The sequence below is a fragment of the Palaemon carinicauda genome, unplaced genomic scaffold, assembly GCF_036898095.1.
Source record: "Palaemon carinicauda isolate YSFRI2023 unplaced genomic scaffold, ASM3689809v2 scaffold343, whole genome shotgun sequence".
Taxonomy (NCBI): Eukaryota; Metazoa; Arthropoda; class Malacostraca; order Decapoda; family Palaemonidae; genus Palaemon; species Palaemon carinicauda.
Genome location: NW_027171114.1, coordinates 37100 through 109188, shown reverse-complemented (window position 1 = coordinate 109188; position 72089 = coordinate 37100). Strand labels below are relative to the sequence as shown.

Below are 72089 nucleotides of genomic sequence, written 5' to 3'. Positions count from 1 at the left end.
GTCCATGGGGGTAAAGGGATGTGTTTTGTGAAACGTACCAGTACGTCCTTTGGGGGTAAAATGGTTAAGTACACTAAAAACTACGTACAAAGTAGGAATGCTGCGAACAAAGGAATGACGCCATTAGGTTCGTATGGAGGAAGAGGATATGTAACAGCTCCTTACTTATCCTTCCCCCTAGTTTCCTAGACTGGGTTAAGTCTATTAGGGGGTGCAGATATCTATGGTTATCTACGGATACGTCCCTGATTATACAGTGAACCCTCGTTTATCGCGGTAGATAGGTTCCAGTCGCGGCCGCGATAGGTGAAAATCCGCGAAGTAGTGACACCATATTTACCTGTTTATTCAACATGTATATTCAGACTTTTAAAACCTTCCCTTGTACGTAGTACTGTTAACAAACCACCCTTTAATGTACAGAACACTTAATGCATGTACTACAGTACCCTAAACTAAAACAGGCACAAATATTAAAGGTGATTTTATATCATGCATTTCCTAAACATGCTAAAAAGCACGATAAAAAATGGCAACCAATGTTTTGTTTACATTTATCTCTGATCATAATGTAGAAACAAACTGGAGGTAGAGCTTTGCTTATTACCCAGACATATTTCCCATACTTTTCCCTTAGAACTAAATCACATATTCCTACTTTAGATATATATATCTATATATATATATATATATATATATATATATATATATATATATATATATATATATATATATATATATATATATATATATATATATATATATATATACAGTATATATATATGTGTGTGTGTGTGTATATATATATATATATATTTATATGTATACACATATACATACAGTACCTACATATATACATAAATACATGCATACATATATATATATATTACTGTATACATATGGGTTATGGAAAAAATCCGCGATGGTCGAACCGCGAAGTAGCGAGGGTTCACTGTACACGGTATCTTAGGATAGTCGTTCCGGGGGTTAGAACCCCGTGATACATGAATGTAATATCACTCGCAGAAATACAGTAGGAAGCTACTGAAGGGATCTTCCATCAGGTCGACATGGCTTGAGCCCAAAAATTGTTTTAGTATACTAACAGATTTAAACTGCAGTTTCAAATGTTAATTAACTGTACATAAATAGATTCTTTAAATGTTCCTATTGTGATCTAGCTGATATTTGATTTATTCTAAATTTAATATTTGATAAGACAATGTACAGTATTCATACAGACGAATAATAAATTAACTGATCTCTAGATTACTGTGACCACGTCCAATGCCACCACTATGGGGCTGATGGCCCGGTGGTCTTCATAAGCAAACTACAGTATGCTTCTTTAAGATGATGATGGCAAAAAAACAGGCTTAGGATGCTATAGCGCTGCTACCAATGCTTTCCAAAGAAAGATTTCTACAAAAGTTAAGAGTAGCGGCACTCCTAATATCGTGTACCTTCACTTTCATGACTGAGATTTGGATCACATTTTTCCTGAGCTGCTTTGACCAAATTTTAGCCAAAAAGGACAAGAACTTCCGGTGGTGACAGGCAATTAAGGACCCTCAGCCCCCGGAACAAACTATGGCCTGTATTTTTTTTTTAACCCAGATACAAGTGAACAGTTCTTTTTCTGGACAAAGTAAACTTTCATACTGAACTGTCTCCATCCAGTTTTAGTGGAAGAATTTAAATTAATTTTGGCCTCTGACAGAAGACAAGGCTGTCATTTTGTTCCCTGAAGCATACTTTGACAGACAACGCTTGTAATACACTTTTGGATCTAGCAGGAGCTAAATCCAACGGTGGGTTTTGGTCCCGATATTCTTAGGAGATAGATTTTCCAACAGTTTAAATCTCGTACCTTCTAAGTATGCCGTCTCCAAGTTCCAGAGACTTGGCCTTACCACAGTACTAAAAGTCTTTCAATAGTACTAAACTATGTGAACACCTCCAGTATAATTCTCTGAAACAAATTGTTATAAGGTTGTATTTCTAGAAACAGACTTCAGGACATCAGTTTGAATTCTGCTCTCTACTTGGGCAACTACTCTGACGTTGGGTCGAGTTCTGCTCTCTACTTGGGCAACTACTCAGACAGTGAGTGAGTTCTTCTCTCTACTTGAGCAACTTCATGGATATCGGGTTGAGTTCTGCTCTCTACTTGAGCAACTTCATGTATATCGGGTTGAGTTCTGCTCTCTACTTGAGCAACTTCATGTATATCGGGTTGAGTTCTGCTCTCTACTTGAGCAACTTCACGTATATCGGGTTGAGTTCTGCTCTCTACTTGAGCAACTTCATGTATATCGGGTTGAGTTCTGCTCTCTACTTGAGCAACTTCACGTATATCGGGTTGAGTTCTGCTCTCTACTTGAGCAACTTCATAAATATCAGGTTGAGTTCTGCTCTACTTGAGCAACTTCTTGTATATCGGGTTGAGTTCTGCTCTCTACTTGAGCAACTTCTCGTATATCGGGTCGAGTTCTGCTCTCTACTTGAGCAACTTATGTATATCGGGTTAAGTTCTGCTCTCTACTTGAGCAACTTCACTTATATCAGGTTGAGTTCTGCTCTCTACTTGAGCAACTTCACAGAAATCGAGTAGAGTTCTGCTCTCAATGCTAATTCCATCTAACACATGTCCCAAAATATGAGTACTGTAGAAATTGATGTCTATTTTTGTGCCTTTTGATACTGAACCCACAGACATTTTATTTAAGCAGGTCTGATAATCCAACACAAGGTTAGGTAATCAATCAGTCTTATATAAATTAGCACAATCCTTGAATTGCCACTTTTTTCTGAATTTGAGACTATTTTTTTTTAATTATGCAAAACAAAGTTGGAGAGGTGAGGTGTGCAAACTGTCTGGGAAGTAGCCTGTTTTTTCTTATTTGGTAGGATAAGAGACTTCGAACTTGCCTTAATCAAATTATTAGGGTAGATCTTGGCAATAAGTTTATGCAAAGTTCTAAAAGCGATACTTCCTCACTTTCATACTGTCTCTGAATTAATTTTTCATTTTCCTGTACTGCAAGAGAGGTTTGATAAAAATCAGATTTCTTGAGTTGTTTGCCACTTGTAAAGGGATAACTGGGATTCTATAAAGGACTCCTTTTGGTCTTGGATGTACTAGCACCTACATTAACACCGGAAATGTTATTGTGAGACGAGCTAGTGCCTGAGTTTGAAAACGAAGAGCGTACACTTCTATGAAACATGGTAAAAACGATATTCTATTTGGAACCTTTTTCACCCCCCACAGTTTAAAGGAGTCACACGATATGCTACACCATCTATATGAGTAATATCAGACAGATTAAAAGCACATAATTTAGCGAATGGAGGAATAGTAGAATGAAGACGACCCACTCGATCTTCTGTCTCGCAATCTATTCGTCATAGACAGTGACTAGGATTGCGATTTTGCATTGATTTGCAACAGGATCCAAAGTACGTTAAGATTTTAAGGCTGTTGAGTCTGCAATGTGCAGCATACTTTCAGAACTCAGAACTCTAGGTTGGTAGCGTCGCGGGCTTCTGTTTGAGAGGTCCCGAGTTCGTGTCCCCGCCAGGACGTGGATACTGTGAGACCTTCTACCGGGGGGTACTCCCCAGGGTGGCACCTGGGGTGGAGGTTAGAGGGGGCTAGTGATAATCCCTGCTGGCTTATGGTCGCCCGAGCAGAATGATGTAGATCGTCTGAGTGGAGACCTAAAACCCGCAACTTTAACTTTTAATTTTAAAACTCAGGATCTTAATATTTGATTGGCCTTAGGGGATTGGGTTAGCCTTGCCAATGGATTGGGAAGAACCAGAATTGTTACAGGGAGGATCCACTGGATTTTCTAATTTTAACAAAGGAAGCAAATGTTGTTGAGAGCATGCTAAGCTCACCACTATCTAAAGATGGTTCGGCTTGTGTATTGTCCTAAGGTGGAGGCATGTCATTATCGTCGTCATACCCACTATAATCGACTAGTCTAGTATTCCCCAGCTTCTCCTCTGAACTAATAGCAAGTTTCCTTCGGCAACCACTGAAACGTAATTTTCCACGTGTTGTACTGAGAGGGAAATGCACTCTACACAACAATTGTTTAAATCACAGTATTGCCCCTTGATACAATACAAAGGTTAAAATTATTGCTGTTTAAACCAAACTTTTGGGGAAGAAGCGATATGAATATTAGGTTAGATTTATAGAAATAATTATTCCCCACTCTTAGACTGAAGGAATGATCAAGAGCCTCTGCAAGTTGTAGAATATTAAAAGATTTTAAAAAGATCTATCATCCACAAAAATAAGTATAGATTTCTGTAATGTTGAAAGAATTGCAGCAAACCAGGGTCCTTGGAGAATTTTTAAGAGAATTTCAACTAGCCTGAAAGAGTTCGCCTAATGATTTTTTATCTTTTCTTAATTCTTATACTTTTAAAATTTTAAAGGTAAATGTTGATTTAAAGAGTTTCTAAATTAGTGTACAGTGTGGTGGTCATCAACTTCTTACCTGATCAATGACCAGCTTCCATGCACTGGTCATTTTACACTATAGTTTTGTGGGGTGGCAGTTTAGGACTGGTTTGGTGGTCTGAAAAAACTATCTACCATTGTGGCTTTGTGTGTGTGTGTGTGATGAGATTGTGTTATCATAAGATTTTGGGGATTTTATACATTGGTAGATAGAAATATTTATGCATACACTTTAAGGTCGCTCATGAATGGCAGAGGCTTAGTGACATTGCTCAAGCAAGCAGGACAATGCCCTAGAGACTGAAGAGGTAAGTTAAAGAATGATCATGAAGGGCACTTCTGACTTGACACCCATAGAAGTGAGGTATTGCTAGGTTGGAATAACATAAATATATATTGTACTTCAGTTTTCTAAAAGTACCCTGTTGAATGTAGTAGAAAAATCCTTAAAAAAAAATAATCTATCATTACAATATGATTTTAAAAATATCCAAGGATAGATTCCTAGAATAAGTTGACATCTTTCTCTGGAAAGTAAGAAACTGAGACATCACATATGTGTAGTAAGAATAGTGTAATGATGTTCTGTTTTCTTCATGATGAAGAACAATTGATTGTGCTACCTATCAAAAGGAGCATTCATTAGTGTTTGTATTTTGCTGTTAGACTAATGTTAATTACTAGTGCTTGCATGAGTAGCAGAGTAAAGTGACGTGTGGATGTGAACAGGAATAGTGGATGATAACCTTTTGATAAAGAACTCAACGTGGACTTGAGGACACTTTAGTTTTGGAAAGTACATTGATGATAACTAATCAGACACTAGGCTGCTGGAATGTACTGTAAGTGTCCTTGCAATTTTCCAGATTTATGTTACTTGATAAAGTTAGAAATGAGCAAATAGAGTACTGTTATGTGTGGAGATCCCATTGCTACAACTTCAATCTGGGTATGTATCTGACCATTGTGATGAAGGGATCAATCTTGGTACAAATTTCAATAAGGATCTAAAGGTAGGCTCGGGTGCTTACAATTTGAAAGTAGCTGATTTAAGTATGGTAATATTATCCAGAATGAGGTTGACAGATTTTACCAGCACATTGATGAGAAGAGACTTTATATTCAGCATCTTTATGTATCATAACTTTGGTCAATGAATCCTTTGTGATCTAATAATGCAGATAAATTCTGTACTTTTGCGGACATACGATCCAAGTGCTGTACTTAACAAGGCTAAAGGATACGCTTTAGCTATGGTAAGCAGCTCATCTTGGAGATGGACACTCGAAAAACAAACCATTGTTCTTTAGCCTCTGTACCATGGCCTTCAACTGTCTTGGGTTAGAGTTCTCTTGCCTGAGGGTACACTGGCACTCTATTCTTTCTGATTCCTTATTTCCTTTCTGCTCTTTTCCCTGTTGGAGCCCTTAGGCTTATAAGTATCTTGCTTTTCCAACTAGGGTTATAGCTTAGCCAGTAATGATGAGACCAACTTAATTTAGCAACCAGACATGGTGTCTTGTTTCTTGTAGTGTCTACAACCTCACCATCTTTGTGAGCGAAGGATTTGGAGCGGTTGGCCTATAGGTCTACTAGCTGAAGCATCAGCAGCCATTGCCTGGCCCTCCCTGGTCCTAGCCTGGGTGGAGAGGGTCCTTATGTGCTGATCATACATAGGATCAGTCTCTAGGACATTGCCCTGTCCCTTGCCTCTGTCATTCATGAATTGTTTATAAATAGTATCATGTAGGACTACTGCTCTTTAATCAGAATTCTTTATTTCTTTCCAGGGTAGTAAAGGTATTGTATTTGAAAGACTTATTTTATCTGTAATAAGCAACTTGGTACAGGAAATACAAATGCAAATTCAATCTATATCAAAAGTTCCAGAACCTAGTCTATTATTATTATTATTATTATTATTATTATTATTTTTATTATTATTATTAATAATAATTATTATTATTATCATTATTTTTGTTATTATGACTACTACTACTTGCTAAGCTACGACCCTAGTTGGAAAAGCAGGATGCTATAAGCCCAGGGGGCCCAACAGGGAAAATAGCCCATTGAGGAAAGGAAACAATGAAAAATAAAACAATTTAAGAGTAATAACATTAAAATATTTCTCATATAAACTATAAAAACTTTAACAAAACATGAGGAAGAGAAATTAGATAGAATAGTGTGCCCGAGTGTACCCTCAAGCAAGAGAAATCTAATCCAAGACAGTGGAAGACCATGGTACAGAGGCTATGACACTACCCAAGACTAGAGAACAATGGTTTGATTTTGGAGTGTCTTTCTCCTAGAAGAGCTCCTTACCATGGCTAAAGAGTCTCTTCTACCCTTACCAAGAGGAAAATAGCTACAGATCAATTACAGATGCTATTATTTAACGATATCAAAATAAGTCTTCTTCGCGAGTTCGTTATTGAATGACAATACCTGCCATAGTTATTGCCAAGTATCGAAAAATTGTATTCAATTAATATATTTAATTGTAATATCCTTATTTTTAAGTGGTTTGCTCCTCGTACAATTTCGCATCCTTATTACTAGACTTCGATAATGTGGGTTTGAGAATTAACGCAGAATGCACGATCCTCTAAATAATTACATATATGTACAGGACAGATAAATCTTATAGATCCTGCAGGACATGCGAAAGGATCCCCCAAATTCAGTCTCCCTATTGATTTACTCTCCATCAGTACAGGCCAGTCACAAGAGATATTTAATTACTACTAATAATAATAATAATAATAATGTTTATTGGACAAAAAATATTTACATAGAGATTTACAAAAAGAAAAAAAAGACTCAGTCCAAGCCCATGTGGAGCAGAGCTCTTCGGGCAATAATACAACTAAAATAATATCATCAATTAAGTGAAAATAGAAAATAAATTAAATATGGATATAGATATACAAAATGTACGCATACATATACATAATCATATGTATACAAATAGATACATATAAATGAGATTCTTAGCCTAAAAACAAATGGAAATGCATATTTATATGATAAAGAAGGATGGTATATGAAAGCTAATGGTATATACATTGAAATAACCTCTCAAGAAAGGGATGAGCAAATTGCTAACATCAATCGAACTGGGTAGTGGCCTTCCAAAATGCAAGAACATTACTTAAAGCTTAAATTATGTATATACAGGCAAATTATGGGTTATTTGAGAACAGCAAAGGAGAAACAGATTTATTCTCCGTTTTATTTCCTTATTTTCCTTTCCTCGTCGGGCTATTTTCACTATTGGAGCCTTTAGACTTCTAGCATCCAAGCAAAGCTGGTAAGTGCAATGTGTTAAGTCTGGTCTGCGTTGTTTGTTTGTTTGTTGCCGGGTGCAGCCACCTCCACACCTGCAAAGCATTAACATACACATGCTCCATCCATCGCCCAAGGGTTTGTATGAGGCTAGGGCATACAGTTGTAAAGAATAGCATCTATATTCTAGAGCACCTGTGAATACAGCTGGAATACATTTCCTTGATTCCTATGGAAAGTTTTTTTTTCTTTCTTTTTTATACAGTCGAGCGCAAGAAAAGTATGTTTTCTCTCTTGTTTAGGCAGATACCTGATGAAATTTGCCTTTTAAAATATTGACGATGTAAGAAAAGCAACAATGATAAAGGCAGCTTTCATGATTCAACAATTGAATTAAGTCTTTCAGTTGTAAAGAATAGCATCTATACTCTACAGCACCTGTGAATACAGCTGGAATACATTTCCTTGATTGCTATGGATAGTTTTTTTTTATCCAGTCAAGCGCAAGAAAAGTATGTTTTCTTTCTTATTTATGCGAATACCTGATGTAATTTGCTTTTAAAATATTGAAGATGTAAGAAAAGAAACAATGATGAAGACAGCTTTCCTGATTCAACAATTGAAAGAGAAATGTTGAAGGTATCCAGCGTAATATCGACCTTGAGTATAGCACTAAACAGGAAGCTATCTCATACATTAATAAAAAAAAAACTAAAGAAGAAATGCAAGAAAATTGTTAATCTTACATAAGAAAAGTAATAAGCTTATATTAGAAAATCGATAATAATTAAGATAGCTTCCTGGTTTAACATTTCAAAGAAGATTTTTTAAAATATTCGATTGCATTCTATCGACCTTGAGTATAGCACTTTGCAACCATCTCACTCGTAAGAAAAGCAGTACGTAATCTTATATAAGAAAAACATTAATGCTATAGACAGCTTCCTTATTTAATATTTGAAATAGTAAGCGTTTAAGGTATTTAGCGGCATTCTAAAGACCTTGAGTATAGCACTTTACGGCAAGCGTACGATAACCTTTGCAATCATCTCACGCGTAAGAAAAGCAGTAATCTTATATAAGAAAAGCAATGATATAGACAGCTTCCTTATTTAACACTTGAAATAGTAAGCTTTTAAGGTATTCAGCGGTATTCTATCGACCTTGAGTATAGCACTTTACGGCAAGCGTACGATAACCTTTGCAACCATCTCTCACACGTAAGAAAAGCAGTAAACTTATATAAGAAAAGCATTAATGATATAGACAGCTTCCTTATTCAATATTTGTAATATAAGCTTTTAAGGTATTCAACGGTATTCTATCGACCTTGAGTATATCACTTTACTACAAGCGTACGATAACCATCTTATACTTCATCGAAAATTATAGAAGGAAAATCAAAATGACATTGAAATTGTCACCCAAACCATGAAGTTAATTCACCTCGTGTATTAATAATTCCATGAGTCATGGAAAGTGTACATAATTATAAAATATATCAATTTAGTTCTATGGCACACTTCATAATTGAATTGTACAATTATTATTACATCTTTGTCATGTAGAATTTTCACGTTCTAGACTGCAAGTTTGATAAGAATGAACAAATTCAGGACCATAAAAAAACAATCTAAAGGTCTGAACTACCAAAGTAGACTTTTAAAAAAAAAGTCTATCTTCGGATGTATAACAAAGAAATGCTAGACGATTTTTTTTTAGCAATTAGTCTAGCCCTGAGACAGAGAAGTTGCGAGTAGACCAACTGAAACTAAATTTCTTTATGACTTTATCGTTACCAGTGTCTGGCTTTTGGCCTGAAATCGTTTAATCCAATATAATAGAATTTATAAGGGAGCTGGTACTATTTTTTGTATTTCTTATAGATATCGTCATTAAAATTCTTTTTGTATAAGCAAGTTCCTAAATTTGTTCTCTCGCACTGACCTGCTATTGGGCCCGTCTCCAATTCAAGAGATTTCATTTTCTATACTGAAGTTTTCAGTGATATATTATTTCATATTTTTAATACCTTGCATATGCTTTACCTTCTACCAAATGTGAGACCTAATATTAGACGTAAATAGTTTGATAATTGCAATTGTCTATAACTAATTGAACACTGAAATGCTTTGCGTTCTTAAAAATCTTGCTTTTCGGCTCATTATGCAAGTTAGAATATCATCCTTTTTTCATTGATCGTATATTCGGCAGTTATAGTTAGTACAAAGACCTTTCCTTCATTTTCAGTTCATTGTTTTCTTTTTCTTAGTATGATCTACTTGATTTTATTACACAAACTTTCAACTGGGCTCCACAAGATACTAGAAGAGTTGAAAGACCCAGGCCTACATGGTTGAGGACTATGAAGCGTGAAGTAGGAGATGGTGAAATAATGAATGGAGAAGTATTGATTTAAAAGCTCAAGATAGAGACGACTGGCGAAATCTAACCGAGGCCCTTTGCGTCAATAAGCGTATGAGATGCTGGCTTCATAGTTTATATATGAAATATTTATTTTTTAAGTTTGTTACTGATCTTAAGACATTTCACATTCTTTATTCAACACTTGTCATATGTAGTTTTTCTTTATATATTTTCCTATCTAGGATATTTCCCTGTTGGAGCCCTTGAACTTATAGCATTCTGCTTTTCCAACTAGGGTTGTAGCTTAGCTAGTAATAGTTCGACCGTAAATGTGCTTATTTTGACAAGATTTATCTATAGTTTACATTTTCTCACCGTTTGTGTGTATAAATTTATTCCCATTACTTCAATTCTATTTCATGCTAGGAACTTAGCACGTGTTTCCCACACTAATCCACAAACTAGGTTCCTTGGTAAATTTGTAAGCTGTCTGAACATCTTAGATACTCTCACGATTGATGGTTGCATGTCATTTAACAGCTGAAGGCTGTTTTTACGTAATATTGTATTTTATCATTTTATAGCATAATATTGACATAGTTTAATAACACGGCAAATGAAAACATGTGTGGTTTAAGTCTGGCGGTATTAGCCAGAAGTGCATTCATGGCTTCATTATTAAGGCTCTGTTGCCACTCAGCTGATCATGAAAGCCCCGCCCACGGAAAAGCTTTACTTCTTTTAATTATTATATTTCCTTAAATAACGTCTGACGAACTGAGTTTTTTAACCAGAAATAGATTTATTTTAATTATTTTTATATTCTTTAACTGTGCAGTAGACATTTTAACGATTTCTTGCATTAATTCCCTCTTGCCAGCAGACACCGAAGGAAAATATTGCTTCTTTGTTTACATGTGTTCTTGACGTTTTCTATGGATTAAAATATGATCAATATACAGCCGTTCTCTGTACAGCGTTATGTGATATGCATTTCAAGAAATGTCTCTGCGTAGTCTGGTGTACGAGTTGAAGATGTATCTTCCCTGAATTTCATATCAAATTCAATAGTATAGATTGGAGAAATGCAAATAATCTGATATCTAAAATCAAGGTTATGTTCCAGTAATGCATTTTGATTCGTAAACATAATAATAAAATTGTACCATTTGACGGCCATATGCCTTTATTTACCAAATTAAATTATATGTTATAGATATAAATAGATTTTCTCACCGTAAAGTTAATGTTAGATGCCTAAAATCTGTATTTGAAATCATATGTTACGCGTTCGGGCTCGCCTAACATGGTCACGTGACCTAAAGGCGACACCTGATTGGTGAGTCGAGCTTCCGCCTCTAACAATAATCTTTGTATGCTCAGAGTGCTCGACTAAAGTGGCGTTCATTTTGAGAGGAAAATTTGTAAATAAACCATCTTCCCTTGAAATTGTTTATGAAATTGCATTCATTTAAGTATTAAATGCAAAATATATTTAATATTAATTAATATTTAATACCATTTAATTGTTTTTAAGCGTTAAGAGACTTTTAGAAAAAAGTTCTTAAACCTTTCGTGGATATTTCTATAGAATTTTAAATATCCATTTACTCACCTACTTTTATAAATAAAAATATAAAATTAATTTTATTTCTTAGTTTTATATATAAATTGAATATTTATATATAAAATCTAACCTTGGAACTTAATTTTAGTGTTCTTTGACTTTAAAAAACGCCTCTTTAACGACTGAAAAGTATCGCGACGCGCAGCCGATGGAACGCCAGCATAATATAGGCCCAACCAGGGTTGCCAGGTTTTCTAAATGAGAAAAGGTCAATTTCTAATCAACAGAGGCTTTAAAAGGTCAACCCATTAATAGAAAAAGGTCAAAACTATAGTATTTAAGGCTCGGCTTTTTTCATATTACTAAAGGCCAACCTATTTAAATACAAAAGGTCAAATTTGAGTTTTTTTTTGGGCCGGAAAAAAGGCCAAACTGGCAACCCTGGGCCGCCCAACAAAATGGCTGGTTCAGTGGCTCAGTGTGAGGAGTGAGGTGCCATGGTCTTTCTCTTTGTTCTTGCGAATCTGGACCCGATTTAGAGCTTAAAATGTCCAATCCCACATTTAGAACACGTATATCACAACTGAGAAAACGAAAACTAACCAAAAAGAAAATAGTAAGACGAGGGAATCCTTTAAATCGACGAAATAATGGTGAGCAGCGCCTCTTGTCATGGCCAATTGTTTTCATCGCTATCGAATTTGTGTGTTGAGCAATAGTTCGGATATTTCTCTTTAATTTACATCCACTTAGATCTACTGTAGTTGAGGCCGTGGTATCTTCTACGGAATACCCGATAAGGAGATCTTCGGCGAATATTACAGGTTAAGATAAATGTAAAAGTTTATAGAAATGTAAGTTTGTTTACATATAGTGACTGGGACGATGCATCAGAGGAAATTCTCCGAATTCATTCAATCATCCGACATTGTCACCTGTAATTTACGGCCTTTGCATTATTTGGATTATTTTTGTGGTTTGGTTAATTTAACATCACGTTATTAGTGACGGAAGCTGATGAAGTAATCTTTGCATAAATCCATACTTGCCTGGTGCTAAGCTTTTAAAGCTTGAGGCGGTATGCTGGTCTGGTATTGTGGTTTCACCCTAATCTAAAACAACGGGCATTTTTTTCGGCTGGCCTGTTTTTAGTGAAATTTATTAACCTAGCTTGATATATGATTAGCCCTAGGTTAAAGTGGTAAGTGTGGGTAAGCTCTGTTAGGCTTTGTTAACCATAGGTCATAGTCTTCCAACCATTGTTCAGCTTCGGTCAGACAATTGTTAGTATATTATCTTTCCCTTATTGGTAATTATTTAAACATGGGAAATTGTTGAATTTTGTTTTTTCAAATACCTTTGTACCTGTAATCATTGCCTATTGATAGTCGCATTTAGTCTTTATTCCCTTTCTGCATCCACTCTATTACCTTACCTTCTTTCCTATTTGCTTTCTTTTTTCTTTTTATTATCTATCCCTTTCATATTGCAACAGCTGGATTTTCTTCTAGGCTTATAGGGTGACTCATAACTCTTACCTCATTATTATAACCAATCTAATCAAGTCACTACTGCTGGTTAGGCATTGTTGATCATAGGTTACGGCTATCAAAGTCATCGCCTTGGTCACTTCAGTGTTAATAGATTATCCTCCCTTTGGTGTTAAATATAAAAAAAAAAAAAAAATATAGAAAATGTGGTTTTAGTTTTCCAATATTTGTTTAACAGCAAAATACTGTACCTCTTTAAATCAGTAAGCATTTCTTTAGGATAGTTCTAGCCTGTATTTATTCCCTTTATGCAGTCTGCACTCCGTCTTTTATCTAATATTGTACCCCTTTTCCTAGAGCGTTTGTATAACAGTGGACAGGAACGCATGCATAGAACACTACCTTACCTACAAGCTGGGTCCTTTCCTACTTACCTTACGGGTTACCCTCCTTAGACTATTATTATCTAAGCGATATGGTTGAAAATGAGGTGCATGGCCGTCATCATACATACACCCCATTTCCTGCTTGCTACTTTATTTTACATCCTCTTAGATTGTAACTGCGGGATTTTCCCCTTGGCTTACGGGATGACTCGCCACCCATACCGAGTCACATTTACTGGCGAGTTGAATGTAGTACCTTTTTAAACTAGTAATCATTGTTTTAAGATAGTTTTAGTATGTATTTACTCCCTTTCTGCAGTCTGCGCTCACACTTTTATCTTATATTGTATCAGTTTTCCTGGAGCTTTTGTATAACAATGGACAGGAACACCACCTAACTTACAAGCCATGTGCTTACCTAACATATTACAGTACTACTATTTGTGACGACGGTTAGGCTTTTGCGTTTTAAGAAATTGAATAATATTGTAATACTGTAATGAAATCTTGACTAGACATAGACTTCATGATAATTAATTATATATGAAAAAGCCCTACTTTCCCTAAAGATAATTGCAGTAATCGTACTACACTCATGTCGCGTTGGTGCCTGACGTCAGATACTAATAAATATGAATTTCTTATTGTTTTCTGTGGATACAATAACATTATCTGTGAATGATCTAATTTAATATTGTTACCTTTCATGAATTATTTTTGTTTTGATTGTTTATTCTTCTCTTGTAGTTTATTTATTTCCTTGTTTCCTTTCCACACTGGGCTGATTTTCTCTGTTGGAGCCCTTGGGCTTATAGCATCTTGCTTTTCTAACTAGGGTTATAGCCTAGCTTGTGATAATAATAATATTAAATTACTTTAGTTAGGATGGTAGCTAGTTTTGTTTCTGAAATTGGTATGCAATATCTAAATTTGAAGTGTAATTAACTTGTAGTTCAGATTGTGATATGCTGTTTTTAGAGTCTTTTGATGGTAAACAATAACAGGAAGTGTGATGACACGCAGTTCACAAGGGACCCCAAGTCATTTTATTTTAAAAAGAATGAGTACTGCCTACTGAAGTAATCAAATGATTTGTGGCTAATTTATCCCATAAGCAGTTATCGTGTAGTCTAACCAAATTTCATTTGTGTGGAGTACAGTCTTAACTTTCGAGACCTCAATATATTAACTTCATTATCATAGTAGAGTACTTGTCTCTAGGTAACCTTTTTAGACAAGGTGTAAACTGCTTGTTTCCTCATATAAGTTGTGGTTAATATGAACATGATGGGTTTGAAAAAATTTGATATTGATTTATATTGAAAATATAGTTTTTTTTTTTTCAATATTAAACTTACCCGATAATCATGTAGCTGTCAACTCCGTTGCCCGACAGAATTCTATGGAGGGATACGCCAGCTATCACAATACTAGAAGGGGGTGTATTTACCAGCGCCACCTGTGGCCAGGTACTCAAGTACTTCTTGTTGACACCTCCTCAATTATTCCTCTGTCGTGCTTCCGGCAAGACGTTCTGGGATACGCTTATGTTCTTGGAGTATTTTCACGACTTTGGTGAAGTATTTCTCTTTGATTTCGGCTGTCGCTTTACTGGAAAACTTCTATATTAGCTTAGTTAGCTTTTGGAATTAATTTGATTAATTTTGATTATTTTTGGTGACGAGAGAGTATGAACTCTCGTTCACTTTTCAATGGCCGACCCTTCCCTTAGACGGAAGTGTTGGTGTCTAAGAGAGTATAGACTCTCTTTCTTAATTTTGCTTAACAAAGTTATAGATTTATTTTATATCTCTCCGCCTCTTATAGGCCTCTTCGATTAACTTCCTTTTATTATAAACTCATTAAAATTAATTTTTATATTTGTTTATATTCGACCTTCCTAATAATAGGCGGTCTTTTACCGAAGTTAATAAACTTTGAGCCCGTCATTTCGGTTTTTCCTGTTAACATATTATGCTATTTCCGCCACAGAGTTTGAAAGATTTTCTTTGACAGTCTCGTACTGTTTTCAAAGCTGAACTAACGTTTTGTTTTGTTTCTGCAGTTGTTGACGTTCAGAACGTTCAACTTGCACTCTATCGTTACGATAGAGAAAGAATGTTCACGGTTTCACGTTGCAGTAAGAGTAACCGTGTCTAGCGTTTTGTTCATTCTTTCTTAACTTAATGGTTTTGATCCTAATAAAGGAACTTTTCAGTTTTTTCCTTTAACAATAATATGTTTTAACGATATATATGATTGGGCTCTTCTCTCAGGTTCTAAGTCAAGAGAGAGAGAGAGAGAGAGAGAGAGATAGAGACGGAGGGAGAAAGAGGATAAACGTTTCATTCAAGCCTGCCAGGCGTACGAGTAACGTCATTATCGATTTTTGCTCTTCTCCCTAGTCTCTTTAGGGGAAGAAACTAAACGTTTCTAGAGTGATCTAGTGTTTAGTCTCTTTCCAACCACTGATTTATCTTTCATTAGATTTTTCTGTTACATTGTAATTCTGTTTTCGCTATTACTAACTTTGAGAAAGGATAGAATTGCGTATTTCAGGTACAAACCACTTAAGTTTCGAGTTCAGTGAAATAAGTGCAAACAGAAATCAAAGTGATAAGTGATTAGTGCGTGAGGGTACTTTTGTGCGCGCCAGTCGTCCTCCCAGTCCGGGACCTCTTGCAAGCTCCCAAGCCCAGGGGAGAAGCAATGTCGAAGGGCATAAGGGTTCAGCAGGCCTTGATCGGCGCACAGAAGTATTCTCGGTGGTTGTGGGCGTGTCTTACCGAGACCGTCACTCCCACCCGCAGACGATTGAGCCCTTATTTTGCTCGTCTGCAGAAGAGATTAGGGGAGAAAATAAAGGCAGAGTAACGCTGGTCTCAGGTCTCAAGACTTCTTAAACGTTAAGTCCAGACCTATGCCAGACGTACGAAGTTAAAGTTCACAACCCGAATGCAGTCGTTGGGTTAGCTCTGACTCTCCTAAGTCATCAGTTGATTACACTCCGACTTAGAGGAGTAAGGTTCTGCCACAACAGATCTCTGCTGTTAAGGCTTTACCTCAGCAGAACTTAGTGTCTACCGACCCCAAGTTAACTCTACTGCAGTCCATACAGTCACAACTTTCGGTCTTGATGCGTGAGTGTCGGGCTGAGAGTGTTGCACCGCCTGCACTCCCTCCACCTGTTCTCGCTGCACCTGTGCTCGCCCAGCCTGCACCTGCTCCGCCTGGTCGCAGCACCATCTGCCAGGCGTACGATGTTGTGAACTCTACTACAGTCCATGCAAGCACAGTTTTCGGACTTGATGAGTGAGTGTCGGGCTGAGAGTGTTGCTCCACCGCCTCCGCCTACACTCCCTCCTCCTACACTCGCTCTGCCTGATCACAGTACCATCTGCCAGGCGTATGATGTTGTGGACTCTACTACAGTCCATGCAAGCACAGCTTTCGGACTTGATGCGTGAGTGTCGTGCTGAGAGTGTTGCACCTCCTGCACCTGTGGTGCACCAACCTCCTGCACCCGTTCAGCCTGTGCTGCACCCGCCTGCACCGGTGGTGCACCAACCTCCTGCACCCGTTCAGCCTGTGCTGCACCCGCCTGCACCGGTGGTGCACCAACCTCCTGCACCCGTTCAGCCTATGCTGCACCCGCCTGCACCGGTGGTGCACCAACCTCCTGCACCCGTTCAGCCTGTGCTGCACCCGCCTGCACTCGCTGCACCCAGTCGCAGCTCCATCTGCCAGGCGTACGATGTTGAACCACTTTCGGAGTTTGCTGTTCACAGTGTTGTTCAGCCTCAGCCTTCTTTAAGGCAACCCTTGCTTTGGGATCAGGAGAGTTACACTCTTCCTCCTCCTCCCCTTGCTGCTCCTCCAGTGGTGCAACTCTCGGTTGGGGTACAACAACCTCTCCCCTCCGTGAGTCTGTCTGCTCAACCAGCGCTGCACCGAGTTCAACCCTCATCTAGGCAAGCTCATCTACAGCCATGCACTTGCGCCTCAGGAGCCTCAGCTTGCTAGAACTTTACCTTGTCCTGCGCAGCCTCAACCTTCTCATGCTCCACTCATCTCTCAGGAACAGGAACGGACTACTCCGCCTCCGTCCTCCGCTCAGCTGGTACAATCCTTGGGTGCAACTCTTGCTAGGAGTCAACCTCCTTCACCCTTGCACCTGCCTTCTGCTCCGTCTGTTGTTCAGCCTATGCAGTCTGAACCTCAGGTTTTCCCTCAAGTTGAGGAAACCTCTGTTGTTGTTCCAGCTCGTTCTGACTCTGCTGTTCAGCATACCATGGTTTAAACCCCATGCAAGCATGCATTAAGCACTCTAGCACTGGTCATGGAATTTCTGAGAAATGTTAAACGCCATGCACACGCTCTGCTTTCCTTTCAGCAGGCTCTGCTTACAGCAGGCTCTACTTCCTACATGCTCAGCATTCAGCATGCTCTGCATTCAGCATGCTCTGCATACAACATGCTCTGCATACAGCATGCTCTGCATTCAGCATGCTCTGCATACAGCATACTCTGCATACATCATGCTCTGCATACCTTACCGCATGCTTCTCAACACATCTTGGGTTGTTGCCAACTCACTAGACTGTCAAGCAGTTTCATAACGTTGCCTTCTAGTCTGCTGCTTTGCACCAGTGAACCCTCACTCAGAGAACTTAGCTTTTCTAGGATAAGGTCCCTGTAGATGAGAAAGTTCTTTTCTCCCTCCTTCTGATATTCCCTTGAGGACTCTGTCATTTGGAGGGAGCCTTTAGCTGCATAACCTCTTATGGACTTTTATTTAAGCATAACATGCTTACAGGGAAGGTAATGGTTACACTTCAGCCGCTAATCCCGTCTGTTACCACACCTGCTCCCATAGACCTTGAGCTGTGTTGCATGACATGCAGTCCAAGCTTAGTCCTTGTTAGAGGATTTTTTGTTTACGGAGTCAATGTGTCACGGGGAAGACGTTCAACAACCAACAGAAGGGACTTGTTGTGACGCAGTGGGCAACCTCAGCAACCCGTTAAGGAGTTGTCTGTACGACCCAGACAGTCTAGACAGATTCGGGTTGTCACTGTACTTCCTCGCTTGCCCATGATTGACAGTTTACAGACTGTGCAGCAGTATCATGATCTTGTGTCCGGCTCCGTCAGACGACTGGCTTTTAAGAGCTCCCTCAAGTCGTCGCTGTCTGGAGATTTTCAATGGACTATGGATCTGACCAAGGAACTGGGCCTCCTGGTCAATTTTGAGGAGTCTCAGCTCGTTCCATCCCAGACCATTGTCTCCTTGGGTATGGATCTTCAGAGTCGAGCTTTTCGGACTTGTCCGTCGGCCCCAAGGATCTTCCAAGCCCTAGAATGCATCCAGAGCATGCTGAGAAGGAACCGATGCTTAGTCAGGCAGTGGATGAGTCTAACAGGGACACTTTCATCGCTGGCCCTGTTCATCGAGTTAGGGAGACTCCTCCTCCGCCCCCTTCAGTATCATCTAGCTGCTCACTGGATAAAGGACATGACGCTAGAGACGGGCTCAGTTCCTGTTTCCGAAGAGATGAGGTCTACTCTAACGTGGTGGAAGAACAGCATTCTTCTCAAGGAAGGTCTACCATTGGCTGTTCAGTCCTCCACCACCGTCTCTTCTCGGACGCATCGGACACGGGCTGGGGTGCGACACTGGACGGACAGGAATGCTCGGGAACATGGAATCAGGAGCAAAGGACACTTCACATCTATTGCAAGGAGTTGTTGGCAGTTCATTTGGCCTTGATAAACTTCAAGTCCCTCCAGCTTAACAAGGTGGTGGAGGTGAACTCCGACTACACCACAGCCTTGGCTTACATCTCCAAGCAGGGAGGGACTCATTCGAGGAAGTTGTTCGAGATCGCAAGGGACCTCCTCATTTGGTCAAAAGATCGAAAGCTCTCGCTGGTAACGAGGCTCATTCAGGGCGATATGAATGTCATGGCAGATCGCCTCAGCCGGAAGGGTCAGGTCTTCCCCACAGAGTGGACCCTTCACAAGAATGTTTGCAGCAGACTTTGGGCCCTGTGGGATCAGCCAACCATAGATCTATTCGCTACCTCGATGACCAAGAGGCTCCTCTTGTATTGTTCTCCGATTCCAGACCCAGCAGCAGTTCGCGTGGATGCCTTTCTGCTGGATTGGTCCCATCTCAACCTGTATGCATTCCCGCCGTTCAAGATTGTCAACAGGGTACTTCAGAAGTTCGCCTCTCACAAAGGGACACGGCTGACGTTGGTTGCTCCCCTCTGGCCCGCGAGAGAATGTTTCACTGAGGTACTGCGATGGCTGGTCGACGTTCCCAGGACTCTTCCTCCTAGAGTGGACCTTCTGCGTCAACCTCACGTAAAGAAGGTACTCCCAACCTCCACGCTCTTCGTCTGACTGCCTTCAGACTATCGAAAGACTCTCAAGAGCTAGAGGCTTTTCGAAGGTGGCAGCCAGAGCGATTGCCAGAGCAAGGACGACATCCACTCTCAGAGTCTATCAGTCTTTATGGGAAGTCTTCCGAAGCTGGTGCAAGGCCAATGCAGTTTTCCTCAACCAGTACCAATGTAACCCAGATTGCTGACTTCCTGTTACATCTAAGGAACGTAAGCTCCCTATCAGCTCCTACGATCAAGGGTTACAGAAGTTTGTTGGCAGCGGTTTTCCGCCACAGAGGCTTGGATCTTTCCTCCAACAAAGATCTACAGGACCTCCTTAGGTCTTTTGAGACCTCAAAGGAACGTCGGTTGTCCACTCCAGGCTGGAATCTAGACGTGGTCCTAAGGTTCCTAATGTCATCAGGATTTGAACCGCTCCAATCAGCCTCTTTTAAGGACCTCACATTAAAAAACTCTTTTCCTCGTGTGCTTAGCAACAGGTAAAAGAGTAAGTGAGATCCACGCCTTCAGCAGGAACATAGGTTTCACATCTGAAACGGCTACATGTTCCTTACAGCTCGGTTTTTTGGCTAAAAACGAGCTTCCTTCCCGTCCTTGGCCTAAGTCGTTCGAGATCCCAAGCCTGTCCAACATGGTGGGGAACGAACTGGAGAGAGTACTTTGCCCAGTTAGAGCTCTTAAGTACTATCTAAAGGTCAAAACCATTACGAGGACAATCAGAAGCCTTATGGTGTGCTATCAAGAAGCCTTCTCTACCAATGTCTAAGAACTCAGTTTCTTACTACATCAGGCTTCTGATTAGAGAAGCAAATTCTCATCTGAAGGAAGAAGACCTTGCTTTGCTGAAGGTAAGGACACATGAAGTGAGAGCTGTGGCTACTTCAGTGGCCTTCAAACAGAACCGTTCTCTGCAGAGTGTTATGGATGCAACCTATTGGAGAAACAAGTCAGTGTTCGCATCATTCTATCTCAAAGATGTCCAGTCTCTTTACGAGTACTGCTACACCCTGGGTCTATTCGTAGCAACGAATGCAGTAGTAGGCGAGGGCTCAGCCACTACATTCCCATAATCCCATAACTTTTTAACCTTTCTCTTGAATACTTTTTATGGGTTGTACGGTCGGCTAAGAAGCCTTCCACATCCTTGTTGATTTGGCGGGTGGTCAATTCTTTCTTGAGAAGCGCCAAGGTTAAAGGTTGTGATGAGGTCCTTTAGTATGGGTTGCAGCCCTGTATACTTTAGCACCTTTGAGTTGATTCAGCCTCCCAAGAGGAACGCTGCGCTCAGTAAGGAAGACGATCTTATTAAAGGCAGAGTAACGGTTCAAGTCGACTTCCTTACCAGGTACTTATTATTTCATTGTTATTGTGGATAACTGATTATATGAAATATGGGATACTTAGCTATCCTTTAATCTTGTACACTGGTTTTCACCCACCCCCCTGGGTGTGAATCAGCTACATGATTATCGGGTAAGTTTAATATTGAAAAATGTTATTTTTATTAATAAAATAAATTTTTGAATATACTTACCCGATAATCATGATTTAATCGACCCTCCCTTCCTCCCCATAGAGAACCAGTGGACCGAGGAATAATTGAGGAGGTGTCAACAAGAAGTACTTGAGTACCTGGCCACAGGTGGCGCTGGTAAATACACCCCCTTCTAGTATTGTGATAGCTGGCGTATCCCTCCATAGAATTCTGTCGGGCAACGGAGTTGACAGCTACATGATTATCGGGTAAGTATATTCAAAAATTTATTTTATTAATAAAAATAACATTTTTCAATTTAAAGGAATATCCATAAACTTGAAAATAGATTTTTATTAGGAAATTATTGTTCTGATAAAAAATGGGAAATTACACCATAGAAACTAAGCTAGTTTATATTTTTATCAGTTACTATCAGTTTCTATAATCTAACCTAGTTATTATTATTACTAGTTAAGCTACAACCCTAGTTGGAAAAGCAATATTTAGCCCATGGTCTCCAACAGGGAAAAATAGCCTAGTGAGGAAAGGAAATAAAGAAACGATATTAGAAGTAATGAAAAATTGAAAGTATATTTTAAAAACATTAACATTAGAACACACTTTTCATATGTAAACAATATAAAGACTTATGTCAGCCTGTTCAACATAAAAACATTTGCTGCAAGTTGGAACTTTTGAAGTTCTAACATAAGGATTCAACCCCAATACACAATGCATTGCTTTAGAATTTGTGTTTTGGCAGCAGAATCAAGATCAACAGTTGTTTAATCAGTTTAAATTACCCCATTAACCTAGTAGGTAATGTGGGTAGTGCCATAGCTTCTGTACCATGGTCTTCCACTGTCTTGGGTTAGAGTTCCCTTGCTTGAGGGTACTCTCGGGCACACTATTCTATCTTATTTCTCTTCATCTTGTTTTGTTAAAGTTTTTATAATTTATATAGGAAGTATTTATTTTAATGTTACTGTTCTTAAAATATTTTATTTTCCCTTGTTTCCTTTCCTCACTGGGCTATTTTGCCTTGTTTCCTTTCCTCACTGGGCTATTTTGCCTTGTTTCCTTTCCTCACTGGGCTATTTTGCCTTGTTTCCTTTCTTCACTGGGCTATTTTCCCTTGTCCTTAGGAAGTATTTATTTTAATGTTACTGTTCTTGAAATATTTTATTTTCCCTTGTTTCCTTCCCTCTCTGAGCTATTTTCTCTTGTTTCCTTTCTTCACTGGGGTATTTTCCCTTGTTTCCTATCTTCACTGGGCTATTTTCCCTTGTTTCCTTTCTTCACTGGGGTATTTTCCCTTGTTTCCTATCTTCACTGGGCTATTTTCCCTTGTTTCCTTTCTTCACCGGGCTATTTTCCCTTGTTTCCTTTCTTCACTGGGCTATTTTCCCATGTTTCCTTTCTTCACTGGGCTATTTTCCCTTGTCCTTAGGAAGTATTTATTTTAATGTTACTGTTCTTGAAATATTTTATTTTCCCTTGTTTCCTTTCCTCTCTGGGCTATTTTCTCTTGTTTCCTTTCTTCACTGGGGTATTTTCCCTTGTTTCCTATCTTCACTGGGCTATTTTCCCTTGTTTCCTTTCTTCACCGGGCTATTTTCCCTTGTTTCCTTTCTTCACTGGGCTATTTTCCCATGTTTCCTTTCCTCACTGGGTTATTTTCCCTGTTGGAGTTCCCTTGGCTTATAGCATTTTGCTTTTCCAACTAGGGTTACAGCTTAGCAAGTAGTAATAATAAAGGCATAAATTGTGTTGGCAAAGGCACCTACGCCAACTAGCACAGGCCTAGTAATTCCCCAGTTTTACTGGGAAGAATTAATACTAGATTACTATAGGAAGTCTTATCCCCCTAAAATTCTTGAGTAGCTAAATCTTGGCTGTAAAGTATCAACATATAAATGATGCAAAATATTTTGTTAACTTTGAAGTATAGTGAGGACTAGGTATTTTGAACATTTACATTGTGGTCAGCCCTCTGATAACCCTGTCCATGTCGATCTATTTTTGTTGACGTTTTATAGTGTAGATAATAAAGAAGTCAATATAGAAAGGACTGAAATTGCATTAGAGAACTAATTAAATTTTCTATATAGCACTTATGATTAAATGGCTTCATTAGATTGTAAGGGCATTGATATGTTTATCAATATTAATTGTATGATGGAACAATATAGGGTAGTGTTAAAAAAAGCACCTCGTTGCCTATGCATGACCATAAACCGTACACCTAACCAAAATCCCTTGATGTTATCAATAAATTTGTTAAATATCAAATTATGCAAAACCTGCTTTTTACAAATCGTTATGGTAATTTATGATGATCGTTGTGTGATATTCAGGGATCACATTTTTCCCCTTTAAGTGTTCTGTGTCTTGTAGGCCTTAGTTGTAATGTCGCAAATGAAGAGCCAGCTATAAAACAAAAAATACTTCCTGAGCTGTTTACCTTCAAAAGTCAAATGTAGCACAATACAATATTGTTTTGTAATTCAATTGTTGTACTGTTATAATTTGGTGAAATCGACAGCATTCCACAATTGCCATAGGTAATAGGCTGTATTGCCTTTGACGTATAAAATGAGACTTTTTTGGATACGATGGGATTTATCAGAAAAGGATCCCACAACCAGATTTTTCTATGAAGTATTTTATTTTCCAAATATCTAACTTTAACTTTTCGCTTCGATTTATTGATTTCTATGAAAAATTTGCCTTGAAGGCTTCAAACAATTTTTTCTTTCGAGTTTTGTTGATATAAAAGTCCATTGGAAATGTTCTATCCCCTAAAGGGAAAAGCCGCCATGAAAACTTTCATAATGGTGATGGTGTTCGACAAAGGTTGGTGTTCAATAGTGGGAAAGATAAGCATATGTTGTGACTGATAGCAATCGTATAATATTTGTAGTCTTCACAAACCAGTAGCCATGTCAATAAATTTTGACATTTGGGTTAGCGTAGAAAATACTACCAGAGGGTTATTGTTTTTTTGGTTATTTGTTTGTTTCATTGTTACCAATTTTACAGATAAACTACCTGACCGATTTACTTGAAATATTCAGGAGAGATACACTGTGACATAGACTAGACTCCATAAAATGTGGACTCATGGGGTGAAGGTCAAGGTCATAGTTACCGGAAAGGTAACTTCAAAAGTTCAAACTCGCAGCAAATGTTTTTATGTTGAACAGGCTTACATAAGTCTTTTATAGTTTATATATCATATATGTTTTAATGTTTTCAAAATATTTTATTTTGGTTTTTCATTGCTGCTTATATCATTTATTTACTTCCTTATTTCCTTTCCTCACTGGGCTATTTTTCCCTGTTGGGGCCCTCGGGCATATAGCATCTTGCTTTTCCAACTTGGGTTGTGGCTTGGCTGGTATTATTATTATTCCTAGCCAAACTACAACCCCAGTTGGAAAAGCAAGATGCTATAAGCCCAAGGGCTCCAGTAGGGAAAAATAGCCCAGTGAGGAAAGGAAATAAGGAAATAAATAAATGATGAGAAGTTACAATAAATCATTCTAAAACAGTAACAACGTCAAAACAGATATGTCCTATATTGTATAAACTATAAAAAGGCTCGTGTCAGCCTGGTTAACATAAAACATTTGCTCCAACTTTGAACTTTTTAAGTTCTACTGATTCAGTAATACTAATAATAAAGGTCAGAATTGATTTTTGACCATCTCAAATAATATCTAATTTACATTAAACCAAGACTAAAATCTTCATTTCCCTGTGCTCCCCCCCCCCCCCCAAAAAAAAAAATCAAAATACAGTATTGAAAATACATAGATCTGAATATTGGTATGTTGATTGTTCAAGGGGGTAAGATTTTCAAAGTCACTGTATTTCAGAAGGCCATAACTATATAATGAATACAGATACACACTTAATATTATTGACAGGTAGCAAACTGCGTATGGTTTTTAAAATAACACCGTGACCTTGAAAGTTTTAATTCAACATTACTGGATTTCATAAAGTTCAGATTCACACTTGTTTACTATCATTGATGGATGCTGCAACTCTACCAAAACATTTAGAGTACAGTAGTGGTAGTGTTTTGTGAAGGTTCACACTTTTTTCCTGTTTTATCAATGACCATGCATATCCATTCCTTATATATATGTAATGTTTACTTCATAGAGACTTTTATTCATTGTATAGATATCTAGGTATCTTTGCCATCTCAATTTTTACATCTTTTATTCATATGTGTACCTTACTGTGTATAGGTACAATATCTTTGCTATGTCTGACTAGTTACTTTCTATATAGGGTTTGAACATGTCAGTGGACCATGAACTTGCTTGATAAGTATTCATCGTCATCATCATCTCCTCCTACACCTATCGAGGCAAAGGGCGTCTGTTAGATTTCGCCAGTCGTCCTATCTTGAGCTCTTAATTCAATACTTTATTCACTAGGTTCAATTTGTGTATGTGAATATAAAGGATAGGATATGCAAAGAATAGAAGTTAGTATAAACATGAGATAAATGAGACTATACTCCATTTGAAAATATAAGTAGGTTGATATAGAATGGCTGTGAATGTTGTAAAGTTATAGCGCAGAATGACGAGTAATAATTCAGGTTCTCTTAACATAGCTATGCGCAGTAGAGACACCATCATAATGCAAGCAGTTGGCTAGACAAGGATTCATTATGTGATATACTGTAAGGCAATGATCAGTATTATGTGGTGTATAACATGTTTGTGTTACAGAAACACGGTACAGAATCTGTAATTAGTAACAGATTAACACGTGAGATTATTTGTTCCGTACATGTTTATCATCGTCAGCCGTAAGTAGTCCATTGCAGTACAAAGGCCCCAGAAATGCCTTCCACTCGAGTCTGTACCATGGTCTTCCACTGTCTTGAGTTAGAGGTCTCTTGCTTGAGGGTACACTCGTGCACACTATTTTATCTTACTTTTCTTCCTCTTGTTTTGTTGAAGTTTTTATAGTTTATATAGGTTTGTTTTAATGCTGTTACGGTTTTTAAAATATTTTATTTTTCCTTTTGCCTTTCCTCACTGGGCTATTTTCCCTGATTGAGCCCCTGGGCTTATAGCAACCTGCTTTTCCAACTAGGGTTGTAGCTTAGGAAGTAATAATAATATGCCAGTGTATAGTTTGTCAATCCATCGTCTTTTCTTCCTTCCCCTGCTTCATTTGTTAATGCTCTTACTGTTTTTATAATATTTTCCATTTGCCTTTCCTCACTGGGCTATTTTCCCTGTTGGAGCCCCTGGGCTTATAGCAACCTGCTTTTCCAACTAGAGTTGTAGCTTAGGAAGTAATAATAATAATATGTCAGTGTATAGTTCGTTAATCAATCGCCCTTTCTTCCTTCCCCTGCTTCATTTGTAATCTCTATGGACTCCTGTACATGAATATATTAGAATATTAATCAGAGCAAGGAAAAGAATGCCGAGAGCAACCTCTGTAAGGTATCTCAAACTCAGTAATGCATACTCGGAACTGGAGTGTATGTCATAGAAATTTGCAAGCTATGCAGGGAAGAATATTTTACTTTATTTGAAGCTACTGAATTTAATTTTCTGTACTCTAGCAGTTATATGATTTCATACTTGCTTGGTGAACTTTTTTTTTCTTCATATTTGAGTGCAAATTTTTCCCATTTCCTTGCTTAGATTTTTTTTTTTTGTAGCAGTTTGTTGTGAGTGAAATAGCAATACTTGAATGTTTTTAAAACGTAAAGTTATTTGACGCCGAGAGCTGCCACCAGATTCCTCCAACCCTCTCTTGTCTCTTTCTGTCTGGCAAATCATCCCAAGTCTATTTACATTCAGATTTTCCCGGACAGTTTCATCCTGTTCGTAATACTAGGCATGCAGTTGATTCTAATAGTCAGGCCTTTTCCATCATGAGGCTCAGTACTACACAGTATTCTAGAAGTTTTATTCCAGCTATGACCAAGTTGTCGAATGATCTTCCTAATCGGGTAGTTTATTCGGTAGAACTTCAGAAGTTCAAACTTGCAGCAATTGTTTTTTATGTTGAACAGGCTAATGTAAGTCTTTTTGTAGTCTATGAAATATCGGTTTTGATGTTACTGTTTTTGAAAAATTTCATTTTAGTAGTTCATTATTTCTCAGATCGTTTTATCTCCTTGACTCACTGGGCTATTTTATCCTGTTGGAGCCCTTGGGCTTATAGCATCTTGCTTTTCCAATTAGGGTTGTAGCTTAGCTAGTAATGATAATTATAATACTATCCATGCCGGTCTCAGTTGTCCTGTGCTTCCAGAACCTGTTTCATAATAATTTATGGCTATGTAATTGAAAAACATGAAATATCCAAAGATTGACGTTAAATTACCACGTGCTGGTTCACAACAATTGCTTCAGGTGCTTGCGTACCCAGGATTTTGCCATTTTTCTAACCCAGCCACCCTATAACTTGACCTTTCCTATCATTATCCCATTTGAATAGGAGAAAAGGACAGTATGTGATCTGAACTGGTGGTTTTCACCATACTTTTATGTATTTTTTGTCATCAGAGTATATGAGAAATCGACTGCATTATGCTGGAAGCATCCATCCCTCAAGAGGATATCTGAACGGTGTTTACGTTTGAACCAGTGGAGCCGTTACCATGGTAACGGACGTCATGACTTCGGCTCCCTATTGGAATGAGAGATGTTTATAGTGAATGTATTTTGCTATTCTGTCAAGGGAGTGCTTGTTTATTTGCAATGTTTCTTCTTGGAAACATTGTGTGTATAATCCAGAAGTTAGCCCTAGTATTGATTTTTTACTGACAACACCAGTAAAAAAAGTAAATTTAAATCATTATTATGCACTTTCACTAGTCTTTCCATTTTCTATCTGATGGTACATTAAGAACCTATGTTCTAATGTAAGCTCACCGCAATTGTATGTACACTTATGAGACAAAAGAATTTGTCTCTGTCTTGATGCAAATTTGGTGACACTCCATAGTTCTCCACTTTGGTGATGTCCTGCTTAGCCTAGAGACCCATGTGGGTTCCTCATCCAGTCCCATATTCTAGGCCCATGTGGGTTCCTCATCCAGTCCCATATTCTAGGCCCATGTGGGTTCCTCATCCAGTCCCATATTCTAGGCCCATGTGGGTTCCTCATCCAGGCCCATGTGGGTTCCTTATCCAGTCCCATATTCTTGGCCCATGTGGGTTCCTCATCCAGTCCCATATTCTAGGCCCATGTGGGTTCCTCATCCAGTCCCATATTAAGGTTTAAACTCCTCTTCCCAGGAGTTGAGCACCTGTATGAATGATTTCTTTCCTCGTAGCCCAGGGGGTGTGTAGAGTGCGATGAACCACCGCAGACAAGGTCTTCCTGTACAGTATTTGTTCATGAACGGATGGGGGGAGCATTTGAGGATTTGTGAAAGAGATGACGGGGTTGGATGTCGACTCCTAGTTAATCCATTTGGAAAGAACAGCTCTGTTGCCTCGATTGCACGTTATCACCTCATCCATTTCGTGAACATCTGCGTTCAGGATCTTCAAGATGTTTATTGCTAGGTAAACTGTGACCAGTGTTTTGGAAAAAGAGAGAGACTTCAACTGGGATGTCAGTATCTTACAGTTACCTTCAACAGTCATGTCAGTATAAATTACTGCCAAAAGGGACTGATGACCCTTTACTATGACTTCCATTCTAGATGGAGTAAGTATTGTCTTAATAAAGTCCAAAGGAAATGTCATAAGCAGCAGTGCCATAAAAGTTGACTGGTCTAACCTAATGACCTGGTGGCAGAAAGAGAAGTACTTTGAGTTTGTAGATGCATGAAAACTACCAAGGATTGATCCGTCGATTGAGCATAGCAACAATTGGATTGATATCATTACTTTTTTGCGAAGACAGATTAGATGGCATGCATAAATTTATCGCTGTCCAGCGGGAACAGAGACTAGAAATTTTTGGGAAAAAATGCTCCCAAAGAATTTTTTGTTTTGTCATATATCTGTCAGCCCAGTCGTTCTAAGGTGATCAATGTAGTTGTATTTAGTTTAAAGCAGTATAGTTATTATTATTATTATTATTACTTGATAAACTACAACTTAGTTGGAAAAGCAGAAAACTATAAGCCCAGGGGCTCCAATGGGGAAAATAACCCTGATAGGAAAGGAAAAAAGGAGAAACTAAATATTTTAAGAGCAGGAACATTCAAATAGATATTTCCTATACAAACTGTTAAAAAAATTAACAAAACAAAAGAGAAATAAAATAGAAAATTGTGCCCTAGTGTACACAAAAGCAAGTACGGTACGTCTAATGACATTTTTGTCTCAATAAAATACAGTACCGTAACAAATAAGGTATATTTATCTTTGCACTTTGGTTGAATTTTTTGTTTACTAGATTTTATTATTCAAGAGGCTTTACAAGCCTCCAAATTTTGAAAATTATTAAAGTATTTCTTTAATTTTCCCACGTTAGGTTAGTTCTTTCGGTGTATCTCACGCTGTGGATAGTAGGCATTACCTAAGGAATTCTGTAGTGGCCCTTCGGTCCCTTATCACACCTACTCCATAGACTTCTACTTGACCGTTCCTGCTTCCTTTCTTTTGCCTTATTGTCTTTCCTTTCTCTTAGTTCATATTGTAAGTGTGGGTTTTTTCCTACGGGTCTACATGAAGACTCGCCACCTTTACCAAGTCACTGGGGCTTTGTGAGGAGTTGGAAAGAGATTTTATCATCATTATTACTAGTCAAGCTATAACCCTAGTTGGAAAAGCAAGATGCTATAAGCCCAAGGACTCCAACAGGAAAAAAGCCTGTGAGGAAAGGAAATGAATAAATGATATATGAGGTAATAAACTATTAAAAAAAATATTCTAAAAACACTAATATTAAAACATATTTCATATATAAACTATAAAAAGACTCACATCATCCTGTTCAACATAAAAACATTTGCTGCAAGTTTGAACTTTTGAAGTTCTACCGATTCAACTACCTGATTGGGAAGATCATTCCACAACTTAATCTCAGCTGGAATAAAACTTCTAGAATGTGTAGTATTGAGCCTCATGATGGAGAAGGCCTGGCTATTAGAATTAAGGGGAGCTTCCGCTAGGGGTGTGGACATATAAACTTTCAGATACCAAAAATTGAGACATTACTTCTATCTATGGCCAAACATGTCTTACGTGCCCTCATGAAGTTTCTGGTAATAATTCTTATATATAAAGAAGATATAGGGGGGGGGACTTGAGGCCATGCTTACGGTAATGAGTAGAAATTATATCGTGTAAGAAAGTTAGTTGTTCTTAGAGTAATTTAGACTAGTTCTAAATAAGTATCAATAACAATATTTGCTAATGAAAGCTATAATGTTTTGCTTTCCTTCATACTCTCATAGAATCTCATAGAAAAAATTTGAACGTCGATATCTCAAAACTATACAGTACTTATTGACCTTCAAAACTATTTTTCTCTGCTATTTATGAACCAATTTCAAATCAAAATACATTGTTGTAAAGAGGAATAATTTTATAATATTTTGTACCGAGGAATTTTTCCTAAAATTTATTTTATATTTTTCATATTTTTTCAAACTTTTAAAATATATAAAAATAAATATATATAAAACAAAATACCAAAAATATGGAAAATTCCTACTGGTATTTTGTTTATATTGCAATAAACAGAATTCATGGAAATTTTTAGCTAATTCTATTCAGTACTTTTTGATAAAAATTGAATTTAATTATTTTTATTAATAGTTTTTATTCATTTAAAGAAAGAAATGATAGTCCGAATTCAATGAAACTCGCAGAGATTTATATTTGCACTATAGTCAATTCTTTTTAGCGAGGCAGATTTGCACCGACTCGCAAGGGAGCCCTTTTAGCTGGGAAACGTTTCCTGCTCGCTGATTGGTTGGACAAGATAATTCTAACCAATCAGGTAGCAGGAAACTTTTTCCGAGCTAAAAGGGCACCGCTTGCGAGTCGGTGCAAATCTGCCTCGCTAAAAGAAATTGATTATAGTAGGTATAACTTATAGAAATATTAGGTTCATCCAGTGATTAATAACATATAGAAATATTAGGTTCATCCAGTGATTAATAACATAGAAATATTAGGTTCATCCAGTGATTAATAACATATAGAAATATTAGGTTCATCCAGTGATTAATAACATATAGAAATATTAGGTTCATCCAGTGATTAATAACATATAGAAATATTAGGTTCATCCAGTGATTAATAACATATAGAAATATTAGGTTCATCCAGTGATTAATAACATATAGAAATATTAGGTTCATCTAGTGATTAATAACTGTTTTGGGTTCAATGACCGATGCCCCCCTTACTGCATGCCTAGTACAGTACTGTATTATGAACTGGGTAAAACTGTTTTTATAACAATTCATGAATTCTTTCCGGATTAAATAACCAAGTAAGGGGTAGTGTGAGGTGCATTGTAGGCATTATTAAAGATGATTTAATCTCCTACTTCAGTTCTTGCTACCTTCCTTCCATCTTGATGTCCAACCACTTTCGATTTTTACTTTGTTGCGTAATATATGGGTTTTTACCCTGGTTGCGCCTATGAGTTGGCTCCCAATTTTGCCCTATTTCTATTATTATTATTATTATTATTATTATTATATTATTATTATTATTAGCTAAGCTGGGAGGAACTTAGAGAGTAGAGGTCCCCTTTTTTTGTTTTGTTTCATTTGTTGATGTTGAATAACCCCCCAAATTGGGGGAAGTGCCTTGGTATATGTATGTATGTATGATTAGCTAAGCTACAACCCTAATTGCAAAAGCAGGATGCTATAATCCTAAGTGCTCCAACAGTGAAAGTAGCCCAGTGAGAAAGTAAACAAACTGAAAAGTTCTCAAGTTCTACCTATTCAACTGCTTTAGTAGAAAGGTTATTCCTCAGCCTGGTCATGGCTGGAATAACACTTCAGTGTTGAGCCTTATCAAATCTGTACTGTGTTTTAATGTTGTTCCTTGTTTTAATATATTTTGTTTTCATTGTTTTTCATATCATTTATGTATTTCTTTATTTCCTTTTCTCACTGGATTATTTTTCCCTGTTGGAGCCCTTGGGCCTATAGCATCTTGCTTTTCCAGCTAGTGTTGTGACTTAGCTAGTAATAATAGTAATAATACTCTGACATATCTGTGTATTTGATATGAAGACAAGACTCATTCAATGTAGATGAAGTATAATTAATTAAAAGGATTATTTATATGACATTAAACTTAACCTAGATTTTCTCTATTTTTTATGGCTGATTTTGTGGTGAAATTGAAAATCAGAAAGTCTTGCCATGAATAGATTTGCGCATTGCTAAATTTAGAAAGTACTTTTATCGAGTTCTGAGGGAAAAAATAGGTATGGGACTGGTTACCTCCGCCAATGATGTTGGAAGGTTAGGTTAGGTTTTCCCCCAACGAAGTTGGAAGGTTAAGTTAGGTTAGGTTTTCCCCCAGCAAAGTTGGAAGGCTAGGTTAGGTTTTCCCTCAACGGAGTTAGAAGGAGGTTATGTTATACCCCGTTTGTTTGTGAACAGCTTCCTAGCCACAATTTTAATCATAGAGTAGAAAACTTGCAGTGATTAACTGTTATGTAAAAAGCTGGAAATGATTGAATTTTGGAAGGTCAAGATCAAACTCAAGCAAAATATCCAATTCACCTAATCAGCAATAAGTTTGGACGTAGTCACAGAGACTTCAAACTTTGTTCATATTAGAGTGTGTGAAAATCCACGCCTATTAATAGACGTTAAGGTCAAAAGTCAAGGTCGAGCAAAAAGATTAGTAATGAGCTGCCATGGCGGAGGTCTGCGCTCTATTAAGTGCCCCTCTAGCTTCCTGGATGTAGTTTCTAGTTACCTTGCATCTCAAGGTAAAGAAAATCAGGCATTTGTTTAGACAGGGTCTAGATGGTCCCGCGACAAACACCTAACTAGAATCAAAGATAGAGAATCTAGCTTTGTATTTACCTATTCCTTACATGCGGTGCTCACAATCTCTTGAATGACTCCCAATTTAGTTGTATTACTAATTTTTTAACCTCTGCATATCAATTATCCAGTGATATGTCCTATATTTTATTCAAATTATAGGACTTGTTTACTCTTTAGAATTTCTTGTTTTATGTGAAGGTTAACCCTCTGAAGATTTATTGATGCAATTTTCAGTTATCTTTAATCATTTCTTATACTACGAATCGTCAACTTAAGTAGGTTGATATATGACTTCATTGGTCCCTGACAAAAAGTCCTGAGCCTTGTAACAGTTTTGTCACGGCAGTCACCAGAGGGTTAATGGGAGAGGTATTTGGTACAGTACTCTTATTCCAAAGTCTGATTTTGAGTAAAATTAAGTTGTATTTCGTAACTTATAAATTTGTTGAGGTTGTTTGGCCATATTGAAAGAATGGAATGTGTCTGTCTGCTAAAGAAGGTGATGAATGCAAGAGTTGATGGGAGAAGTGCAAGAGGAAGGTCAAGGTTTGGGTGGATGGATGGAGTGAAGAAAGCTCTGGGTGATAGGAGGATAGATGTGGGAGAGGCAAGAGAGCCTGCTAGAATAGGAATGAATGGCGAGCGATTGTGACCCAGTTCTGGTAGGCCCTGCTGTTTCCTTGGTGACAGCAGAGGTAGCAGCAGTAGGGGATTCATTGTATAAAACTTTGTTTGTGGTGGATAACGGGGGAGGGTGGGCTGTGGCACCCTAGCAGTGCTATCCAAACTTGGTTGAGTCCGTTATCAGGCTGGGAGGAGCAGAGAGAGGAAAGGTCCCCTTTGGTCCCTTGGTTTGATATGGGCTACTCAAAATTGGGGCAAGTGCCTTGGTAAATAGATCAATTTGAGGAAATTCAATATGTATTTGTGTAACTTAACCTTAGCATTACAGATCATAATCAAAGATTTTTAATTTTCACGTCTTTGTTGCATTTCAGACGATGACTGTGAAGCCCCGTTAGTAGGTGGACAACCACTGGCTCTCTTTGATCTGGTGGGCAGGGGAGCGGCTGCAGCAGCGGCCGGCGCAGGCCCCTCTTCCGTGCCCACTGCCTCCTCCTCCTCTACCACCTCATCATTACACCACCACCCGCCCTACCACTTACGTAGAAAGTCACCCACTCACCCCGTTAGTCCCCCTACCACCCTAGGAGCCATCTCAGTCACGGACACCCCCAGCACAGCCGCGTCAGCGGGAGCGTCGGCAGCGACGGCTGGTCTACCCTCCGCTGCTACAAGTAACACACCTGTATTATCACCTCCTGTTGCGTTAACGGCAACGACCGCATACTGTCCTTCCATGTTACCTGCCCGCAAAAGACCCCGAAGAACGTACTCCACGGGGGAATCTTCCACAGGTGGGTTTTTGCATCGTTTTTTAATAGCAGTAAAAGTCCAATAGTTTGGTATGGGAAGTCGGATGTCTCATAAGAACTCGCTGATTTGTTGAATGAGTTGCGTAAAATACATCCGTTTGTACATTATGGACAAAAGAGTTTGTTAAATATATCTTATGGGAGAGTTACATTTTATAATAAGATCATCCTCATCTTATCTGAATCTCAAATGCTAAACTATTGGACATTTTATTGTTGAAACAAATTTTATTTCTGTCAATTGTTTGTGTGAATATATACAGTACTTAATTGCAATAGCTTTTAACTTACTGAAAGGCTTAAGGAACTTTTGAATAATACAATAAAGTATATAAAAAAATTTCTACTCATAAACCCTTTTCTTGTGCCTATACATATTTAGACCTTTATATGAGTAACTAGTTTGAGTATTAAAAAAAATGCCACACTATTAGACTTTTTATTGTTGAAATTATTTTTATTTCTCAATCAACTTGTATATGTGTGAAGATATAAACTTCATTGCAGTAGATTTTAACTTATTGAAAGGCTTAGGGAACTTTTGTATAATACAATAAAGTATATAAAAAGAATTGCAATGGTTTTTAACTTATTGAAAGGCCTAAGGAACTTAAGTGTAATACAATAAAGTATATATCTCTATCAATCAACTTGTATATATACTCTTTTTTGCAGTAGATTTCAACTTATTAAAAGGCTTAAGAAACTTTTATAATACAAAGTATATAAAAAATGTTCTATACATAAACCCCTTTTTTGTGCTATTATAATGTAGGCCCTTGTCCTTTTGGATAGGATTAATTCTCTTCTGCCGACTTCATCGTATTTAAAAGGACTCAAGTTTTTCTGGTTAGGGAAAATAGAAATGACTAAAGTTTGCGATTTTTCAAATTCTGACTTAAAATACAATACATATTGATATTTTATAGGGTTGGGATGCACTTTATCCACAGCAGCGCATTACCTTCTATACGAACTTCCCGATGAGGTGCTACTCACTATATTTTCTTACCTGTACGAGAGGGACCTCTGTCATGTGGCACAAGTATGCAAGCGTTTCTACACGATAGCAAATGATAACGAACTATGGTAAGTGTCCTGCAATTTTAACCCTTTTACCCCCAATGGACGTACTGGTACGTTTCACAAATTTCCCTTTACCCCCAATGGACGTACTGGTACGTTTCACAAAACTCATCCCTTTACCCCCAATGGACGTACTGGTACGTTTCACAAATTTCCCTTTACCCCCAATGGACGTACTGGTACGTTTCACAAATTTCCCTTTACCCCCAATGGACGTACTGGTACGTTTCACAAAACTCATCCCTTTACCCCCAATGGACGTACTGGTACGTTTCACAAATTTCCCTTTACCCCCAATGGACGTACTGGTACGTTTCACAAAACTCATCCCTTTACCCCCAATGGACGTACTGGTACGTTTCACAAAACTCATCCCTTTACCCCCAATGGACGTACTGGTACGTTTCACAAAACTCATCCCTTTACCCCCAATGGACGTACTGGTACGTTTCACAAAACTCATCCCTTTACCCCCAATGGACGTACTGGTACGTTTCACAAAACTCATCCCTTTACCCCCAATGGACGTACTGGTACGTTTCACAAAACTCATCCCTTTACCCCCAATGGACGTACTGGTGCATTTCACAAAATTCATCTCTTTACCCCCAATGGACGTACTGGTACGTTTCACAAAACCATCCCTTTACCCCCATGGACGTACTGGTACGTCCTTGCAAAAAACTGCTATTTACATATTTTTTTTGCATATTTTTGATAACTTTATGAGAAACTTCAGGCATTTTCCAAAAGAATGAGACCAACCTGACCTCGCTATGACAAAAATTAAGGCTGTTAGAGTAATTTAAAAAATATATATTGCAAAATGTGCTTGAAAAAAAAAATGCCTGGGGGTTAAGGGTTGGAAAGTTCCAAATAGCCTAATGAACATTTTTGGAGCGAGTTAAATACGCTCCTTGTGTTAAGATGCAATTTTATTTTAGTGAATTTAAAATGTTTTATTGTAAGGTTTGATATATCAAAATGTATTTTTAGAATTTTAATCTAAATGTATATTGCATTTATGGAGTGAGTTGCCTTCGCTCCATGCACGACAATGGAATATTTTTCGTAAATGTAATATATGTTGCTTTATTGTAAGGTTTGATATATCAAACTTAATTTTAATTTTTAACATTTTAATTTAAATACATCTTACCATATATTAATTACAAAAATTGATAATTCAACTATATTTCTAGCATTTTAATGTCTATTACTTAATATCATAAAGCCCTACTGTACTTTCGAAATAGATCACTAAAGTTAATGTTTGTATTTTTATCATTACAGGAAAAACTTATATCAGAGTTTATATGAGTATGACCTTCCGTTATTCAACCCAGCTCCCTGTAAGTTTGACTTTGTCCAACCGGAGGACTGCGATTATGATAATCCATGGAAGGAAAGCTTCAAACAGTTATATCACGGGGTTCACGTGCGGCCCGGACATCAAAAGCACGTAGCCAAGGTTAGTATGACACTCTCTGGCAGTTCCTGTGGCCTGATTGGTAACGTCTCTGCCTGGTGTTTGCCAGTCGGGGGTTCGAGTCCCGCTCGGACTCGTCAGAGCCATTCGTATCTGCAACCTTACCATCCTTGTGAGCTAAGGTTGGGGGGGTTTGGGGGAGCCTATAGGTCTATCTGCTGAGTCATCAGCAGCCACTGCCTGGCCCTCCCTGGTCCTAGCTTGGGTGGAGAGGCGGCTCGGGCGCTGATCATATGATATATGGTCAGTCTCTAGGGCATTGTCCTGATTGCTAGGGCAATGTCACTGTCCCTTGCCTCTGCCATTCATGAGTGACCTTTAAACCTTTATGTTATGGGAAATAAAGGAGTTTTGACAAAGGGAAGCCCTATTTTTGGGGAGGTCCTGTGTGGTATCCAAGAATTTTCCTGTGTTAAGGCTATTATCATCATCATCATCATTATTATTATTATTAGCTAAGCTACAACCTTAGTTGAAAAAGCAGAATAAGTAAATTGCTACTACTTTGATTAGATTATTGTAGAATTTAGTCTTGAATCCTAAAGAATTTGGCAAATATTGAGAGTTCATAGTGAGGATAAGTAAATTGCTACCATTTTGATTAGATTATTGTAGAATTTAGTCTTGAATCCTAAAGAATTTGGCAAATATTGAGGGTTCATAGTGAGGATAAGTAAATTGCTACCATTTTGATTAGATTATTGTAGAATTTAGTCTTGAATCCTAAAGAATTTGTCAGAGGTAGAGGGTTCATAGTGAGGATAAGTAAATTGCTAACACTTTGATTAGATTATTGTAGAATTTAGTCTTGAATCCTAAAGAATTTGGAAGAGATTGAGGGTTCATGGTGAGGATAAGTAAATTGCTACTACTTTGATTAGATTATTGTAGAATTTAGTCTTGAATCCTAAAGAATTTGACAAAGATTGAAGGTTCATAGTGAGGATAAGTAAATTGCTACCACTTTGATTAGATTATTGTAGAATTTAGTCTTGAATCCCAAAGAATTTGACAAAGATTGAAGGTTCATAGTGAGGATAAGTAAATTGCTACCACTTTGATTAGATTATTGTAGAATTTAGTCTTGAATCCCAAAGAATTTGACAAAGATTGAAGGTTCATAGTGAGGATAAGTAAATTGCTACCACTTTGATTAGATTATTGTAGAATTTAGTCTTGAATCCCAAAGAATTTGACAAAGATTGAAGGTTCATAGTGAGGATAAGTAAATTGCTACCACTTTGATTAGATTATTGTAGAATTTAGTCTTGAATCCCAAAGAATTTGACAAAGATTGAAGGTTCATAGTGAGGATAAGTAAATTGCTACCACTTTGATTAGATTATTGTAGAATTTAGTCTTGAATCCCAAAGAATTTGACAAAGATTGAAGGTTCATAGTAAAGATAAGTAAATTGCTAGCAATTTTATTAGATTATTGTAGAATTTAGTCTTGAAACCTAAAGAATTTGTCATGGATTACAGGTTCTTAGGGAAAATAAGTAAATTGATAATAATTTGATTAGGTTATTGTAGAATTTTCTTTTGAATCCTGAAGTTATTGGCAAAGACTAATAATACATAATGGAAATTATTAAATTGTTATTGATTTCATTAGATTAGTGTATAATTTAGTATTGAATCAAAAAGATTAAGGGTTCATTAAATTATTAATTTTATTAGATTATTGAAGAATCTCAACATGAACCCCACAAAATTTAGCAAAGATTGATTATCCATAGTAAAGATTAATAAATTGCTATCAATTTGATTAGATTATTGTAGAATTTAGTCTTAAATCCCAAAGATTGTCGATTCATAGTAAAAATTGGTAAACTTCAACTGTCAACCATCACATTAATAATTATCGGTATGTTTCTTCATTACAGGAAGCCGGTCGTTCCGTTGCATACTTCGACACGATCCAGTCCGCTTTTGATTATTGTGATGATGCCGAAAGACCTCTGGTTTTAGTTCACTCAGGAGTATATTGTGGAGAACCTATTGTTATTGAAACCAATATTGCCTTCATCGGAGCGGCACCTGGTATGCTAATTCACCTTTGTTGTATCTTGAATATAGTTTATTCCTAAGCTAATACAAACTCTCTTCTATTAAAAGCATGCTACTATGCGCTCCTATTAAAGGACTATAGTCAATTTTTTTTAGCGAGGCAGATTTGCACCGACTCGCAGCGGTGCCCTTTTACCTCGGAAAAGTTTCCGGATAGCTGATTGGTTAGAATTATCCTGTCCAACCAATCAGCGATCAGGAAACTTTTCCGAGCTAAAAGGGCACCCCTGCGAGTCGGTGCAAATCTGCCTTGCTAAAAAAAATTGACTATACTGTAGTTAGTTTCATCATTATCATCTTCTATGCCAATTAACGCAAAGGGCCTCGATTAGGTTCTGCCTGTCGTCTCTATCTTGAGCTTTTGAATCAATGCTTCTCCACTCATCATCTGCTACTTCGTGTTTATAGTCCTCAGCCATGTAGGCCTGGGTCTTACAACTCTTTTAGTGCCTTGTGGAAACCAGTTGGAACTTTAGTGAACTAATCTCTTGGGAGTGCGAAGAGCATGCCCAAACCATTTTCATCTACCCCTCACCATGATCTCATCCACAAATGGCACTCGAGTAATCTTAGAATACTTCTCCATTCATCATCATCAACTTTGTTTCATAGTCCTCAGCCATGTAGGCCTGGGTCTTGCAACTCTTTTAGTGCCTTATGGAGCCCAGTTGAAACTTCAGTGAACTAATTTCCCTTGAGTGCAATGAGCATGCCCAAACTATTTCCATCTACCCCTTACCATGATCTCATCCACATATGGCACTCGAGTAATTTCTTAAAGTTTCATTTCTAAACCTGTCTTGTCATTTAACTCACAATATTCTTCTAAGGGCTTTGTTCTCGAATCTACAAAAGCTGTTGGATATTGTTTCATCGTCATACCACGACTCGTGTCCATACTGTAACACCAATCTCGCTAAACTGATATACTGTATAGCCTGAATTTTATATGTAATTTCAAGCAATTTGATTTTCTAATTATATTTAACCCTGCCATTGTCTGATTTGCTTTTATCAGACTTTCATTAAACTCCAATAATGAAGACCTTGTATTAGAGATCATACTATAGTTCCTAAGTATTTAATTAATATTAGTTGGAAACATACAACAAACTACTTTTTGAATTTTTTATTAGATAAATACACATTACTTTTTGAATTTCTTATTAAAAAAATACACATTTTTTAATTTATTCTTTGAAAAAATACAAATGATTTTTAAATTTTGTTATTAAAAGAATGCAAATTACTTTTAAAAGTTTTTATTAAAAGAATACAAGTTACTTTCAAAATTGGCAATTTTATTATTTTAAGAAATGCACAGTAGTTACAAATTAACTTTTTATACAGACAGTTTCGTGTCATATTCCCTCTGGTATTCTAAATACTGTGCCTAACCAAACTGTTTCTCTAGGAAACGTGGCAGAAAACGTCATCTTGGAACGAGAATGCGAGTCCACCGTCATGTTCATGGAAGGGGCTCAGAGGGCGTACTTGGGCTACGTCACCATCAAGTTTTCCCCGCCGAGTTGCACCGACACTATGCAGCACAACAAGCACTATGCGTTAGAGATCCTCGAAAACTGTTCGCCAACCATAGAGCATTGCATTATCAGAAGTTTCTCTCACTGTAAGTATTAAGTATTTAAGTAAAGAACGGGTGTAAGAAATGAGTTAGCAGCCAGAGTGGATATGAATGTGTTGAGGTGGTTTGGCCATGTTGAGAGAATGGAAAATGGCTGTCTGCTAAAGAAGGTGATGAATGCAAGAGTTGATGGGAGAAGTACAAGAGGAAGGCCAAGGTTTGGGTGGATGGATGGAGTGAAGGAAGCTCTGGGTGATAGGAGGATAGATGTGAGAGAGGCAAGAGAGCGTGCTAGAAATAGGAATGAATGGCGAGCGATTGTGACGCAGTTCCGGTAGGCCCTGCTGCTGCCTCCGATGCCTTAGATGACCGCGGAGGTAGCAGCAGTAGGGGATTCAGCATTATGAAGCTTCATCTGTGGTGGATAACTGGGGAGGGTTGGCTGTGGCACCCTAGCAGTACCAGCTGAACTCGGTTGAGTCCCTTGTTAGGCTGGGAGGAACGTAGAGAGGTAGGAGAGAACGTAGCGGTCCCCTTTTTGTTTTGTTTCATTGTTGATGTTGGCTACCTCCTAAAATTTGGGGAAGTACCTTGGTATTTGTATGTATGTATGTATTCTCCTTCTCTCATAGAGATATAAATATGCTATGGTAAGCAGCTCATCTAGGAGGAGGACACTCCAAAATCAAACCATTGTTCTATAGTTCTGGTTAGTAGGTTGGCCAGGGTACCACCCACCCATTGAGATACTACCGCTAGAGAGTTATTGGCTCCTTTGACTGGCCAGACAATACTGAATTGGATCGTTCTCTCTGGTTACGCCTCGTTTTCCTTTTGTCTACACATACATCAAATAGTCAGGCCTATTCTTTATATTTTTGGAATAATTGAATCCAAATTTAAAGGAAAGTCTTTGGGATATTGTAAAAACGAGTTGCGCTAGATTTTGTTAAATAACACAGCCTTCTTCTTGGTGCATTGTGGGTCAAAGACAGTGGAAGGTCGCTTTGCGCAGGGAACATAACCTGGGGTATGTTACCGGCCTGAGGCTTTATGCCTCTCGCCTGTAATGGAGTCCTGGTTGGGGGAAAATTTTTCTGGTCGGAAGTTTAAACTAAAGAGCACCTCCTGAGAGAGTAGTCCGTGGTAAGTACATACATACATGCATATACTAAGGCACTTCCCCCAATTTTGGAGGGTAGACGACATCAACAAATGAAACAAAACAAAAAAAAGGGGACCTCTACTCTCTACGTTCCTCCCAGCCTAACAAGGGACTCAACCGAGTTCAGCTGGTACTGCTAGGGTGCCACAGCTCACCCTCCCACATTATCCACCACAGATGAAGCTTCATAATGCTGAAATTTTCTGTGGTAAATATGCTAGGAAAAATACAAATTACTAAGAATTTGATATATTTAATGAATTTTATGATGGTGCGGATAATTTTCGCCAGTATTTGCAGTTTTATCAATTTCAAGTTATTGCTTAATGTTTAAAACAATTGAATGCAGTGGCATTAGCTGCAATTTATGTTTCCTGTTACTGTGAAAGTATTTTTTGTTCGTGGTTTACCAATTTTTGTGGTTTTCGTGGATGGGCGAATCCACGAATTTAAAAATCCAACGAAAATTTTTATACACTGTCAGAATTTACAGTAGTATTGAACTTGGACAGATTCGACTTGTGGATTACTAATTATTTTGATTTGTTATTGTGAATAGTTTTATTTTGGTGTGCACTATGATAATTATTGCATTGCAAATGAACACTTTATCATAATTGGTGTTCGACTAATAACCAAAAAGGTAAAAGTTCCAAAACGGAAATCCACGAATTTAAGAATCCACGAACCCACATTTTTTTATAAAACAACAAAAATTGGTACCCACGAATAAAAATACATTCACAGTATGAAGGTGTTTCACTCCAGAAATACAAGATAAATTAACCCTTTTACCCCCAAAGGACGTACTGGTACGTTTCACAAAACACATCCCTTTACCCCCATAGACGTACCGGTACGTCCCTGCAAAAAAATGCTATTTACAATTTTTTTTTATTTTTTTGATAATTTTTTGAGAAAATTCAGGCATTTTCCAAGAGAATGAGACCAACCTGACCTCTCTATGACAAAAATTAAGGCTGTTAGAGCAATTTGAAAATATATACTGCAAAATGTGCTTGAATAAAAAATAACCCTTGGGGGTTAAGGGTTGGAAATTTCCAAATAGCCTGGGGGTAAAAGGGTTAAAGTTTTGTGGTTAGATTATCCACATAATTAGAATTGTCGATACAATTACAGATGAAAGATTTAAAGAATTTGAAGAGTTTTCTCAGAGTGAGTTTGTTTAGACACATCACAGCTGATTCAAGTTAAACAGGAAAAGATAGAAAATAGCCAAAAGAGAGAGAGAGAGAGAGAGAGAGAGAGAGAGAGAGAGAGAGAGAGAGAGAGAGAGAGAGAGAGAGAGAGAGAGAGAGAGAGAGAGAGAGAGAGAGAGAGAGAGTAGGGTGTGTTTGTGAGGATTCTGAGTCGCACATGATGGCCTCACTTATCTGAGTAGCCGGGAACATTTGGGCTTCTGAAACATCTCCTGAGGGCTTCCCTGTGGAGAGTTTTAAGGGGGGCGGGGACATGAAGTTGGCTTCCATCATGTCAGCCTCCTGAGGAGGATAGGAAAGGGGGGGGGGGGTTGGGGGGGCTTTCCTATTGGAGGGCTTCTGTGGAGATTATGCCTCAACTTCTTACATAAATGACTTTTATATGGATTTCTTTCTCGCTTTGTTCTATCAATTTTGATTTTTTAAAACTAATTTACTGTTTTTAAATTTGTTAATGTGTTAAGCTTGAATTTCTGACCAAATTTCTTACATAAATTATTTTTTTATGGATTTCTTTCTCTCTTTGTTCTATCAATTTTGATTTTTTTTAAACTGATTGACTGTTTTTAAATTTATTTATGTATGTTGAAGCTTCAGTTACTGACCAAATTTCTTACGTGAATGACTTTTATATGGATTTCTTTCTCTCTTTGTTCTATCAATTTTTATTTTTTTTTAAACTAATTGACTTTTTAAATTTATTAATCTATATTAAGTTGAAATTATCAACCAAATTTCTTATATGGATTTCTTTCTCTCTTTGTTCTATCAATTTTGATTTTTTTAAAACTTATTGACTTTTTTAATTTATTAATGTATGTTAAGCTTAAAATTTATTAATGTATGTTGAAGCTTAAATTACAGACCACATTTCTTGCATGAATTATTTTTATATGGATTTCTTTCTTTCTTTGTTCTATCAATTTTGATTTTTTTAAATCTAATTGACTTTTTAAATTTATTAATGTATGTTGAAGCTTAAATTACTGACCAAATTTCTTACATGAATGACTCTTATATTGATATCTTTCTCTCTTTCTTTTGTTGATTTTGATTTTATAAAACTAATTGGTTGTTTTTAAATTTAATAATCTATATTAGGTTGAAATTACTGACCAAATGGCACAATATTGCTATTTCTAGCATTGCTAGCAGTGCCAGTCAAACTCAGTTGAGTCCCTTGTTGGGCTGGGAGGAACATAGAGAGGAGACGTCCCCTTTTTAGTTTCATTTGTTTGATGTCGGCTACCCCCCAAAATTGGGGGAGGTGCCTTGTTATATGTATGTATGTATGGATTCGAAAGCCTATTAAAACAGCTTATGGATTATTTGTTTATATTTGCAAGAGATCTACTATACATTGTTTATAGTATTCTGTACTCATTTATTATCATTATTATTATTAAGCAACAACCCTAGTTGGAAAAGCAAGATGCTATAAGCCCAAGGGCTCCAACTGGGAAAAATGGCCTAGTCAGGAAAAGAATAAAGAAATGAATAAACCATTTGAGAAATAATGAACAGTTAACATAAAATATTTTAGAAACTTCATCAATGCATATTGTTGCAAGTTTGAAATTTTTGAAGCTTTACAATTATATATTGATTACAAGAATTTTTATTTTTATTTTTTCCTGTCTTTTATGAAGTATGGTACATATATCTTTTAAGTTTTTTGAAAAGGCCCGTAAAAGAAATTAAGGAAATTAAAACTACACATTGGTCTTCGCCAAAATATAGTGGATGAATTATTGGTGGTTTTAAGAAGCGTATAGATATAAAGAACTACATATCAAGATGAATATTGGAAACAATGTAGGTGATTGATAATACAAATTCAAATTCTTGTAACCAACATAAATAATTGTACAAGTTTGTACAAAATACTCTTAAATGATGTACAGTACAGTGAAAGAAATCTAGAAAATATGCTAATTTCCTCAAGTCACATTCAAAAAACAATTTACGGTGTATATAATTATGATGAATGCAAGAATTGATGGGAGAAGTACAAGAGGAAGGCCAAGGTTTGGGTGGATGGATGGAGTGAAGGAAGCTATGGGTGATATGAGGATAGATGTGAGAGAGGGAAGAGAGCATGCTAGAAATAGGAATGAATGGCGAGCGATGGTGACGCAGTTCCGGTAGGCCCTGCTGCTTCCTACCGCGGAGGTAGCAGCAGTAGGGGATTCAGCATTATGAAGCTTCATCTGTGGTGGATAATGTGGGAGGGTGGGCTGTGACACCCTAGCAGTACCAGCTGAACTCGGTTTAGTCCCTTGTCAGGCTGGGAGGAACGTAGAGAGGAGAGGTCCCCTTTTCTGTTTCATTTGTTTGATGTCGGCTACCCTCCAAAATTGGGGGAATTGCCTTGGTATATGTATGTATGTATAATTATTACTTAATGTCTGATCAAAATTAATTTACTTTTTCGTTCATTCCAGTGGGAGCTGCTGTAAGCGTAACGGGTCCTGGTGCAGAGCCGGTTATTCGTTATTGTGAAATTAGCGATTGTGAAAACGTTGGGCTCATCATCACCGAGAGAGCGCAGGGCCACTACGAAGACAACGAAATCAGCAGAAATGCTCTGGCCGGAATCTGGGTGAAGAATTTTGCCAATCCTATCATGAGGAGGAATCATATTCACCATGGAAAGGATGTTGGAATCTTTTGCTTTGATGGGGGCCAAGTAAGTCTTCTTTCCCACTGTTGTTGTTATTACTAGCTAAGCGATAACCCTTGCTGGAAAAGCAGGATGCTATAAGCCCAAGGACTTAAACAGGGAAATATAGCCTTATAAGTAAATGAAATAAGGAGTTGAATAACCTACAAGAAAAGTAATGAATAATTAGAATAACATTTTAAGAACAATAACATTAAAATGGGTCTTTCGTAAATAAATTATTAGAGACGTGTCAACCTGTTCAACATAAAAATATTTGCTGCTTGAAAACATTCCACAACTTTGTCACAGCTTTAATAAAACTTCTAGAATACTGTCTTGTATTTAGCACCATGATAGAGCAGGCATGTCTATTAGAATTAAATGCATACCTAGTATGACAAACAGGATGGTACAGTCCGGGAAGATCTGTATGCAAAGAATGTACAGAATTATGGAAAGTCTTATGCAACATTAAGGGGTTTGTTGCCTTATGCACCTTCTCCAATGCCTTCTATCAAAGGCATCCTCTTCCACCAGACCTCTTCTGTCCATGTCATCCTCCAGGTGTGGTTTGAATTTTTGGTACTGTATTAACATAGTTAGACAGTCTTTCAGGGGCTTGTAACCATCCTGATCCAGTCTTGTAGCAATTGAACTTCTGCACGTAAGACTTATAATCCACGGAACTTTCATATTCGAAAACGAATACCTCTGTGCCTTGACATAAACAGCTCGTAGCCTTGCCGTATTGCAAATTACTATGGATGCCAATTCTTTTGAGATTGTTAAACCAATACTGCCTTGCCGTTTTCTTCTGATGTACCTGGCTCCTTTTTCACAAGGCCAATACATTTTCATTTTCACAGACAATGTTCTCGGTACCCTTATCTTCTGTTAACTGCTTTTCATTTATCCTAAAAAGCAGCAATGTTTCGTTATCAAGAGTGTAGGACCATATTTTTCATCAATATTAGCAAGCCTTTCACATCATCAATTGATTTGATCTCTCATTTTCTTAGGAACTTTACAAATCGTCGATGTTATGCGACTGTATTTTGCTAGGTCTTCCATAAAACCTTTTTCATGCTTCTCGGTAATTTTTTTTCTGCACTTTACCTTCGTACTGTGTTTCTTAATCATTTTGAGCATCATTGTCAATCTACTCTATTATTAACTTGACGATTAACAACAGCGATCACAGTTCAACAAAGAACAAGCTGTCACAACTCAAAAAAGAATAGCTTTAAAGATGCTCACACGATACTCTCTGATGTTGTGAATGATGCTCGCATAGTGAAAGAGTTAAAGTCTGATAAAAGGGGCGAGGGATGCAAGTTAATGTGAAACAAAATGTCGTAAAAATCACGCGAACACTGCGTGGGTACTGCACGACTGCTTTCTGTACAACTCGTGCTAGTCTCGTCAGTTATTGTCTGCGAAAACATTTCTACACAAAGGGAAGTTTTTGCTCAATCCAGTTTGGATTTGTATGCTTATCCCAATGTGCTTATGTGTAATGTTACTCGTAAGCGGAGTTACTACTGTACTTGCTTTTGAGGTAGGCATATTGTTCTGGTGATATAACTAAGATCAAGGTGATCTCTTTGGTTGCTAAAATTCTTCTTTTCTTTCTGAAACTGACAATGTCAGCGGTGTCGAGTGAACTGGTAAATTTTTGTTGGATTTTACCTGTTCTTCAGATTTATTGTCATTAGGGGGATTTGGACCCTACAGTTAAAAGACTTTATGCTTAGAATATTTAGGATATGTGGAAGCATACTGTCCATTTGAGTGGTGGGGTATGATATAGAAATACTAATTTTTGATTATCATATTACTTTGGATATTTCTTGCTGAATTGAAAATTTGTTGTTTGTTCATTTTATTGATGTGTAGAACCTGTCATTATAAAAATAAGAAGTTATAATGTATCTTACGCTGTGCAGTTAAGGCAGTTGCATGATGCAACTATGTGAATGACATTAAATTATCTTAATTTAGTCTTAAACATAAGTGTGGTGTTCTTATTAACCCTTTTATCAACAGGCTATTTGGAACTTTCCAACCCTTAACCCCCAGGGGTTATTTTTTATCAAGCACATTTTGCAGTATATATTTTTTTTTAATTGCTCCAACAGCCTTAATTTTCTTCATAGAGAGGTCAGGTTGGTCTCATTCTCTTGGAAAATGCCTGAAGTTTCTCAAAAAATTATCGAAAATATGCAAAAAAAAATTTAAATAGCAGTTTTTTGCAGACGTACCGGTACTTCCATGGGGGTAAAGGGATGAGTTTTGTGAAACGTACCAGTACGTCCTTTGGGGGTAAAAGGGTTAAATAGTCTTATAAGTGGACATGTCATTCAAGTATCAGCTATCTATTCCCCTAACTACCACTGAATTATACCATAGAATTCTTTCAGATCATAACTATGAAGTTGGAACTATCTTGATTGTAAATATTGTCACCCCCATAAACTAACTGCCTAAGTCATTTTCTCCACTTGTTGGGAAGTAAATAAAACCTTCTCATTTCCTAATTCTTTATATCATTGTATTGAGCTTCAATTCACAAATTCTAATTCACAATTTCTTCTGTTAAGAATTTGTGAATTGAAGCTCAAGACAATGATATAAACAATTAGGAAATGAGGTTTTTTTTTTATTTCCCAACTAGTGGAGAAAATGACTTAGGCAATTAGTTTATGAGGGTGACGATATGATGGTTAGTAATTGTTCTTGTGAACAGTACGTGGCTCTGTATTTATTTGTTGATTTTAGCCCCGTTCAGCGTTGATTCTCAAATTGGGTATCAATGACATTCCATGGTCCTTTTTGTAGTTTATTATATAAACCATGAGCCATTAATTGAGTATAACTGAAAACAAAAGAAAACACTTTTAGGCTAATGCCTACAAAACTGGTAGGATGCCATTGGCTATATCAAAGGTACAAATAAAAACATAATATCAAAAAGGTACAAAAATACATACTACTGTATATGCAAATTAACGTATCTTACCACAATTTTGGGGACTTAATCCATTAGATATACAACATGAAGAAATCCATGACAAGTAAGTCACATTTCATGTGCTTGAATCTGAGGCAGCAGTTGTTGTGATTGTTTACTTCTACCTAATAGAGTGGGAAGTACCTCGTCCACCTTGGTAGAATGTATTTTAGTATTGTTTCAAAACTCAGATATAACTGGGTGTTCTAATGACAGTAACAGTAATGTCTTGTCTTTTTCTACAATCATTACATGTTTATATTTTTTTCCAGGGGTATTTTGAGGCGAATGATATCCACAATAATCGTATAGCAGGTTTTGAAGTCAAGGCTCAGGCAAATCCCACCGTTGTGCGCTGTGAAATTCACAATGGACAGACGGGAGGGATCTATGTTCACGAGCACGGCATGGGCCAGTTTATCGAGAACAAGATCCATTCAAACAAATACGCGGGCGTTTGGATAACGTCCAATAGCAATCCTACTATACGACGGAATGAAATCTATAATGGACTACAAGGAGGTGTCTACATATTCGGAGATGGCCGAGGGTTAATAGAACACAATAACATTTATGGTAAGTTCTTTTTGGAATTTTTTTTTTTTTTATCTTTTATTATAAAAATACAATTACATCTTAGCAATTTACATTATATACGTAATTATTCTTTACAAAATACTCATATGAGCTACATTGTTTTACATAGTTATAAATCAGCTCAATACAAATTAAATCAATTAATAAATATATAATATGCAATCACTTTTATTGTACAAACGTTCTTAACTTATAATTATGTTACATATTTAAGTAATTATCATAAATGTACTCTTTTGTAAATATTTTATTTAAGTCTTTTTTTAAAGTATTCCTTATTAAATTTTTTGTTTTTAACATTCTATTTCTTATGAATATAAGTAAATTAGTTTACTGTCGCTACTTTCAGCAGATAATCTATTGGGAATAACCTCATGAATTTGGCATTATAGTTACATTATTCCAAGTTATTAATTTTTTTTAAAGGAGTAATATTATTATTAATAGCTAAGCTATTACCCTAGTTGGAAGAACAGGTTGCTACAATACTAGCTAAACTACAATCCTAGTTGGAAGAACAGGTTGCTACAAGCCCAAGGGCTCCAACTGCCTTTATTGCACAGTTTAAGTGAGGAAAGGAAATTAGGAAATAAATAACCTATATTGAGAATTGATAGTAGAAAATATAAAATACCTGGATCAGTAACGTTAGAATAGATCTGGCTTATATAAACAACGAAGAGAGAATTATATCAACTTGTTTAACAAATATTCACTGCAAGTATGAACTTCTTGAGCAATATAATATCAATACAAAGTATCTGTTTATTTTGGTGCAGTATATTGGTTAAATTCCTGAAAGTTCACCGTTTTCATCTTCATAAACATCTCCATGTCAGCTCTTTATGAGGTTTGACCTACAGTAAAAGAAGTTCTCCTGCACTCATCTCTTTTTGCATTTTCCTTTGAGATCCTTGATCTTGTCATTCGTTTAACTAAAAGTTCACCGTTTTCATCATCTAAATAAATATCTCCATGTCCGCTCTTTATGACATTTGACCTATAGTAAAAAGAAGTTCTCCCGCACTCATCTCTTTTTGCATTTTCCTTTGAGATCCTTGATCTTATCATTCATTTAACTCTGGTGGAGTCATCCTTCTTTCGAAATCTATGTTGATTAATGTTCCATTCCCTTTCAAGGTAATGCACTTGCTGGTATCCAGATTCGAACCAACAGCGACCCCATCGTACGGCACAACAAGATCCACGACGGTCAGCACGGTGGGATCTACGTACACGAAAAGGGTCAGGGTTTAATAGAATGTAATGAAGTCTATGCCAACACACTCGCAGGAGTTTGGATCACCACAGGTAAGAGGGTTCATTTGTGTTGATTTTGCTATAAGACAAATAATATGATATAAAATAGTCGTTCAATATGTTGTGTTAGCCTACTGCAGTGGTTCCCAACCTGTGGTACGCGAGGGCCTTCCAAGTGGTACGCGAACACTTTCGGGGTCATGAACGATTTTTAGTTATATTTTACTTCACAAAGATGTGTACTGCCTAACACAAGATAATCTAGCAAAGTCATGCCCCGCATTGACCAGCTGGTGGAGAAGAAGCAGATACAGCCCTCGCATTGAGTTGTTGTTTTCTTAGTTAATTTGCGTGTTCTATTTTTACAATTATAGAAATAAAGTGGTATCTGATCGAATTTAGTTTCTCTGGAACCAGGTGGTACGCGGCGACTGTACGGGACCTCCAAGTGGTACTCGATCACAAAAAGGTTAGGAATCACTGGCCTACTGGAAAGGCCCCTGCTTGGCAAGCCTTTAGGACGGAACTTTGAGGCCCACTTGAGCTCAATAGTTTCTACACTCAATTTTTTTTAATGAGGCGCCTTTGCACTTACTCGTAGCGGTGTCCTTTTAGCTCGGAAAAAGTTTCCCGCTCTCTGATTGGTTAAAATGATCTCGACCAACCAATCAGCGATCAGGAAACTTTTCCAGGCTAAAAGGGCACCCCTGCGAGTCGGTGCATATATGCCTCACTAAAAAGAATTGACTATAGTGCAGGTCTCCAACTCACGAACATTCGGTGATACAAACAAATCCAACTGAAAATATCAAGGACAAGATAAAGAAGAATGCTATAAGCCCAGGGCCTCCAACAAGGAAAATAGCCCTGTGAGGAAGGGAAACAAGGAAAAATAAAATATCTTACGAACAGTAATAACATTGAAATAAATATTTCTTAAACCCTCAAGCAGGAGATCTCTAACCCAAGACAGTGGAAGACCATGGTACAGAGGTTATGGCACTACCCAAGACTTAGAGAACAATGGTTTGTTTTGGAGTGTCCTTCTCCTAGAAGAACTGCTGACCACCATGGTACAGAGGTTATGGCACTACCCAAGACTAGAGAACAATGGTTTGATTTTGGAGTGCTGTTCTCCTAGAAGAACTGCTGACCATAGCTAGAGTGTCTCTTCTACAGTAAGCAGAACAACATTTGTATTAACCCTTTTACCCCCAAAGGACGTACTGGTATGTTTCACAAAAGCCATCCCTTTACCCCCATGGACGTACCGGTACGTCCTTGCAAAAAAATGCTATAAAAATGAGTTTTTCATATTTTTTTATAATTTTTTGAGAAAATTCAGGCATTTTCCAAGAGAATGAGACCAACCTGACCTCTCTATGACAAAAATTAAACCTGTTAGAGCAATATAAAAAAAATTTACTGCAAAATTTGCTGGGAAAAAAATAACCCCCTGGCGGTTAAGGGTTGGAAATTTCCAAATACCCCGGGGGTAAAAGGGTTAACCTCACGTCTATTTCATATGAAACCTGACTATTTGTTGACTTGTAGTTGGAAATCATAGGCATGGAATCCAGGTTGGTCTTACAAACAGCTTCCTGGAACCAATCAATTGTGAGTTGAAGACCTGTCGGCAAGCTTCTTTGGGAGCTAGGGATGTGGTGGTTTTGGGGAACCTGTAAATCTACCAGCGGAGTCATCAGCAGCCATAGTCTGGCCCTCCTGGGTCGTAGCTTGAGGGAGAAGGGCCTTGTACTCTGGTCATATATATGATCAGTCTCTAGGACACTCTCTTGTCCCCTGTATCTGCCATTCAAGGGCAACTTTTGAACATTTGAATGTCTAAGCATAATGGTTAATTTAGTTTACAGTAATTATAAAGTTTTCTTTTGTCTTTTGGTTCAGTGTTTCTTCAGGTAAAACAAATTATGCTATTATTATTATTATTACTAGCCAATCTACAACCCTAGTTGGAAAAGCAAGATGCTATAAGCCCAAGGGCTCCAATAGGGAAAAATAGCCCAGTGAGGAAAAGAAATAAGGAAATAAATAAATGATAGGAACAAACTAACGATAAATCATTCTAAAAACAGTAACAACATCAAAATAGATATGTCATATATAAACTATTAACAATGAGTTTTCAAGTTTATTTATAAAACATAGGATGAAAAAGTTATACGTTTGAAATTAAATTCATTATGTGTGTGAGAAATTTGAACATTTGCAGAACTAATCTCGGTGATACTTATACTAAATTTCTTGAAATCTTTTTTAGTTAGAAAAACTAATTAAAAGAAATTCATCCTTTTATGAAACTGCGAGTCCAAAGGTTTCCAATTTTACAATTTTTCTGCTTTTCAGAGAAAGCGTTCCAGTTTTTAACATGTCGTTTCATTATGCCTTTGTTTTTTATTTCACAGGAAGCACGCCAACGTTACGGAGAAACCGCATTCACTCAGGAAAGCAAGTTGGCGTCTATTTTTATGACAATGGACATGGTCTCTTAGAAGATAATGACATTTTCAACCACTTATACTCAGGTGTACAAATAAGGTAAGGACACACACACACACACTCTCTCTCTCTCTCTCTCTCTCTCTCTCTCTCTCTCTCTCTCTCTCTCTCTCTCTCTCTCTCTCTCTCTCTCTCTCTCATTAATTTAGAAGGATTCCTTCAGTATGCTGTTATTTTTATTAGGTAAGCTACAACCCTAGTTTGAAAAGCAAGATGCTATAAGCCTAAGGGTTCAATAGGGAAAAATAGCCATGTGAGGAAAGGAAATAATTAAACAATGAGAAAATTAGCAATAAAATATTTTTGTCATATATAAACTATACAAAGACCTATGTCAACCTGTTCAACATCAAAACATTTGCTACAACTTTGAACTTTTGAAGTTCTACCGATTCAACTATACCCGATTAGGAAGATCATTCCACAACTTTTGAAAGTAAGAAAGATATTCAGTGTGGAAAATCTTTAGTTTCCAAGATCTTATCCATGAAGGTTAAGAAAAGAATCTTTTGTTCTAAATTTCAAGAAAATTAATGAATTTAATGTCTTTTTCTTTTTTTTCAGAACGGGGAGTAACCCCAACATCAGACGGAATAAAATTTGGGGCGGCCAAAATGGCGGTGTGTTAGTGTACAACGGAGGTCTCGGTCTATTGGAACAAAATGAAATCTTTGACAATGCAATGGCTGGTGTGTGGATCAAAACCGATAGCAATCCAACTCTTCGAAGGAACAAGATCTTCGATGGAAGGGAAGCTGGAATCTGTATATTTAATGGCGGAAAAGGTAAGACACACGACGAGGTGTTGGTCTAGAGATATGAGGAACATTGTGTCAACTTGAATTTTGGCTCATATCTTGATTCAAAAATGTTTTTAAGTCTGATTCGAGACGCCTAATACTTCTCCATGAATCTTGAAGGCAGTTGGATCATGTTTTTGATATTATACTGAAATCTTGATTCAAAAATGTTTTTAAGTCTGATTCGAGATACCTAATACTTCTCTATGAATCTTGAAGTCAGTTGGATCATGTTTTTGATATTATACTGAAATCTTGATTCGAAAATGTTTTTAAGTCTGATTCGAGGCACCTAATACTTCTTCTCCATGAATCTTGAAGGCAGTTGGATCATGTTTTTGATATACTGAAATCTTGATTCGAAAATGTTTTTAAGTCTGATTCGAGGTACCTAATACTTTTCCATGAATCTTGAAGGCAGTTGGATCATGTTTTTGATATTATACTGAAATCTTGATTCGAAAATGTTTTTAAGTCTGATTCGAGGCACCTAATACTTCTTCTCCATGAATCTTGAAGGCAGTTGGATCATGGTTTTGATATTATACTGAAATCTTGATTCGAAAATGTTTTTAAGTCTGATTCGAGGCACCTAATACTTCTTCTCCATGAATCTTGAAGGCAGTTGGATCATGTTTTTGATATTATACAGTAATTCACCTCCTCTATTGGAATTTTGATAACCCTGCTAAATTCATCAAGATTAAATCATGAACAATCAATTATGATGAAATTATACTTAAGAAAAACTACTTAATTGCTTTAAAATTGCTATATCACTTTATTTCAATTACAGGCGTACTGGAAGACAACGACATATTCCGCAATGCGCAGGCTGGCGTCTTGATTTCAACGCAGAGCCATCCAACACAAAGTCACCCTATTTTGAGAAGGAACAGAATATATGACGGCTTAGCTGCCGGGATTGAGATAACCAATAATGCTACTGCAACCCTAGAAAACAACCACATTTTTAATAATCGTTTCGGTGGGTTGTGTTTAGCATCAGGGGTTAACCCAATTGAACGAGGTATGTAGTCGTTATGCGTTTGTACTTTTTTCTATTTACTGAGTTTTGATTCCTTAACCCTTTAACCCTCAAAGGACGTACTGGTACGTTTCACAAAACTCATCCCTTTACCCCCATGGACGTACCGGTACATCCTTGCAAAAAACTGCTTTATACATTTTCTTGCATATATTTTATAACTTTATGAGAAACTTCAGGCATTTTCCTAAAGAATGAGACCAACCTGACACTCTATGATGAAAATGAAGGCTGTTAGAGCAATTTAAATAAAATATATTGCAAAATGTGCTTGAAAAAAAAAAACGCCTGGGGGTTAAGGGTTGGAAAGTTCCAAATAGCTTGGGAGTAAAAGGGTTAAAATTGTGAAAGGGTTTGAGAATTGCCATGATCAGCAAAGCTGTACTAGTCAGAGCCACCCATACTAGGTTGGTTTGTGGTGAGCGATCAGACGAAAATCTCCCGCCTTCACCAGCGTGGTGATGAAAACTGACCAAACCCTAGACGATTATTAATTTGTCTGAGGCATTGTCCTGCAGTGGTCTGGAAATGGCTATATTCGTTGTTAATTGTTTATATACTGTGTAGTACATAATTGTTGATAAGATTTTCATAGTTATGATTTCATTGTGTCATATTTATGCATATCTTTAATTCTCTCTTTGTTTCTTCACAGCTAACAAGATATTTGACAACCACGATGCAGTGCAGAAGGCTGTAACGAGCGGTCAGTGCCTGTACAAGATTTCGTCGTACACAAGTTTCCCAATGCACGACTTCTATCGATGCCGTACCTGTAATACCACGGAACGGAATGCCATCTGCGTGAATTGCATCAAAACTTGCCATAGCAGTCACGTGGTAGAATTTATAAGGCATGACAGGTCAGTGAATTATATCAACTTTCCATAGCAGTCACGTGGTAGAATTTATAAGGCATGACAGGTCAGTGAATTATATCAACTTGCCATAGCAGTCACGTGGTAGAATGTATAAGGCGTGACAGGTCAGTGAATTATATCAACTTTCCATAGCAGTCACGTGGTAGAATTTATAAGGCATGACAGGTCAGTGAATTATATCAACTTGCCATAGCAGTCACGTGGTAGAATTTATAAGGCATGACAGGTCAGTGAATTATATCAACTTGCCATAGCAGTCACGTGGTAGAATGTATAAGGCGTGACAGGTCAGTGAATTATATCAACTTTCCATAGCAGTCACGTGGTAGAATTTATAAGGCATGACAGGTCAGTGAATTATATCAACTTGCCATAGCAGTCACGTGGTAGAATGTATAAGGCGTGACAGGTCAGTGAATTATATCAACTTGCCATAGCAGTCACGTGGTAGAATGTATAAGGCGTGACAGGTCAGTGAATTATATCAACTTGCCATAGCAGTCACGTGGTAGAATGTATAAGGCGTGACAGGTCAGTGAATTATATCAACTTGCCATAGCAGTCACGTGGTAGAATTTATTAGGCGTGACAGGTCAGTGAATTATATCAACTTGCCATAGCAGTCACGTGGTAGAATTTATTAGGCGTGACAGGTCAGTGAATTATATCAACTTGCCATAGCAGTCACGTGGTAGAATGTATAAGGCATGACAGGTCAGGGAATTATATCAACTTGCCATAGCAGTCACGTGGTAGAATTTATTAGGCGTGACAGGTCAGTGAATTATATCAACTTGCCATAGCAGTCACGTGGTAGAATGTATAAGGCGTGACAGGTCAGTGAATTATATCAACTTTCCATAGCAGTCACGTGGTAGAATTTATAAGGCATGACAGGTCAGTGAATTATATCAACTTGCCATAGCAGTCACGTGGTAGAATGTATAAGGCGTGACAGGTCAGTGAATTATATCAACTTGCCATAGCAGTCACGTGGTAGAATGTATAAGGCGTGACAGGTCAGTGAATTATATCAACTTGCCATAGCAGTCACGTGGTAGAATTTATTAGGCGTGACAGGTCAGTGAATTATATCAACTTGCCATAGCAGTCACGTGGTAGAATGTATAAGGCGTGACAGGTCGGTGAATTATATCAACTTGCCATAGCAGTCACGTGGTAGAATTTATTAGGCGTGACAGGTCAGTGAATTATATCAACTTGCCATAGCAGTCACGTGGTAGAATTTATTAGGCGTGACAGGTCAGTGAATTATATCAACTTGCCATAGCAGTCACGTGGTAGAATGTATAAGGCATGACAGGTCAGTGAATTATATCAACTTGCCATAGCAGTCACGTGGTAGAATTTATTAGGCGTGACAGGTCAGTGAATTATATCAACTTGCCATAGCAGTCACGTGGTAGAATTTATTAGGCGTGACAGGTCAGTGAATTATATCAACTTGCCATAGCAGTCACGTGGTAGAATGTATAAGGCGTGACAGGTCGGTGAATTATATCAACTTGCCATAGCAGTCACGTGGTAGAATTTATTAGGCGTGACAGGTCAGTGAATTATATCAACTTGCCATAGCAGTCACGTGGTAGAATTTATAAGGCATGACAGGTCAGTGAATTATATCAACTTGCCATAGCAGTCACGTGGTAGAATGTATAAGGCGTGACAGGTCGGTGAATTATATCAACTTGCCATAGCAGTCACGTGGTAGAATTTATTAGGCGTGACAGGTCAGTGAATTATATCAACTTGCCATAGCAGTCACGTGGTAGAATTTATTAGGCGTGACAGGTCAGTGAATTATATCAACTTGCCATAGCAGTCACGTGGTAGAATGTATAAGGCATGACAGGTCAGTGAATTATATCAACTTGCCATAGCAGTCACGTGGTAGAATTTATTAGGCGTGACAGGTCAGTGAATTATATCAACTTGCCATAGCAGTCACGTGGTAGAATTTATTAGGCGTGACAGGTCAGTGAATTATATCAACTTGCCATAGCAGTCACGTGGTAGAATGTATAAGGCGTGACAGGTCGGTGAATTATATCAACTTGCCATAGCAGTCACGTGGTAGAATTTATTAGGCGTGACAGGTCAGTGAATTATATCAACTTGCCATAGCAGTCACGTGGTAGAATTTATTAGGCGTGACAGGTCAGTGAATTATATCAACTTGCCATAGCAGTCACGTGGTAGAATGTATAAGGCATGACAGGTCAGTGAATTATATCAACTTGCCATAGCAGTCACGTGGTAGAATTTATTAGGCGTGACAGGTCAGTGAATTATATCAACTTGCCATAGCAGTCACGTGGTAGAATTTATTAGGCGTGACAGGTCAGTGAATTATATCAACTTGCCATAGCAGTCACGTGGTAGAATGTATAAGGCGTGACAGGTCGGTGAATTATATCAACTTGCCATAGCAGTCACGTGGTAGAATTTATTAGGCGTGACAGGTCAGTGAATTATATCAACTTGCCATAGCAGTCACGTGGTAGAATTTATTAGGCGTGACAGGTCAGTGAATTATATCAACTTGCCATAGCAGTCACGTGGTAGAATGTATAAGGCATGACAGGTCAGTGAATTATATCAACTTGCCATAGCAGTCACGTGGTAGAATTTATTAGGCGTGACAGGTCAGTGAATTATATCAACTTGCCATAGCAGTCACGTGGTAGAATTTATTAGGCGTGACAGGTCAGTGAATTATATCAACTTGCCATAGCAGTCACGTGGTAGAATGTATAAGGCGTGACAGGTCGGTGAATTATATCAACTTGCCATAGCAGTCACGTGGTAGAATTTATTAGGCGTGACAGGTCAGTGAATTATATCAACTTGCCATAGCAGTCACGTGGTAGAATTTATAAGGCATGACAGGTCAGTGAATTATATCAACTTGCCATAGCAGTCACGTGGTAGAATGTATAAGGCGTGACAGGTCGGTGAATTATATCAACTTGCCATAGCAGTCACGTGGTAGAATTTATTAGGCGTGACAGGTCAGTGAATTATATCAACTTGCCATAGCAGTCACGTGGTAGAATTTATTAGGCGTGACAGGTCAGTGAATTATATCAACTTGCCATAGCAGTCACGTGGTAGAATGTATAAGGCGTGACAGGTCGGTGAATTATATCAACTTGCCATAGCAGTCACGTGGTAGAATTTATTAGGCGTGACAGGTCAGTGAATTATATCAACTTGCCATAGCAGTCACGTGGTAGAATGTATAAGGCGTGACAGGTCGGTGAATTATATCAACTTGCCATAGCAGTCACGTGGTAGAATTTATTAGGCGTGACAGGTCAGTGAATTATATCAACTTGCCATAGCAGTCACGTGGTAGAATTTATTAGGCGTGACAGGTCAGTGAATTATATCAACTTGCCATAGCAGTCACGTGGTAGAATTTATTAGGCGTGACAGGTCAGTGAATTATATCAACTTGCCATAGCAGTCACGTGGTAGAATTTATTAGGCGTGACAGGTCAGTGAATTATATCAACTTGCCATAGCAGTCACGTGGTAGAATTTATTAGGCGTGACAGGTCAGTGAATTATATCAACTTGCCATAGCAGTCACGTGGTAGAATGTATAAGGCGTGACAGGTCGGTGAATTATATCAACTTGCCATAGCAGTCACGTGGTAGAATTTATTAGGCGTGACAGGTCAGTGAATTATATCAACTTGCCATAGCAGTCACGTGGTAGAATTTATTAGGCGTGACAGGTCAGTGAATTATATCAACTTGCCATAGCAGTCACGTGGTAGAATTTATTAGGCGTGACAGGTCAGTGAATTATATCAACTTGCCATAGCAGTCACGTGGTAGAATTTATTAGGCGTGACAGGTCAGTGAATTATATCAACTTGCCATAGCAGTCACGTGGTAGAATTTATTAGGCGTGACAGGTCGGTGAATTATATTTTGAACTTTACTGTCGATGCTTCAGTCTTGTCCTCCACCACCAGCATGTAAATTTCTTTAGCAACTAAACCGTTCGGCATTCATTTATTGTCGTCATTGCTTCTCAGCAGTACAATATAGGCATTACTTAAGGGTGTTACGTTGTTCCCTAGCTTGCCCTCCATATTTAGAATTATTTTTTATTTTTCCCAGCTCCTAACATATGCTATTTTAAATGCTCATTACTTCTCTTGTAGCTTATTTATTTCTTAATTTCCTTTTATCACTGGACTGTTTTATCCTGTTGGAGCCCTTGGGTTCATAGCATCCTGCTTCTCCATCTGGGGTTGTAAGTTGTTTAGTAATAGTAATAATAATTCATTACTTACACAGTTTATAGTTTATTTGCTACCTGTATTCCCTTATTTCCTTTCCTCACTTGATTTGTATCCCTGTTGGAGCCCTTGGGCTTGTAGCATCCTACTTATCCAAATGGGGCTGTAGCTTGGCAAGTAATAATTATCATCATCATCTCCTCCTACATGTATTGACGCAAAGGGGCCTCAGTTAGATTTCGCCAGTCGTCTCCATCTAGGGTTTTAAATCAATACTTCCCCATTCATCATCTCCGACTTCGGGCTTCATAGTCCTCAGTCATGTATGCCTGGGTCTTCAACTCTCTTAGTATATACTGTATCTCTGATCTCACTTCGTCTATCTTGCCGTCCAACGTCTTATATATTGCAACTGCGGGTTTTCCCGTCACACGATTACTGAAAGACCTAGGCTCTGTGCCCCAAATTCATAATTTAGTACAATCCATCCATCCTTATCACTTTCAATATTTCATCTAGTTCATATAAAATGTCCATCAAAGTAAGGTCTCATCCTTGACTTACTATAAACTTGTAAAGAAGAATTTCAGTATTAGCCATATTTTTATTTGTAGGTGTCAGTTTCTAAACAAACTGCAAACTGTTTTAGAGTAAAGCTGAGATGTACCGTAAATGCCTTTTTCGGAATGTAAACAAAAGCGTACAGTATCTAGTTTTATAGGTGTCTTAATTTCACAAAATAACCAAGATACAGTTGATAAAGACTTATATGATAAGTTATCCTCTCATACAAAGTTGGCTAAACTAATAATCAGTCATCTTGGCTGAGTGTTGTAAGTAAACTTAACCAAAGCTTCTCTGTTTTTGGGGTGACTACAAAATTGTTTCTTTTTTCTTTTTTGAAAGTTTTGTTGAAATAATTTGTTGTATTTTTTAACACGAATTATTTCCATATGTTAATGTGTCAAGTATCTTCTAGCAGTGTGTCTTCACCAAGAGAAGATATAAGAATACTTCATTTTAGATACATTCATAGTTCCAAACACCTAATCTCAGAAATGGCAATTTGTCTAAGGTCTTTTATACATAAAACATGAAAAGAGACTTATGTCAGCGAAGATATAAGAATATTTCATTTTAAACTGATTTGTAGTTCCAATCACCCAATCTCAGAAACGGCAATTTGCCGTACGACGTTCGCAAAATAATATCGTCCTTACGTTTCAGGTTCTTCTGCGACTGCGGTGCGGGAACTTTAAATAATCAGTGCCAACTTCAAGGTGAACCCACACAAGACACTGACACTCTCTACGACTCCGCTGCGCCCATCGAATCACAGTCTCTCATGGCGGAAGTTTAACTGGGTTCGCGCCGAGAACTCTTCCGTCGCGGGAGAAACTTTCCCGTGGGACGGAACCGTAGAGATATCCCTAACCAAACGAAAATAAACTACAAAATATATAGTAGTGTGTGGCTCCTCCATTATATGTTCAACTACATTAGAGTGTCTGCAATAGGCCAGCATGTTCTGGCCACCAGCCTTTCTATTATTATGACATATATACATATACACATATATATAATCAATATTTAGCATTGCAGGATTACTCTTTTCTCCTCCATCGCCCTTATTCCCCTTATTATAGAAAAGATGTGAAAGAGAAAAAGAAAAAGCGTACCACTTGAGACTGGAGCATTTATTACTCCTTGAAAACTTGCATTTCCTTGTTAAACGGTTTTGGTCGATTTCCGCTCGCGGGAAATCTAACGTCTGGAATACAACAGTACGATAGTTACTTGTGAATGTTTATCAAAAGAAAAATCCATCGTTAACATACTAGTGCGTGTCCAGAGCATATTTACAGATTTGAGTTTTTTGAAGGCTATTAATTTTCTTATATATTTTATGTATATTCTGTATATTAATGCATACCGAGTGTGGCGTTTTATTCTAAATGATTGATAAACTTGTTGAATTTTGAGTACAGTATCATAAAAGCTTTGCTAAATAAAATAAAATTATAGATGCTTATGAAATGTTTTTTTCGTAACATCAGTAACGGAATATAATTCGCACTGCAGACCTTTTTTTAGTTTGTCTATTGAAAATTGCATTCATTCAGTCCCATATATGTTTGCCTAAAGATTTATCATCATTTAAATCATAATCTAATGAATGTCAATTGACCACCTCGGATAAATCACGTAACTTCGCCTATTGTTTTAAAAGGTCCACAAGTAATGTCATGTTGAGGATTGTGTGGAATGCCTGTGATAATTATTGCAAGTTTCATCTCTATTAACTTGATGTCAGTATTGTCATTGAATTGGAAAGCATTAGCTGTAAGTACCAGTAGAGCATTGGTTTCAGGTGGTTCCCTTTTTATCTTTTTCAAATATTTTGATCCACTTCCAAACTGTTGAAACATCCTAGGGAGGAAATATACATTACATATACCTATATGTAGCAAATAAGCCCACCAGGTGTGCAATGATTTTGTCCACAACTCCGTAGCCTTACAAATACAATGTACTGTTAGAAGTGGATTTGTGTGTGTGGAATATCCAGTGGCTGGAGTATTTTGCGAGGCGATGCCAATAGAACGTAGGGTCCGTTACCGCAGGTGGAATGGCAAGGACTCCACGTGAACGTTCCGAGCGAAATAGAAAACCACACGAGATGAGGGTTGCCTTGCATCGTGACTATACAATAGTTTAAAACAGTTGATGTGCATCACATTGGCTGTGAGTGTGTGTGACGACACTCGTCTTATGAGCGACCTCTCGCACAAGAGGGATTTTTTTTCCCCCTCGGTCATTGACAAACGGCGTGCACGTAAAGCCTTCAAAGAACGTGTTTAAAAAAAACAATAATAATAATGGTTCATTTACCAAGATGGCACAAGATTATATGTGAAGCACAAGACATACATTTTTCTACCTACGAGACAATGTAAAGTGTACAGTGGTACCAGTGATGTACATAGTGCTGTATGTGACGTGAAGTTTTGTATTGCAAGTGAGTGCAAAAGGGAAATAGTTGTAAGTTTTTCCATTTCCCCAAATTGGTGTGAATTATTGTGCAGTGTTATGGTCGAATAAAGTTCGTAAATAGGAAATAAGCTGTTAAGATTTTTACGTTGAAATGATATGCAGTAATCGTAGTTGTTTTTTTGATAATTTCATGTTTTTGTTTGGAATATATGTTGTATTTTTTGCATGTGGAGTTGAGTTACATTTTGCAATGTCTTTGTGAGTTGGAAGAATATTTGTTGTCATTATTTTGTTGAGAATTTATAGATTGGAACATACAGAAAACTGTGATGAAAACCAAAATGTTTGTATGCTTTGCATGCTCGCGAGTTGAGCGGCCACGGTTGAGCGTGCCTGCAATCCTAGTAGCTCGAGACGCAGGGTACACCTCGACGGCGGTGGCTTTCAGAAAATGACTGAGCAAAAATAAAAAAAGTTATTCCCTACAGAATGTAATGTTAGAATATTTGTGCAGCTTTGTAAAAAAAAAATGGATTTAGATAGTGCCTTTATTTTTGCATTCTTAGGTAGTGCCTCATGGCAAGATTTTTTTCAATTCGTTGCTTATCCCTTACCATCATCATCATTTATTTTGTACTTTTCTTGTGAATCACTTTTCAGCCTATATCTCAGGATTCTTCTGAAAGAACTAGTTTCCCCCTCCCCCACTCCATCTATTCCTCTCCTCCATTTATATATTTATATACAGTATATATTGTGTAACAAAGATATTGTCACCCAACTTCTCATTGATCTCGACTGCTCAAAATTGACTGTCCCACCATGTCTGTTTGGCCTTTCCCCTCCCCCCATCCCCGCTGCCTGTTTTTACCTCTGAAATCCCAATGTTAAATACCTCAACGTTTCCCCTGCGTGTTTCTGTAGCAAGAAGCCTGCCACTTTTCCGAGCCCCGAGTTCTAAGCAACTTACCTTACTGTTACGCAAGTAGCCTACATCAGTCTTTTAGTAAGTACTTCCATTTAGTTCTTTTCTTCTACCCAAAAAAAACTGTAGAATTAGACTTGTTATTGTTGCTCAATGTGCCATATATGTGTTTTAGGTCTGTTTTGGTAACATCCTTTTCAGTTCAGCTTGAATACTTTTGACGAGGAAAAGTAAAAATGTGCGAGAGATAAAAGAATGACTTTCCAATCCTTGGCCGATAGGAGCCGAGAGAATATTACCTTTACATTTATATTATTGTAAGCGCAGTCTGCATATTAATGTTATAATGTGTATTCAAGAATAACATATCCCTTTTTCATAAAATTAAAACCTATAGGTACTGTATTTTTTTATGCACATCTTTGGGAAGAACGGAGTCGATCGTTTAAGTTTCGAAGCGTGACGGTGGATAGTGTTTACTGCAATTGTGGCACAAGATTCTGAAACCCTGAAACTTTCTAAAACAAAATTCCTATTTGTGTTCAAGTGTGCTTCCACATTGAAGTCCCTTTTTCATTCTTTTCCAATAGTGAAAATGAGAGAATGTTCTGCTCGTTTAATACTGAAGAAAAAAATAAGACAGGAAATCATTGAATAATCAAATAACATCTCCCTAAAGAAAAGAAAAAAAAATGAAGCAGTTGTATCGCTGCTCCAGCAACACACCTTACAGTAAAACAAAACTATAGACATAAATGGTGTAGTATTATGTTTACCTTATTCTTTATTTTCTGTCCCCCCAGTAGTGTGTGTATGTATGTCAGTGTTTGCTTTGCCATAAGTTTGTATCAGTGGGTGTACATACGTTTTAGGCTGTACACCATTTACTCAATGTGTACTTAGTGCGTGCAGTTTGTCTGGTGTATCAGTGATGAGTAAAGATATATATATAAAAGTATAAAAAAATACAAGAGGGCTATTTTTTTTTTATATCTTAATCAGTGAAATCATGCTCGCAGTTTGGGCAGCATGTGCGACTATGATGTCTTATCCTAGCATATTTCTCTCTCTCTCTCTCTCTCTCTCTCTCTCTCTCTCTCTCTCTCTCTCTCTCTCTCTCTCTCTCTCTCTCTCGTTTCCTAGTTAAATCACTGAATTCCCTAAGTTAGCTAATTTTTTCCTTTAAAGAAGTGCAACATAGGTTATATAATAAAGTTTGATACAAAAATCTTTGCATGAAATTAATATTTAAGACTTGTTATGATTAAGCTTAACTGTGAAAGATCGTATGATGTAAAATAGGATAGGTTGAAATTTGGAAGTTTTTATTCTTTACTTGAGAAAAAATGCAAAATCCCACTATGCCTGCGAGTCGGCGGGAACGTCGTCTGACGCAACGGCCGACTGACCATATCTTTCATAAGCCAAAAAAAAAAATATATAAAAAAGGAAAAAAAAAAAAATTCCTCGGCATGTAGCGGAGGCGATTGGAAGGCGAAAGATCATTTAAGTGTGGCGAGTCTTGAGCTTTTGCCGATTTGTCGACCCAGTTATATCCTGCTTCTTTGTAACGGATGGAATCCTCGAGTTGTATATCTGGGTCACAAAAGCATTTGAAAGCATCAAGATGGAGATGTATTGTACCCAAGTGCTTGCAGTAAGGTTTTGAAAAATGATTTGTTCAGCTGACGATTTCCGGCCGAATTTGACGTTTTTGCCGGTTGTCATTTTCCATTTCTCTTGCTTATTTTTTTAATACTTCATAGACCTACATACAAACAATAAATTTCCAATTTGCTTCGTCTCAGTAAATGATTTCCCCGACACACATCTTGTTTCACGTGCATTTCGTTTTTCGAATAGTTCCTGTTAATTGTATGTGCAGAAGACGGATGGTAATGTTTCCCCTGTCTGTCGTGGCTTATCGATTTTTTTTTATATATATATATATATAGGGAAATATATATGACTATATATTTCAGCACTTCAAATCCAAGTACATTACACTTCATGATTACATTTCATATCCTCTTTATGTTACTCACTTCATTTCATAGGCAAATGTGTGGCTATGTATTACTGAGATAAATATTAGGTAAAATACCTCATACTTAGGGCTGTCCCTAAGGTATTGTAATAGACCTTGGGTACTGTGCATTTTCCTATGCATGTAGTGGAGGTTCATGTACGATGTGCACTGTATAAAGGGCCTAGAATTGTATATACAAATAAAAAAAAACTGAAATGTCGCTGTGTTGTATCATTCCATCACTTGGTGTTTCCATTTGAAAACTAGGTTTTCTGATGTTACCTCCACCAACGAAGTTAAAAGGAGGTTAAGTTTTGTCCCCTGTTTATGTGTGTTTGTGAACAGCTTCCTGACCACAATTTCAATCGTAGAGTAATGAAACTTCCAGGGATTAACTGCTATGTAAAAAGGTCAAGGTTAAGGAAAGGTTCGTGAAATAAGGTGTGGCACCTTATTTCATGGCAGAGGTCTACGCTCTACTCACTGCCCCTCTAGTTACTAGCTAAGGTTCAACCCTAGTTGGAAAACAGGATAATATAAGCCTGAGGATTCCAACAGGGAAAATAGCCCAGTGGGGAAAGGAAATAAACTATATATATGAAGTGATTTGTCTACAGGTCCATGACTTACAAACTATGTTCCAAGAACCTGTTTACAAGTCAAATTATTTTTTAAAATTTTGTCCTGGGTTAAGCTTATTCTGAATTGCATGCCAATGATTTCCTCCTACTAAAGTCAATATATAGTTGGGTTTCATATGAAATATATATCTTATTACAAATATTGTTTTGCTTACTGTATTAAAAGATGTAATATTGTTTTATTACTATTTCTTTATCTTGACCTTGTTATTTTCAGTTGGATTTGTTTGTAATTTGAGGGCCTTCTGTAAAGTATTTAGAGAAAACTATAAAGTGTTAATTTTCCATTTGAACATCAGAAAGTTATTCTGACTGTGCTTTGAAAATAAAATGACAGGCAAAAACAACTTCTTTATCAAGAGTTGCAATAGTCAGAAGGTTCTCCATTGTGACGTGAAGCTACGTACATCAGGAATTACAATGTAATGTACCGTAAAGATGGTTAGTCCGTCTTGTTCTTATCGAGTTAAACTGCTGACAAAGGTGTTTTTAACAAGATCTTTAGTTAGGTCTAAGTTACTGGGCATGTAGTTAACCTGCAAATATATCTTTTAGGGTCGGCCACAGAGGGAATTTCAAAGGAAGGTACAATAAAGATTGCCAGTCGGTCTTTTTACCAAGTTAAACTGCTGACAAAGGTTGTTTCAATAAGATCTGCAATTAGTCTTAAGTTATGTAGTTTACATACATATACCAAAGGCACTTCCCCCAATTTTGGGGGGTAGCCGACATCAACAAGAAACAAAACAAAAAAGGGGACCTTTACTCTCTACGTTCCTCCAGCCTAACCAGGGACTCAGCCGAGTTCAGCTGGTACTGCTAGGGTGCCACAGCCCAACCTCCCACATTTCCACCACAGATGAAGCTTCATACTGCTGAGTCCCCTACTGCTGCCACCTCCGCGGTCATCTAAGGCACCGGAGGAAGCAGCAGGGCCTACCGGAACTGCGTCACAATCGCTCGCCATTCATTCCTATTTCTAGCACGCTCTCTTGCTCTTTACTCTCAAATATATCTTTTAGGGCTTGGCCACACCGGACGAGTGCCGCTAAGCAATGTAACATGCTTTAAAATGCTGTAGCGGTTCCAACGCTTTAACCCAAGATATCACAATTTTCCATTAATTAATGATGCTTTGCACTCCCCAAGAGAAATAATTTCAACAAACTTTTAACTGGGTTCCACAAGGCACTGAAACGAGTTGGAAGACTCAGGCCTACATAGCTGAGGACTATAAAGCGTAAAGTAGATGATGAATGGAGAAGTATTGATGTAAAAGCTCAAGATAGAGACGACTGGTGAAATCTAACCGAGGAGGAGGTGATGAATGACACTTTCAGAGAAGAAAAGCTTCGACTTCCAAACGTGATGCATTGGAGGATAGCACGTTTCTGTTGGGGCTATGTCTCTCTTTGTCGCTGCTCTGTCACCCAAGTCGTGCCTTTACCTCGATTCATCCGATGTGGCCTTATCCTTAGAGAACCTGTATACCCAAGAATGTGTACCGTTATAGATGTCTAACTCCATAGAGAGATGCTAAGCAGATGGTTCTCATGGCAGTATAGATATACAGTATAGCTGATGTTTTGATGGATAAAGATGATACCATATTAATGCCCGACTTATTTTTATTTAAGGAAACAATTAATTTTCAAGTCGTCATCTGTATCTAGAAGCTTCAACCTATTACATAATGAATGGCTGGAATCTGCTTTCAAGTTTGCAAGTCTTTTTCCAAGTAAGTATTTAAGTTGGAAACTGAATTACATCTCTCTTGACTAGCTTATCAAAATAGTGGACAGTTCACTGTCTGTGCTCTAATTCTGAGCAGCACATGCTGCTTAATAGTGAACAAGACAATTAAATCAAGCAAAAAACATAACAAAATGGGTGAAGAAATAATTAAGCCAAAATGGTTATAGTACATTAACACTGAGTTTGATCAACGGTACTTCCAATTAATATCTAAAATTTATGGTGATTAATTTGGCATTTGTTATATGATAGTGAACGTTATTGCTTTGGTGGTGTTCATGTTTATTTCTTTAGATTTGAAGTTTTAATCTTACTTTTTATGTCCTTTTAAATGCAATAAATGTTAAGGCAGGGGATTAAAGGCCCTTCCACATGAGGGGCAAATACACGCTGTTACTAATTTTGTTGTATGGGTGACGATGAAGAGCGTAGATGACGTCATAGACGAGGAAGACACGAGCAAACCATCGAAGTGTCCGTGCCTGTTGTTGAGGCACTGGATGGGCGCCTGGTTATTGTCTGACAAAACTCTGACTGCACTTTATCGAAATGTCCGTGCCTGTTGTTGAGGCACTGGATGGATGCCTGATTATTGTCTTGACTGCACTCTGGCCTCTGCCGGGCGTCTGGGCCAAGACATACATTCACCTGCCTGGAACTGTCTGATTTGGTAACACTTTCAAAGCGAAAGAATTACGTGCAAATCAAGAGTGCCCGCCCTGCATTAGCCCCTCTTGTGGAAGCGGCCTAACGTAACCTATATGAAAAACACTGCAATCAGACGTACATAATCATCTACCTCATAAGGAGATTGTAGGTGCACTGTATAACCAAAGGTCCTTGCAGCATCCCTTCAAATCTAATAGCTTTACTAAGCTTATATTAACCCAGTGTCCTTTCTTCTATATTGCTGTCTATCAATGAATTTCTACTTCTTAGTGCAACGGCTTGGTTTCCCTGTTGCATCTTTTGCTTGCCAATACTGTAGGCAATGTTCCCTTGACTCCTAACTGCCCCTGCTTTTTTTATCCTCCCTGTCTCTTCCATCTTGCTGTCTATCAATGAATTTCTACTCCTTAGTGCAACGGCTTGATTTCCCCTTGCATCTTTTGCTTGCCGCAGAGGGTTGATGCTGCCAGTACTGTAAGCATTGCATTAGGAGTCTTTGCAAGGTTCCTTTGGCCGCTGGCTGCCCTTCTTCTATATCCTTCTTGCTGTCTATCAATTAATTTCTACTTCTTAGTGCAACGGCTTGGTTTCCCCGTTGCATCTTTTGCTTGCCGCAGAGGGTTGATGCTGCCAGCACTGTTAGCATTTCGTTAGGAGTCTTTGCAAGGTTCCTTTGGCCGCTGGCTGCCCTTCTTCTATATCCTTCTTGCTGTCTATCAATTAATTTCTACTTCATAGTGCAACGGCTTGGTTTCCCCCTTGCATCTTTTGCTTGCCGCAGAGGGTTGATGCTGCCAGTACTTTAAGCATTTCGTTAGGAGTCTTTGCAAGGTTCCTTTGGCCGCTGGCTGCCCTTCTTCTATATCCTTCTTGCTGTCTATCAATTAATTTCTACTTCATAGTGCAACGGCTTGGTTTCCCCCTTGCATCTTTTGCTTGCCGCAGAGGGTTGATGCTGCCAGTACTTTAAGCATTTCGTTAGGAGTCTTTGCAAGGTTCCTTTGGCCGCTGGCTGCCCTTCCTTTATATCCTTCTACTTCACCTCCATTCTTGCTTCATTCCTTCCATCTTACTTTCCAACATCATCTAACCTTTACCTCAGTGTAACTCGAGGGATCTACTGTAGATGCACTCGGGAGCTGAACGGCTTAACAGGCCTCAGTGGTGCGGGGCTATATAGCCGAAATTCATAAATCCAATGCAATTCAAACACACCAAACAAAACTACCCATCTTGGTACAATTCAGTGGTTCCGACAGTGTGCCTCATGTGGTGGACTCAAGGTATCACTGGTGTCTCAGAGCTACTGAACGACCTCACAGGCCCCAGTGGTTCCGGGCTATTTAGCTGAAATTCATAAATTAATACAATCAAAAAACGCACCAAACGAAACTACCCATCTTGCTTACAACTCAGTGGTTCCGACAGTTTGCCTCTCGCGGTGATCTGCAGGTATTACTAAAGAGTCTTTTAGTGCTACTTCGCCCCTTTGCACCACCTTATTAGCTTTCTCTGTATGTTCATTCTATCTTCCTTTCCCCTGTCTCACTATGCAACCTCATCAAATTGAATTGCAGCTACACCCACCTATTAGCTTTCTACTTCATCATTCACCCACCTCATAGCCATCTACTATATCTCTACGTTCCTACTTTTTTCTAACCCGTTGCTGTCCAACCTTTTAACTTAGGTGCTGATTGGCCTCCCTCGCCCTAGCAACTGGCTACATTCCCCAAGTATACAAATAAAGTTTAGTCCAATTCCATCCAGCCTCATTTAATTTAACATCATACTGGAACTATAACGAATAGCCTCATGGGTCCCAACGCCATTCCATATTCCCAAAAATTCTACACTAATACATTTATCTATTTTTGGCCAACCACTCAAAAGAGTTTGGGTATTCATTAGATAAATTATTTTTTTATGCAGATTAGCAATATTGTGTTTAGATATTTACTGCATTCGAGTCTGCCTTTTTTATATTTGCAGAAATTTACTGCATTCAAGTTAGGCGTAATTATGATATCTAAAGAAGTTAACTGTATTTGGGTCAGCTGTGCAGTGTACAGTGCAAACTTAGTGTTTTTATGATCAGTGTCACCTAAAGTATCGCCGTGTAAAGGTGTGATTAGGTTATTAGTGAAGTGTCGACACCAATATTGAGCGGAAAATCATTCGAATCAACTGATTTTCAACTTCAAAGTGGCACATTATTACTGGGTTAAGACGCTAAGTGATTGGAATATAAACGTTTGAAAGTACTTCTGTTTTCCAGCTTTGTTTACTTCCAGAGATCATCATGGACGCCAAGGTAACACAACTACTATTACAGTTTCATAATCTGATTATATTTATTAATAATTTGAGCATTTGTGAGGTTTTCTTATGGATAGAGACTTACTCAAAATAACCTTCATTGCCATATTCACTTATATCTTCAGGAGGTTAATCATTTGAAAAATTATTGTCTCTCTCTCTCTCTCTCTCTCTCTCTCTCTCTCTCTCTCTCTCT

The 72089-nt window shown here is 37.7% G+C and overlaps 1 protein-coding gene across 3 annotated transcripts; it reads left to right on the top strand.

Annotated features, from left to right (window-relative positions):
- The first annotated feature begins 12158 nt into the window (after positions 1-12158).
- FBXO11 (F-box protein 11) lies at positions 12159-64994 on the top strand. 3 transcript variants are annotated; one of them, XM_068369018.1, is made up of 14 exons: positions 12159-12358; positions 34449-34868; positions 35843-35975; positions 37266-37443; positions 39350-39506; positions 40948-41163; positions 45948-46192; positions 49451-49754; positions 50916-51086; positions 53462-53594; positions 54120-54340; positions 55152-55385; positions 56059-56266; positions 61789-64994. In XM_068369018.1, the coding sequence occupies exons 1-14, from the start codon at positions 12253-12255 to the stop codon at positions 61919-61921; spliced, it is 2859 nt and encodes a 952-aa protein (XP_068225119.1). In that variant the 5' UTR covers positions 12159-12252; the 3' UTR covers positions 61922-64994. The 3 variants fall into 3 exon arrangements, with proteins under 3 accessions (XP_068225119.1, XP_068225118.1, XP_068225116.1); XM_068369017.1 differs by having other exon boundaries at positions 35840-35975; XM_068369015.1 differs by having other exon boundaries at positions 12160-12358; positions 35816-35975.
- The last annotated feature ends 7095 nt before the right edge of the window (positions 64995-72089 follow it).

What these genes read in the sequence shown, in the direction of transcription:
- FBXO11 (XM_068369015.1), top strand. Translation starts at nt 12,253, where the DNA reads ATGTCCAATCCCACATTTAGAACACGTATATCACAACTGAGAAAACGA. An exon ending in TTTGCTTTGATGGGGGCCAA is followed by an intron (nt 46,193 to 49,450) that starts GTAAGTCTTCTT and finishes ATTTTTTTCCAG; the next exon opens with GGGTATTTTGAGGCGAATGA. An exon ending in GGTTAACCCAATTGAACGAG is followed by an intron (nt 55,386 to 56,058) that starts GTATGTAGTCGT and finishes GTTTCTTCACAG; the next exon opens with CTAACAAGATATTTGACAAC.